Source organism: Sturnira hondurensis, unplaced genomic scaffold (assembly GCF_014824575.4).
Source record: "Sturnira hondurensis isolate 20B ecotype Veracruz unplaced genomic scaffold, ASM1482457v3 Scaffold0020958, whole genome shotgun sequence".
Lineage (NCBI taxonomy): Eukaryota > Metazoa > Chordata > Mammalia > Chiroptera > Phyllostomidae > Sturnira > Sturnira hondurensis.
Window position 1 is genome coordinate 413,081 of NW_028093589.1, and position 72,089 is coordinate 485,169.

General features: G+C 36.7%; 1 long non-coding RNA gene and 1 other non-coding gene across 2 annotated transcripts; one reads left to right on the forward strand and one right to left on the reverse strand.

Moving 5' to 3' along the window:
• The first annotated feature begins 19,458 nt into the window (after nt 1–19,458).
• Nucleotides 19,459–35,918, forward strand: LOC118976549 (uncharacterized). The gene is made up of 2 exons (XR_005064301.1): nt 19,459–19,541; nt 35,272–35,918. It is a non-coding gene; the product is annotated as an uncharacterized LOC118976549 (long non-coding RNA).
• A 22,499-nt stretch (nt 35,919–58,417) lies between these two features.
• Nucleotides 58,418–58,524, reverse strand: LOC118976555 (U6 spliceosomal RNA). The gene has a single exon (XR_005064302.1). It is a non-coding gene; the product is annotated as a U6 spliceosomal RNA (small nuclear RNA).
• Nucleotides 58,525–72,089: the final 13,565 nt, after the last annotated feature.

Below are 72,089 nucleotides of genomic sequence, written 5' to 3' on the forward strand. Positions count from 1 at the left end.
TCTTTTTTTGTGTGTGTGTTTTTAAAATTGTTGTTCAAGTACAGTTGTCTCCATTTCCCCATGACCACTTTCCCCCTTCCCACCCATCCCCACCTCCCACCCTCCATCCTTCCCCCCTTTGTCTTGTTCATGGGTCCTTTATACATGTTCCTTGATGACCCTTCCCCTTCTTTCCCCTATTACGCCCCTCTCCCCTTTTGTTACTGTCAGTTTGTTCTTTATTTCCATGTCTCTGGCTCTATTTTGCTCACTTGTTTTGTTGATTAGGTTCCGCTTATAGGTAAGATCGTATGGTATTTGTCTTTCACTGCCTGGATTGTTTCACTTAGCATAATGCTCTCCAGTTCCATCCATGCTGTCTTAAAGGGTAGGAGCTCCGTCTTTCTTTCTGCTGCAGAGTATTCCATCGTGTAAATGTACCACATTTCTTTTGGATCCACTCACTTACTGATAGGCACTTAGGTCACTTCCAGCACTGGGCTATTGTAAATTGTGCTGCTATGAACATTGGGGTGCATAGGTTCTTTTGAATTGGTGCTTCAGGATTCTTAGGGTATAGCCCCAGCAGAGGAATTGCCAGGTCAAGAGGCCGTTCCATTTTTAGTTTTCTGAGGAAATTCCATACCGTTCTCCACATTGGCTACATCAGTCTGCATTCCCACCAACAGTGCACTGGGGTTCCCTTTTCTCCACAACTTCGCCAGCACATGTTTGTCTATTTTTTTACAATAGCCATTCTGATCTTTGTGAAGTGGTATCTCATTGTGATCTTAATTTGCATCCCTCTGATGGCTGGTGATCCTGAGCATCTTTTCACACATTTCTGGGCCTTTTGTATGTCCTCCTTGGAGAAGTTTCTGTCCAGGTCCTTTGCCCATTTTTTTTAACTGGGTTGTTTGTCTTCCTGGAGTAGAGTCATGTAGTTCTTTATATATTTTGGAGACCAAACCCTTGTCTGGGGTATCATTGGCAAATATATTTTCCATATGGTTGGTTCCCTTTTCATTTTGCTGTTGTTTTCTTTAGTCATGCAGATGGTTTTTATTTTGATAAAGTTACATTTGTTTATCCTTTTGTTTATGTCCCTTGCTCTAGGGGACATATTGGTGAAAATATTGCTGTATGGAACATCTGAAATTTTCCTGCTTGTGTTCTGCTTTAGGACTTTCATGGAGCTGTGACTTATATTTAAGTCATTTATCCATCCTGAGTTTATTTTTGTGTGTGGTGTAAGTTGGTGGTATAGTTTCATTTTTTTTTGCATGAAGCTGTCCAGATCTCCCAGCACCATTTCTTGAAGACACTATTGTTACTCCATTTTATTCTTCTTCCCTCTTTGTCAAATATTAATTGACCATAGACACTTGGGTTTATTTCTGGCCTCTCTATTCTGTTCCTCTCTATTCTTGGCCTGTGTGTATGTTCTTATGGCAGCACCTGATTATTTTGATTGCAGTGGCCTTGTAATATGGTTTGATATCAAGTATGGTGATCTCTCCTACTTTGTTCTTTTTTTCTCAATATTGCTGTGGCTATTCGGGCTTGTTTATGGTTCCATATAAATTTGTAAAATGTTTGTCCTATATCTGTGAAATATGTCATTGGTATTTTAATAAGGATTATGTTGAATCTATAAATTGCTTTGGGTAGTATGGACATTTTGATGTTAATTCTTCCATGTACTGGAAGTATTTTTCATTCATATGACCAACATTCCAATTGCTTACCTTCAGTTTGGCAATACTGCAATTTATCTAAGGAAGGGCTATGTCCTTTGGAGACTAAATTTTTAAAAATATTTATTTATTTATCTTTAGAGGGTAAGGAGAAAGGGAGAGAAATATCAATGTATGGTTGCCTTTCATGCATCCCCCGCTGGAGGCTCGCTTGCAGGGAACCAGCCTGCAACCCAGGCATGTGCCCTGACTGGGAATCGAACCGCGACCCTCTGGTTCACAGGCTTGTGCTCAATCCACTGAGCTACACCAGCCAGGGCTGGAGACTAAATTTTTTAGTAATGCTAAAAAGCTTTTCTTTATATGCATGTAAGTTGTTAACAGCTATAAAAAATCACCATATATTGGATTAGGATGGACACTAAGGTAGGGAAATACTATACTTTCTCTTGTAAATACCTGCAAAATATAGTAGGTATATCTTTTAATCCCTGAGGAATCCATTACTACAAATATTGAAAGTCCTTGTATTTGAGCTAGAGAGAGGATGTCCACAAGCCTATGGTTTTGTACATATAGCCATGATTTTCTTCATTGTAAGCTATAACAATGGGATCAAACACTTACTAAACTTATATTATTTGTTCCTAAAATCCATAAGGATGGAATTTTTACTATAATTATGAGTGATTTTCTGGCACAAGGAGAGACTGTCACTCCCTGTGTCCCTCCTTTGTTTCAGAAGGTGCTTATTTACCACCTTAGATACTTTGCTCCCCAGAAGCCCTACAAACACTCAATCTGGAGTACAAAATATTTTATCCTTTAGTTTACACAGCAGATCCTTCATGAAGAGTTTAACAGGAGCACTAGAAAACAGGTGAAAGGCATTCTACTCAAACAGAAGACTTATTTCCATGGGAAATTCAGAGGAGAATGAGCAGATAGAAAGTTGTCTGGAAGTACTCACAGCTTGCATATTTTTCTGACTGGGTCATGAGAAAGGTCAGTAGAAACTGGAGAATATATGGCTCTAGTACCCACAAACAAAGGGCAGGGGAAAAATAAGGCAAGGGAAAAAAAGCACATAAGGCCCTTCCATTCCTGTATTCTAGGTTCTCCAATTATGTCAGTTTTGATCAGTAGTTTGTACCATTTGCTAATGATTTCCTGGGTGGTAAGCTTCAGCATTAGATTTCATCCCTTGCATCTACCTTAACTTTTGCTGACATTCTTTTTTCCAATACCCTGACTTTTTATAATAGTATATATTGGCTTTATATTGGGAGGTTCTCTCTTATTTGTTGGTGGCCTCAGAGTGTGTATACTTTTCTATAAAGCTAACACTACAGTGTTAAGTTTATTTTTGTTTCTTTTTTGGTATTTCTCCACATTTTCCCAAAATTGGTTGCTGCTGACATTAACTGAGAAACTGCATCCTTGCCTGGGAATAATTTACCTTTTTATAGAATCCTACGCTTAAAATTATTTTATTTGGGAATTTTGAAAACATTTCCAGAGAATCTTGTTAGTGTTGCTTAGGAGCTTGATGATATTCTCATTTCTGTAAATTAAAAATATTTATAATTAAATACAAATTAATTTATAAAAATATAAATTAAAATATATACATTCACACATCTCTTTTTTAAAGATTTTATTTATTTATTTATTTATTTTAGAGAGAGGGGAAGGGAAGGAGAAAGAGAGTTAGAGAAACATCAGTGCTTGTTTGCCTCACATGGCCCCCACTGGGAACCTGGCCTGCAACCTAGGTATGTGCCCTGACCAGGAATTGAACCAGCGACCCTTTGGTTCACAGCCCACACTCAATCCACTGAGCTACACCAGCCAGGGCCATTCACACATCTTTTCTTTTTTCTTTTTAGAGATTTTATTTGTTTATCTTTAGAAGGGAAAGGAAGGAGAGAGGGAGAGAAACATCAGTGTATGTTTGCCTCTCATGCATCCCCTGCTGGGAACTGGCCTGCAAGGCAAGCATGTGCCCTGACTGGGAATCAAACCATGATCCTTTGGTTCACAGGCCCACACTCAATCCACCAAGCTACACCAGCCAGGGCTCATTTACACATCTCTTAAATGTACATGCAAAGGTCTTTTCCTTGAACATTGATCACCTAATTATATTTTTCTCTTATCTTTCTTGTCTAAACAAAACCCTTAATTTAACATTTTTATAGTTTGTTAAATTTAAATGGAGTAATAACACAGCAATGTTGAAATAATCTATGTAAAAAATTATTCCATATTTTGATGACTTTTTTGAATATTTTAGTAATACTGTCACTATTTGCAGATAATATATTATATATAAAAAACTTTAAAGATTTCCCTGGCTGGTGTAGCTCAGTGGATTGAGCGCGGGCCTGCGAACAACACGATCGCGGTTCGATTCCCAGTCAGGGCACATGCCTGGGTTGCAGGCCAGTTCCCAGCAGGGGACACATGAGAGGCAACCATACATTGATATTTCTCTCCCTCTCTCCTTCCCTTCCCCTCTAAAGATAAATAAATAAAATCTTTAAAATAAAAAAATTAAAAACTTTAAAGATTCCATGAAAAAAATACTATTGGAACCAGTGAACAAATTCAGCAAAGTTACAGGATACAAAACCAGTATATAAAAATTCTTTAGTGTTTTCATTCACTAATAACAACCTCTCAGAAAAGGAGAAACTTCTAAAAATCATATTTATAATTACATTGAAAGGAATAAAATATGTGAGAGCAAATTTAACTATGGAAGTGAAACACCTGTACAGTGAAAACAATAAGACAATTATAAAAGAAATTTAAGAAGATATACATAATTGGAAAGATATTTCATGTTCATGAATGTTAAGAATTAATCTTGCTAAAATGTTAACAGTAACTACCAAAAGCAATCTATATTCCTATGAATTTTTAATGTCATTTTTCACAGAAGTAGAAAAAATATTCTGAAATATGCTTGGAACCACAAAAAGAGCCTGAAATAGCCAAAACAATCTTGAGAAAGAAGGACAACACTGAAGGCATCCCACCACCCCTGACTTCTAACTCTATTACAAAGCTATAGTGATCAAAGCAATATGGTATTGGCATAAAATAAACACATAGAAAAATGGAATGAGCCCAGAAATAAGCTCACACATAATACGGTAAATTAACTTATGACAAAGGACTCAAGAATAAACAATAGGGAAAGAAAAGTCTCTTCAGTAAATGTTTTTGGGGAAAGCTGGATAGCCACAGGCAAAAGAATGAAACTGGATGACTATGTCACACCATACAAAAAACTTACTGAAGCCCCGGCTGGTGTGGCTCAGTGGATTGAGTGCCAGCCTGCAAACCAAAGGATCTTTGGTTTAATTACCAGTCGGGGCACATGCTTGGGTTGTGGGCCAGGTCTCTGGTGGGGTACACATAAGAGGCAACTACATATTGACATTTCCCTCCCTCTCTTTCTGCCACCCTTCCTCTCTTGCTAAAAATAACTAAAATAAAAATCTTTTAAAAAACTTACTCAAAAAGGATTACAGATTTAAATGTAAGATCCATTAAATTCCCATGAGTAAACATAGGTGGTAAACTTCTTGACATTGGTCTCAGTGATAAGTTTTTGGATTTGATACCAAAAGCAAGGGCAACAAAAATAAAAATATATAAGTGGGATTACATCAAAGTTAAAACCTTCTGCACAACAAAGAAAACCATTAAAAACTAAAAGCCAATCTACTGATATTTTTGTAAAGCATATGTCTGATAAGGGGCTAACACATAAAAATTCATAGAACTTAGTAGGAAAAAAACAAAAAAACCCTATTGATGTGGGCACAAGATGTGATAGACATTTTCCCAGGGAACACATACAGCTGGACAAGAGGTTTATAGGAAAGTGCCAAGAAAAATGCAAATCAAAAACCCAACAAGATATTACCTTATGCCTTTTAGAATGTCTGTTATTCAAAAGACAAGAAATGACAAGCATTGGCAATGATATGGAGAAAAGGTGACCTTTGTGCATTGTTGGTGGGAATATAAATTAGTTCAGTCAATAGGGAAAACAATATGGAGGTTCCTCAAAAATTTAATAATAGAGTAATATTGTCACCATGGTAGCATGACTATTTTCCTTTTCATATCCCATTTAATTTAAAACTAACCAGACATCCATGGCCAAACAAAAAACTCTGCACAAGACACAGAAATATCGATTCATCTGTGCATCTAAAAATTAATGGATTAAACCACAGAGGAGACTGTAAAACTAAGGGAGTCATAGTGGTAGCAGCAGCAGTGGTGGCAGTAGCAATCTTTCTAACAGATGAGGTAGAAAGTGAAAATAATGAGTGAAAATCTGTCCTGTTGTTTGGGCTATGGCTTGAGGGACACATGGTTCTCCTTAATAAGGGACCTTTAGGAATAGGGTGAAGGAAAAGGAAAAGGAAAGAAGGGAGACAAAGAGAACTAGTGAAACAATTCCTGCTATAAGCCCAGGATTTCCGAAAAAAGTCTGCCCACAGTCTTCTTGGACACCTCTTGGAGGTGTCCAAGAGAACCTCCACTTGAGGAGCTCCCTACCATGAATTGAGCACACTCAGAGCCCCAGGTGTTATGCCCACACTTCCCCCCATTATGCAACTAGCTTTAAAAAATAGTATCTGTTTTAGAGCACAGTGCTATCAAATTTAACAGCCATGCTCCTTAGTAGAAATGAAACCCTTGTGCTATAGTGCCACCTTCTGGAAAACAAGTAAAGGTTTCTAAATGCCAATCTGTAGAACTGTTAGAAGAAAAGTAAACAAACCCTTTCCTAAATAATATTGTATGTCAACTCTAATTGAAAAATAAGTTTAACAAAACCCGTCTGCTATAGCCAAAAAAAAGTACCTAGGAATAAACCTAACCGAAGAGATAAAGCACCTGTACTCAGAAAACTACACAACACTGAAGAAATTAAGGAAGACACAAAGAAATGGAAGCATGTATTGGGTTCATGGATTGTTCCTAACAACTGCCCGCTCTCCTTCACTGGCTGGCGACTTTGTACAAGAGATCCTTGCACAGTATCTGGGAGCCTTTTATGAACAAATTCCCCTTGTTTGCGGCAGGAAATTCCTAACAAGTCGCTGGTTTCCCACACAGACCAACCATCTGACCAGACCAGAGACTGGGTTGTGGCCAGTAACCGCCTACCTCTTCCCCCAGCTCCAGGTGTCACCCAACTTCCCAATTTCTCTGGTTCTCTCCCAGCTGACAATTGCCACCCCAGCTGGGATATGCTGCTGGCTGTGTGTCTCTTACTGCCTCCTTTTCCCCCACAGCAACTTTAAGCATCCGGGTCTCTCCTGGCGAGGCTCTGTGATTGAGGGAAGGGAGTGGCTAAGTTGCAATCATGGACCCCCTCTTCTCCAATGCTCCTGGCAGCCACAGTCTCTGCTGCAAGGCCAGGCACCTTCCCGTGGGCCTACAAAATCTCCTTACTGTCCCATTTTTAAGCATCCTCTGCAACCTTTGGCTTCTAAACTTTATATCAGTTGTGCTTCTGTTGGCTGTTCACTGTTCTTCAGAAGATTGGCTAGGTGTCCCAGTTGGGTGCACAAGCAGGAAGTGGGTTCAGCTCCCACCTACCTTGCCACCATCTTTCCAACTATTACTGTGAATATTCTATGCCACTCCATTCTGGCTTGCAAAATATCTGTTGAAAACTAGCTGATAGTCTTATGAGAGATCCCTTGTACATAACTAAATGTTTTCTCTTGCTACTTTTAAGATCGTCTTTGTCTTTACCTTCTTGCATTTTAATTATGCTGTGTTTTGATGTGGGCCTCTTTAGGTTTATCTTGTTTGGGACTCTCTATGCTTCTCAATGCTATATGTCTATTTTCTTCCTCAGGTTAGGGAAGTTTTCAGTCACCTTTAATCAAATAGGTTTTCAATCCTTTTCTTTTTCACTTATCCTATGGTACCCCTATTATGCAAATGTTGGTAAGCTTGATGTTGTCTCAGAAGTTCCTTAAACTATTCTTTTTAAGTTTTCTTCATTTTGCTGCTCTGATTAGCTTTCTGCTCTTGCCTTACAGATTGCTAATTCAATCCTCTGTTTTATCTAATTGTGCTGTTGATTCCTTCTAATACATTTTTCATTTCAGTAATGTGTGTTCTTCCTTTTTGGCTGTATCTTTATTATGGTTTCTATGTCTTTGTTGAAGTTCTCACTGAGTTCACATATTTTCCCCTAAATTTACTGAGCTTCCTCACTGGTGTTTTGAACTCTGTATGTAGAAGGTTGTTTGTCTCCATTTTGTTTAGTTATTTTTTTCTGGAATTTTGTCCTTTTCTTTCATTGGGACCTGTTTCTTTGTCTCCTCATTTTGTCTGATTCTTGTGTTTGTTTCTCTCTATTAGGTAGATCTGGTATATCTCCCAGTCTTGGCAGAATGGCCTTATGTAACAGGTGTCCTATGGGTTCCAGTGGCACAGTCTCTCATATCACCTGATACAGGTACTATAGCAGTGTCCCATGTGGGTATTGTCTGTGCCCTGGTCTTGTAGTTAAGCCTTGATTACTGTTGGCACATCAGTAGTTGAAGTTGACCTTCATGCTGACTGGCTGTGAGGGCTGCCTGTGACTAAAGCATACAAGCTGTAGTGTAGGGGCTGAACCCATTGGACAAGAGTAGCTTTAGTGGTGCTTGGTGCCAGCTGAGTCTTCCTTTCTAGTGTGTTATTTGTACAGCTTGTTGTGTGGTGCATTGGTGTGGTTTGAAACCACCTATCTGGTATTGGTTTTGGACCTTCTCAGGAGGGGCTTTTGTACACATCAAAGTCAGCTGCTACTTGTGTTCAGCTTGGGGAAACCTAGTAGGATCTAGAAAGTTTCATGCAATTGGTTGCCACTTGTGTTGGGTTTACTTTTATAAATACCACTCTACATTTCTACCCCTCCAACAATTTTCATCATACTTCTTTTTCATATCTTTAGTTATAGGAATTCTGTTCATCTAGTCTTCAAGTGGTTCTCAATGATGTTTTTTTTTTTACTTAGATGTAATTTTAATGTCATGAGAAGAGGTAAGGATATTATTTACCTACTCTGCCATCTTGTTTGGGGGGGTGGGGTAGAGTTTTATCAAGAGGATATCATGAGGGACATCTATCCCCAGAAAGGAATTTAGACAACTGTGGTTTCAAGTACTCATCTCTTCTTTTACAATATGTAGTGATATACTATATGGCACTGATGGAAGTACTGCCATGCTGGATATAGATAAATTCAATTAATTACACTGAATAAACAGAAAGTGAGGTTGTCCCACAAAAGTCCAGTCAGGTTCAGGACTAGAGTAACTCAGCCAAAAGTCTGGTAAGTTCTTATATAATTCAAGTCAAAATCACTTACAATCTGGATTAACTTATAATCAGTAGGTTGGATTTTTTAAATTTTTGTTTTTTAAATATATTTTATTGATTATGATGTTACAGTTGTCCCAGTTTTATTTTCCTTTGCCCCACTCTGCTAAGTAGTCCCTTTCCCTCCAGCAATCCCTTCCACCTTAGTTCATGTTCATGGGTCCTGCATGCAAGTTCCTTGGCTTCTCCCTTTCCTATACTGTTCTTAACATCCCCCTGTCTATTTTTTACCTACCATTTATGCTTCTTATTCCCTGCAACTTTTCCTCCCATTTGCCCTCCTTCCCCTCCCCACTGATAACCCTCCAGGTAATCTTCACTTCTGTGATTCTGTTCCTGTTCTAGTTGTTTGCTTAGTTTGTTTTTGTTTTTTAGATTCAGTTTTTTATAGTTGTGAGTTTGTTGTCATTTTAGTGTTAAAAGTTTTGATCTTTTTCTTAAATTAGTCCCTTTATTTTTCATGTAATAATGGCTTGGTGATGATGAACTCTAGGTTTACCTTGTCTGGGAACTACTTTATCTGGCCTTCCATTCTAAATGACAGCTTTGATGGATAGAGTAATATTGGTTGTAGGTCCTTGCTTTTCATCACTTTGAATACTTATTTCTAGCCCCTTCTTGTCTATAAAGTTTCTTTTGAGAAATCAGCTGATAGTCTTATGGGAACTCCTTTGTAGGTAACTCTGCTTTTCTCTTACTGCTTGCAAGATTCTCTCTTTATTTTTAACACTTGGCATTTTACTTATGATGTGTCTTGGTGTGGTCGTCTTTGGGTCCAACTCGTGTGGGACTCTCTGTGTTTCCTGGACTTGCATATCTATTTCCTTCACCATATTAAGGAAGTTTTTAAAGTTATTTTTTCAAATAGGTTTCCAATTTCTTCCTCTCTCTCTTCTCTTTCTGGCACCCCTATGATTTGGATGTTGGAATGTTTAAAGTTGTCCCAGAGTTTCCTAAGCCTTTCCTTATTTTTTTAAATTCTTTCTTCATTCTGTTCTGGTTGGATGTTTATTTCTTCTTTCTGCTCCAAATCATTGATTTGAATCCCAGTTTCTCTCCTTTCACTGTTGGCTCCCTGTATATTTTCCTTTATTTCACTTTTCATAGCCTTCACTTTTTCCTCTATTTTATGATAATACTCAACCAATTTTGTGAATATCCTGATTACCAGTGTTTTGAACTCTGCATTTGATATGTTGGCTCTCAACTTGTCACTTAGTTCTTTTTCTGGAGTTTTGATCTGTTCTTTCATTTGGGCCGGGTTTCTTTGTCTCAGTGCAACTGTTACATTGTAAGGGGTAGAGCCTTAGGTATTCACCAGGATGGGACTTAACCCATGTCACTGCATTGCAGCACTTTCTGTGGGAGAGGGGTCAGAGAGGGAATAATGCCATTTGCTCATCTCTTGCCCCACTTTCCGACACTTCCCCCACTTTCCAGAAGCAAATCGTGCCCTTTCAGGTGCTGGTTCCCAAGTGAGTGGGTTTGTGTACATTCTAGGACCCCATGGGCCTCTCTAACAGACTCACCTGTGAGATTGGAGTTTCTCCCACTGCTGCAACTCCCACAGGTTTTTACAACCAGAGGTTTTGAGTCTTTAGTTTCCCATGCTCAAACCCTGGGTTATTAGGTCTGTTTCACTCCCCAGTTGTTCCTCCAGGCTTATCTGTGCTTGAATGTGGGATTTTCCAGTCAGCCAGCCCCCACCTCACCCATATGACCTTGCTGTGTGTCCTCTCTGCTGTGGCTGTATGTATCTGCCCCTCCTACTGGTCTGGATGAATGTTTCTTTAACTCCTTGGTTGTGGGACTTCCATGGGATTTGATTTTCTGGCAGTTCAGGTTGTTTTTTTCTTTTTAAATTGGTTTTTATTCTTCTTTTGGTTGTGCAAGGAAAGAAAGTGTTTCTGCCTACACCACCATCTTGGCCAGAACTCCCATTTATAGTATTCTTGTATAACATATTGTATTTCTGGGTTGTTTTTTATTAAGTTCTCTTTCATTACTGATTTTATTTATTTGAGTCTTCTTTATTTTTTTTTCTGTAGTGGGTATAGCTATTGGTTCATTAATTTTATCTTTCAAAGATCTTGCTTTTTGTTTTATTAATTTTTTCTGATGTCATTTTATTCTGTTTCATTTATTTCCACCCTAATTTTTTTATTATTTCCCTCTTTGTACTGACCTTGGGCTCTATTTTTCTTCTTATTATAGTTCATTTAAAAATAATTTTAGGAGACTTCAGGCCAAGATGGAGGCATAGGTAGAGACACTGTGCCTTCTTGCACAACCAAAGTAAGGACAATAACAATTTAGAAACAAAATAATGAGCAGAACTGACAGAAAATTGAACTGTATGGAAGTTTGACAACCAAGGAGTTAAAAGAGACACATTCATCCAGACCGGTAAGAAGGGCATAGTCCAGTGGCCAGGTGGAGAGGGGTCGTGGCAAAAAAAGGCTAAACTAAGTGAAATGAAGGGAAATGCACAGGGAACCAATAGTGATGGGAAGGAAACTGGGACTCAAATCAATGGAGTGGACCAGAAGGAAGAAAGAAACAACCAAACAGAAAAGAATGAAGAAACAAGAATTCAAAACAGTGAGAAGAGATTTAGGAACCTCCAGGACACCTTTGAACATTCCAACATCCGGATTATAGGGGTACCAGAAGGGGAAGAGGAAGAGCAACAAGTGGAAAACTTATCTGAACAAATAATAAAGGAGAACTTCCCCAATCTGGCAAAGGAAATAGACTTCCAGGAAATCCAGGAAGCTCAGAGAATCCCAAAGAAGGTGGACCCAAGAAGGAACACACCAAGGCACATCATAATTACATTAGACAAGATTAAAATGAAGGAGAGAATCCTAGAAGCAGCAAGAGATAAGGAGACAGTCACCTACAAAGGAGTACCCATCAGACTGTCAGCGGATTTATCAAAAGAGACCTTACAGGCAAGAAGGGGCTGGACAGAAATATTCCAAGTCATGAAAACCAAACACCTACATCCAAAATTGCTCTATCCAGCAAAGCTTTCATTTAGAATGGAAGGGCAGATAAAGTGCTTCTCAGATAAGGTCAAATTCAAGGAGTTCATCATCACCAAGCCCTTATTATATAAAATGTTAAAGGGATTCATCTAAGAAAACGAAGATAAAAAACATGTATAGTAAAATGACAGCAAACTCACAGTTATTAACAACCACACCTAAAACAAAAACAAAAGAAAATGAAGCAAACAACTAGAACAGGAACAGAATAACAGAAATAGAGATCACATGGGTTAGCAACAGTGGAGTGGGAGGAGGAGAGAGGGAGAAAAGGTACAGAGAATAAGTAGCATAGACAGTAGGTAGGAAATAGACAAGTGGAGGGTAAGAATAGTGTAGAAAATGTAGAAGCCAAAGAACTTATGACACATGGACATGAAATAAAGGGGGGGAAATGTGGGTGGGAGGGGGTATGCAGGGTGGAGGGGTATGAAGGGGAAATGGGACAACCGAAATAACATAATCAATAAATATACTAAAAAATAAAGTAAAATAAAAAAATGATGTTAGATTATTTATTTGAGAATTTCCTTGTTTCTTGAAGTTGGCCTTTAATGCTATATAAACTTTCTCTTAGTAGCACCTTTGCTGCATCCTGAAAAATGTTTACATCATATTTTCATTTTCATTTATCTCTATGTATCTTTTGATCTTTTATTTTTCCTTTCATGTAGTTGTTCAGTAGCATGTTGTTTAATTTCCACAAATTTGTGATATTTCCAGTTTTCCTCTTGTTAATTTCATTTTATACAATTGCAGCTGGAAATTATGCTTGGCGTAATTCAAATCTTTTTACATTTATTGAGACTAGTTCTGTGTCCCAACATATGGTCTGTCCTTGAGAATGTTCCATGTGCACTTGAAGGGAGTGTGTATTATATTTTTTTGATAGGGAAGTTTCTAAAAATATCAATTATATTCATACGGTCTAATGTGTCATGTGGCCAATATTTTCTTACTGACTTTCTGAATGATCTATCCATTGTTGTAAGAGGAGTATAAAAGTCCCCTACTACAATAGTATGTTTGCCAGTTTCTCCTTTTAGTTCTGGTAGTGCTTGCTTTATATATTTTGGTATTCCTAAATTGAGTGCCAATGCAGTGTTGGGCAAAAATAAGTTTACAGTTGTGGGTACACAAAACACAGGGATTGTTCTTGTATTGTTATTTATTATGTATTATTAATGCAATATAACTGTAAACACACTTTTATCCACCCCTGTATATTAACTGTATGTCATCTTCATGAATTGTTTCATTTATTATTATAAAATGTCCATCTTTGCCTCTTGTCACCACTTTTTTGTCTTGAAATCTATTTTGTCTGTTATGAGTACTGTTACACTTGCTTTCTCTTGATACCATTTTCTTGGAGTATCATCTTACACCTGTTAAGTTTGTGTTTCTTTTTAAAGCTAAAGTGGATCTCATGAAGGCAACACATAGTCTTTTTTAATCCATCTTGCTACTATGTTCTTTTTGATTGGTAAATTCAATCCATTTACATTTAGTGTGATTTTTGAGATATGAGTACTTACTACAGCCATTTTATATTTTGTTTTATGGTTGCTCTGTATCTTTGTTGTTTCTTTTCCTTTGTGTTTTTGTATTGTAGTTTAGTTTAATGGCTTCTCATGATTTTGTCTCCATTTCTTCAACTCTGGAATTTTGGTATTTAGTTACCATGAGGTTTTTGTAAAATCTGTCATATATACAATAGTACTTTTTTGTTTAGATTGTTTTTTCTTAACTCACCTTTATATAGCCAGTTCTTCTTCTCCCCTCCTTTTAAGTTTTTGTTGTCTCGGTTTATCCCATTTTATGGTGTGCAATTTGTTACCACATTACAGTAGTTATTATTTTTAATGCTTTTTTACCCTTTAAACTCTACACTATAATTGTTTAATATTTTATTCTGGAGTAGAATTCCCTGCTTCAGTCTGTCTATTTATGATCTTATTCTTAGTTTTGTATACTTTTGTATTTTTGTTTCTGGCATAAGAGCTCCTTTTAACATCTGTCATAATGCTGGTCTTATGGTAGTGATTTCAGTTTTTGTTTCTCTGCAAAAACCTTTATTTCTCCTTTATATATAGAAAAACTTTGCTGGATATATTATTCATGACTGATCATTGCCTCCTTTCAATATTTTGAATATTGGAGGGGAGCAGGGAAGATGGCGGCGGAATAGGACAAAGAATTCCACTCCCCCCACACACACCCCAGAGAAAAACCTGGCTGATCTGCAGGGGAGCACAGCAAATAGCTGACCAGGACCAGCATGTAGGAAAATAGGACTCCAGAAATTGGAGTGGACACTGAATGACCAGATGGTGAGGAGACAGCTGCAGGTCAATAAGGTCCAATGGAACAGCAGAGAGGCTGCAGGCCCTCCTCCAGGCTGCACCAGGGCCTGGGTGGTCTGCCTTGGTCTCTGGGAGCGGAGGGCTGGCAGCAAGGACCTTGAGAGAGAGCCAGTCATCAGCTCCCTCTCTACCCGGCCAGGTGCATATTGAAAAACGCCAGGAGAGATCTGTTTGCTTAAAGTGTCAGAGAGAGGAGTGGGCATCAGGAAGCAAACCAGAGAGCTTTGATCACCTGTGAAGTCAGTCTGTGGTCGCAGGCTTGAGAGAATTGAGAGTCGACCATGCGCTCACCCATAGCACTGGGAAAGGTTCTTGCCCAAGCCTTTGGGATCAGGGAAGCCTGGCCACGAGCACGTGCCCACACCCCAGCCTAGGACTGTGACTCCTGGGGAAAGTCTGCTCTCAGTGGGGTGCTGGGGAGAGGCGCCAGTCCAGATCTCGGGAGAGCACTCGTGAGACTGGCTGAGTTCACTGAGAAGGGAGAAAGGCTGCACCAATGGCCCCTCAGACTGCTGCAGCTAGTATGACCAGAAGAAAAGGTTTGACCAGCTGGAAACCAATGATAGGTTTTTATTTTATTATTTTATTTTTTTGCTATTCTTTCTTTCTTTCTAACTCTATTATTGTTTTATATTTCGATACTCTTACCCTCTCTCTTCTTTCTTGTTTTATTCCTTCTTCCTTTCTTTCCAAACCTACTGCTTTTTCCTCCCTTCTGCTGCCTTTTTTTCTTTCTTTTCACCCCCTCCCCCTGAAGTGAGACAAAAGACTTGGAACAGAGAAAAGACCAGAGTTGGACCCAAAGAGGGAGCATCCCAACAATAGAGAAAGAGAGACAAATTTCACTTTGCTATAGCAGAGAAACTACAAGTTACTGCATATTTGTATTATTATTTTTTTCATTATTCTTACATCTTTTATTTTAATAGTATCTCTGTATTCCTCCTCTTTCTGTATAGTCTTCTTTACCTTGGCTGGATATATTGTATCACTTGATAGTTTTCCCCTGACCCCTCAATCATAGTGTATTGCTAATTTACTGTCCTTTACTTCCCCCTGCCCAGTTAGCACACTATTGAAGGTCCAATACTCCATAATCTTGGTATACCATAGATTCTGTCATATGATTGTTGCTTTAATATTATTGTAAATAATAGTTGTTACATACTATTTTAAATACTACACCCCCCACAAATCTTAGCCCACTTATTGTTGCCTGAACTATAATACTGTAGTGGTTAATTCTGTTCTCTCCCACGCTACACCTATTTACCATCTTTTACTCTCACCTTACCTCAGAATCTAACCTCCTTCAACCTCACTCCTTTGTAGATCCATATCACAAACCTTCCCTCCCCAACGAGAGTCTTATCTTCTTTCCATCCTTTCTTAAAAGTGGCTAGTTGGGTTGAAGATCAAGGTTAACACCATAAATAACCAAAGGATCTCCTATCTCTTCTCTACTGGATGCTACTGTAAATATCATAGGATACTCTCCTGCTTTCATAAATGAGTTTGCCTTCCCTCCAACTGATCACAAAAAAAAACCCAGTAGGTGGAAGCAGTGAACACCAGGATACACAAAGGAAGAGGAAACCCAAGAACAAAGGAACCACCAACAGATAACAACAGAGGAAAGTGAAGGAGAGAGTAGAAATCACACAAACCTCAATCCAAGTCCTATCTGGAAATACAACTAAGCAATGGAGAAATAACCCAAGGCAAACAACAGAACAAGAGCAAAAGAGAATCCTCAAAACCCTGTACACACAGAAGAACTAGCTTCAACACAACCTGCCCTTACCAGCACAGCAAATTAAAACAGGTAGTGGAAAGAGGGACCATCAGTTCACCAGCTGGTGGGAAGGAACCCCCAAAAAAGACCCAGAAACAACAAAAACCCAAAGACAAACTCAGACCAATGTAAAGGACACACTAAGACCAGCGAGCTAAGGAGATCAAGAAGACTACACCACTGAATCATACATGTATTATACCATGGATGTTCACACCATAAATCCAGGAAGCCAGAACAAATCAATTTAAGAAGCTGAAGCTAACAAGAAGAGTCTCGCAAACAATGGGAAGACAAAGAAACGACCCCCCAATGAAAGGAAAGGAGGAAGCCTTAGAAAGAATGTTAAATGAAATAGAGGCAAGTCAGCTATCAGATATTGAATTCAAAGTACTGGTTATCAGGAAGTTCAAAGAGCTCAGAATGAGCTACCAGAAACTACAGGGAAGCTACAATGAGCTCACTGCAAACTATATCAACATGAAAAAGAAAATAGAAACTATCAGCAAGGGCCAAGAGGAAATGAAGAACACAATTTCAGAGCTGAAGAACACAGTGGAAGGAATCAAAAGCAGGACCAATGAAGCAGAAGATCAGATCAACGAGTTGGAAGACAAAGTAGAAATAAACTTTCAGAAAGAGCAAAAAAAAAGGAAAAGAGGCTCAGAAAGAATGAAGAGGGATTAAGAGAAGTGCAAGACAATATGAAATGTAATAATATCTGAATAATAGGGATACTACAAGGAAAAGAAGAAGAGCAGTGGATAGAAAATCTACTTGAAAAAGTAATAATGGAAAACTACCCTAATTTGATGAGAGAAAAAGTCACACAAATCCAGGAAACACAGAGACTCCCAATCAAGAGGAACCCAAAGAGGCCCACTTCAAGACACATCATCATTAAATTGGCAAAATTTCAAGACAAAGAGAGAATCCTAAAGGCAGCAAAGGAGAAAATGAAGTAACATACAAGGGAGCCCCAATAAGGTTAGCTACTGACTTCTCAACGGAAACACTCCAAGCAAGAAGAGAATGGCAAGAAATATTCCAAGTAATGAGAACTAGAGGCCTTCAACCAAGGTTACTTTATTCAGCAAGGCTCTCAATCAAGATAGAAGGCCAAATAAAGAGCTTCCAAGACAAAAGAACTCTAAAGGAATACACCTCCACCAAACCAGCTCTGCAAGGAATACTGAAAAGTATGCTTTAAGGAAAGGAAGGAAAAGAGAGAGACAATGAGAGGCACAGGAATAAAAATGTCAATGAATAAGTACCTATCAATAATAACCTTAACATAATGGATGAAATGCTCCAATCAAAAGACATAGAATAGTTGAATAGATAAGAAAGTATGACCCACATATATGCTGCCTACAAGAGACCCACCTCTAGACAAAAGACCTACACAAACTAAAAGACCTACACACTAAAAGTGAAGGGCTGGAAACAAATTTTCCAAGCAAATGGCCAGGAAAATAAAGCCGGGGTAGCAATACTCATATCAGACAAAATAGTCTTCAAAAAAAGGGCCATAAAAAGAGACCCAGAAGGTCACTTCATAATACTCAAGGGAAGAATCCACCAAGAAGACATAAACATTGTAAATATATATGCACCCAACATAGGAGCACCCAAGTGCATAAAGAAAATCTTACAGGACTTCAAGAAAGATATTGGCAGCAACACAATTATAGTAGAGGATTTTAACACCCCACTGTCAAAAATGGACAGATCTTCCAAACAAAATATCAACGAAGATATTGTGGCATTGAGCACCACCCTAGATGAAATGGACTTAACTGGTATATATAGAGAGAGCCCTTCACCCCAAAGAAGCTAAATACACATTCTTTTCAAATGGGTATGGAACATTCTCAAAGATAGACCACATGATAGGACACAAAGCAAGCTTCAGCAAACTTAAGAAAATTGAAATCATCCCGAGCATTTTCTCTGATCACAGGTACTGAAACTGGAAACCAACCCCAAGAGAAAAGATCTAAAACATTAAAAATCATGGAGACTGAATGGTATGCTATTAAACAATGAATGGGTCAAGAATGAAATTAGGGAAGAAATCAAAAAGTTTCTGGAAACAAATGAAAATGAACTCACAACAACCCAAAACTTATGGGACACAGTGAAGGCAGTCCTGAGAGGGAAGTTCATAACAATATAGGCCTACCCAAAGAAGATAGAAACATTTCAAACAAACAGCCTAACCCGACACCTTCAAGAATTCGAGGAACAACAACAAAGACAGCCCAGAGCAAGTAGAAGGAAGGAAATAAGCAAGATCAGAGCAGAATTAAATGACATAGAGACTAAAAGCACAATTTTAAGGATCAATGAATCCACCTATATTTATTGAAGAGACTGTTTTGCCCCAGTGTACATTCTTGCCTCTTTTGTCACACATTAAATGACCCATATGTATGGGTTTATTTGGAGTTCTCAATTCTATTTCATTGTTCTCTATGTCTTTTTTTCATGCCACTAACATATTATTTTGATGATCGAATCTCTGTAGTATAGTTTGATAGCAGGGATTGTGCTATCCCCAGCTTTGTTCTCTTTTTTCCCCCTTCAGGATTTCTTTGATATTTGGGGGTTTTTGTAGTTCAATACAAGTTTTAGGAATCTTTGTTCTAGATCTGTGAAAAATACCATTGGTGTTTTCATGGAGATTGCGTTAAATCTATGGAATCTTTTGCTCAGTACAGACATTTTAACAGTAATAATTCTTCCAACCCATGAGTATAGTGTATTTTTCCATTTATTTCTGCCATCTCTAATTTCTTTCTTCAGTGGCTTATAGTTTTTGTAACAGAGATTTCACCTGCTGGGTTAAATTTACCCCGAGGTATTTTATTCATTTCGATGCCATTGTAAATGGGATTTAAAAAAATTTCTTTCTGATAGTTCATTAGTATTAGTATCGACAAGAAGCCAATTTCTCTATATTAATTTTGCATCCTGTAATTTTACTGAATTCATTTATCCTAATAGTAGCTTGTGAAATCTTCAAGGTTTTCTATATAAAGTATCCAAGTCATCTGCAAACAGTGACAGTTTTACTTCTTTATTTTCCATTTGGATGCCAGTTATTAATTTTTTAAGTAATTGCTGTGGCTATGGCTTCCAATACTATCATAAATAAAAGTGGCAAGAGTGGATATCCTTGTCTTGTTCCTGATCTCAGAGGAAAAGCTTTCAACCTTTCATCACTGAGTTTGGTGTAAGTTATGGGTTTGTTACATATGGCCTTTATTATGTTAGGGTATGTTTCTTCTATAACCACTTTGTTGAAAACTATTATCATAAATGGATTTAGAAATTTTCATATGCTTTTTCTGCATCTATTGATATGATCATATGATTTTTATGCTTTGTTTTGTTAATATGTATCATAGTGATTGATTTGCAGATTTTGAATATTTAGGGTTTCTTATACATAATATCATGTAAACTACAAATAGAGATAGATAGTTTTACTTTTTCCTTTCCAATTTGAGTGCCTTTTTTTCTTTTTCTTGCCTAATTGGTCTGGATAGGTCTTATGGTACTATGTTAAATAAAACTGGCATAGAGTGGGCATCCTTCTATTGCTCCTGATCATAGAGGAAAAACTGATTTTCTTTTTTTTCGATCATGTAGAGAAATTTTATTAATTTTTAAATTGTGTATTCCTGTAATGGGATTGTCCCAATTTCTTTTTTTCCCTTTTGCCTCCCTCTACTCAGCCGATCCCTCTTGCTCACAGACAATCCCTTCCCCATTGTCCATGCATCATTCATACATGTTCTTTGACTAGTCCCTTCCCCTTGCTTCTGCCATTCCCCCTCTCCCTCCTCCCCTGTTATAGCTATCAGCCTGTTCCATGTTTCCATGCCTCTGGTTCTATTTTTCTCATTAGTTTATGTTGTTCATTGGATTCCAGTTATTAGTGAGGTCACATGGTATTTGTCTTTCACTGCCTGGCTTATTTAGCATAATACTCTCCAGTTCCACCAATGCTATTGCAAAATGTAGCACTTCTTTCTTTCTGCCACATAGTATTCCATTGTATAAATGTACCACAGTTTTTAAATTCACTCATCTGCTGATGGGCACTTGGGCTGTTTCCAACACTTAGCTATTGTAGATAGCACTGCTATGAATTTTGGAGTGCATAGATTCTTTTGAATTGGTGTTTCAAGATTTTTAGGGTATAACCCAAGCAGTGGAATTGTCAGGGCAAGAGAAGTTCCAGTTTTAGTGCTTTGAGGAAATTCCTTACTGTTGTCCAGTAAGGACAACTGTTGTCCAATCCTCGCTAGCACTTACTGTTTGTTGAAAAGCTTAGATTTTTTAAAAGATTTTATTTATTTATCTTTAGAGGGGAAGAGAAGGAGAGAAATATCAATGTATGGTTGCTTCTTGTGAGTCCCCTGCCGGGAACAGGCCTACAACCCAGGCATGTGCCCTGACTGGGAATCGAACCGCGATCCTCTGGTTTGCAGGCCTGTGCTCAATCCACTGAGCTACACCAGCCAGGGCTGAAAAGCTTAGACTTTCACAGCTGAGTATAATGTTAGCTGTGGACTTGTCATACAGCATTTATTAGGCTGTAGTACATTCCTATTATATCTGCTTTGTTGGGAGTTTTTTCTTTTTTTCATAAATGGATGAGTAGCTTTGTCTAATTGTTTTTGCATCTATTGAGATGATTAAATTATTTTTATGGTTTATTTTATTTGTGGTGTGTCATATTCGTTCTTTTGTGGATGTTGAACCATCCCTGCACCACTGAAATATGTCTTTGTTGGTCTTATCATATGATCAAAAGAAATCATGTGCTGTTGAATTCAGTTTGCTAATATTTTGTTGAGGACTTTTATGTGTATTTCATCAGAAATATTTGACTGGTAATTTCTTTTTCTTGTGGTTTCCTTTTCTGATTTCAGCATCGGGTTAACACTGGCCTTGTAACCTGAGTTTGGAAGTGTTCCTTCCCCTTCTATTTTTTGGCAAAGTTTAAGAACTTGTATTAATTCATATTTTAGTGTTTGGTATAATTCGACAATGAAGCTATTTTATTTTGGACTTTTGTTGGGAAACTTATTGTTACTAGTTCAGCCTCTTTCATAGTAACTGAATTGTTCAAACTTTGTATTTTTTTCATTCGGTTTTGGAAGTTTGTATATTTAGAGCACTTACTGATTTCTATGTTTTTTTTTTCAATTTTTTTGAGTATGATTGTTCATAGTAGCCTGTTACATTTCTTTGTCTTTCTGTGTACCTGCTGTAATGTGTCCTCTTTAAATTCTGATTTTATTATTTGAGCCATCTCTATTCGTGAGCCTTGCTAAAGACTTGTCTATTCTATTTTTCTTTTTGAAGAATCAGCTATTAGTTAAACTTATCGTTCCTATTTTCTTTTCAGTGTCTATTTGATTTATTTCACTCTAACCTTTCTTATTTCTTTCATGCTAAGAGGACTTAGTTTGTTCTTTGTCTAGTTCCTTGAGGTATAAAGTTAGTTCGTTAATGTGAGATCTTTCTTGTTTCTTAACAGCAGTGTTTATTGCTATGTTCCTTCCTGTTAAAACTGCTTTTGTTGGCCCTGGCAGGAAGGTCAGTTGGTTAGAGCAATGTCCCAATACAACGACGTTGCAGATTTTGTCGGGAAACATTCTTGTATGAGCCAATGAATACATAAATAAGCAAAACAACAAATCAATATTCTCTCTTTCTCTCAAGTCAATGAATAAAAAATTAAAATTAAAAAACTTCATGCCATAAAATTTAGTGTATCTTATTTCAAATTTCATTTGTCTTGAGATTTAAAAAAATTTCTCTTTTGATTTACTCTTTGGCCCATCAAATTTTTAGTCACATGCTATTAGGCTCTGTATATTTGTAGATTTTCCAGTATTTCTTTTATAATTGCTTTGTACTTTCATACCATTTTTATCTAAAAAGATCATTGGCATGATTTCAGTTTCCTTCAATTATTAATTATTGTTTTCTCTTTGAAAATATGATCTATCTTAGAAAATATTCCATGTTTTCTTGAGAAAAACATGTGTTCTGGTTTTGGATGGAATATCTTGTAAATATTTGTTAACTGATCTAATATATTATTTAAATCAAATGTTTCACTATTATTTTATTTTTTTACTTTATTGTTATCATTGACACTATTACAAATATCCTCATTTTCCTCCCTTTGTCCATCTCCACCCAATCCCTAGCCCACCTTCCCTCTGGCCATCACCACACTGTTGTCTGTGTCTGTGGGTTATGCATATAGAATATTTGGCTAATCATTTCACCTTTTTCATCCACTCCCCACTCCTGCCTCCCCTCTGACAGCTGTCAGCCTGTTCCATGTATCCATGCCTCTGTTTCTATTTTGTTTGACAGTTTATTTTGTTCATTAGATTCCACATATAAGTGAGATCATATTGTATTTGTCTTTCTCTGACTGACTTATTTCTCTTAGCATAATAATTTCCAGGTCCATCCATACTATTACAAAAGGTAAGATTTCCTTCATTTTATGGCCATGTAGTTAGTATTCCACTGTGTAAATGTGCCACTGACTTTTTAAAAAATCCTCGCCTGAGGATATGTTTTATTCGTTTTAGAAAGAGTGGAAAGGAAAGAGAGAAACATTGATGTGAAAGAGAAATATCAATCAGTTGCCTACCATATGCACCCCAACAGGGGAACGAACCCACAACCTAGTTATATGCCCTGACCAGGAATTTAACCTGCAACCTCCTGGTGTGCAGGATGACACTCCAACCAGCTGAGCCACCCTACCATGGCTTTACCACTGCTTTTGTATTCATTCACTGATGTGCACTTGGGCTGTTTCTAGATCTTGGCTATTGTGAATAATGCTGCTATGAACATAGGAGTACATATATTTTTCAAATCGGCATTTTGGGATTCTTAGGATATATTTGTAGAAGTGGGATCTCTGGGTCAAAAGGCAGTTCCATTTTTAATTTTTTGAAAAAACTCCAGACTGTTTTCCACAGTGGCTACACTGGCCTGTATTCCCACCAACAGTGTGGTGAACAAGCATTCACTTTTCTCTACATCCTCGCCAGCACTTGTTTGTTGATTTACTGATGGTAGCCATTATGGCAGTTGTGAGATTATATCTCATTGTGGTTTTAATTTGCATCTCTCTGATGATTAGTGACATTCAGCATTTTTCAATATATCTATTGAACATCTGTATGTCCTCTTTGGAGAATTGTCTATTTAGAGCCTTTGTCCATTTTTTTAAAGATTTTATTTATTTAATTTTGACAGAGGGGAAGGGAGGGAGTAAGAGAGGGAGAGAAACACCAATGTATGGTTGCCTCTCACACACCCCCTACTGGGGACCTGGCCTGCAACCCAGCCATGTGCCCTGACTGGGAATCCAACCAGCAACCCTTTGGTTCACAAGCTGGCACTCAGTCCACTGAGCCACACCAGCCAGGGCCCTTCGTCCATTTTTTAATTGGATTGTTTGTCTTCCTGGCATTGAGTTGTATATATTCTTTTTATATTTTGGCAAATAACCCCTTATCAGATGTATAATTGGTGAATATGTTCAGCCATACAGTGGTTCCTCTTTTCATTTTGTTGGTTGGTTTTTTTTTGTTTTTTTTTTTTGTTTTTTGGCTGTGCAGAGGCTTTTTAGCTTGAAGTAGTTTGATTTGTTTACTTTTTTCCTTTGATTTCCTTGCCCTAGGAGTCATAATGGCAAAAAATATTGTTACATGAGATGTATTAGATTTTACTACCTATATTTTCTTTGAAGATTTTCATAGTTCTGTGACTTACATTTAACTGTTTTATCCATTTTGAATTTATTCTTCCAAAGGGTGTAAGTTGGTTTTATTGTATGTACCTAATTTTCTCAATACCATTTATTGGAGAGACTGTCTTTCCTCCCCTCTATGCTCTTGCTTCTTTTGTGAAATATTAATTGACCATATAGGCATGGGTTGATTTCTGACTCTTTGTTCTATTCCATTGATCTATATGCCTGTTCTTATGCCAGTACCAGGCTGTTTTGATTGCAGTGGCCTTGTAATATAGTTTCACATCACATATTGTGATACTTCCAAATTTGTTCTTCTTACTTAAGATTGCTGAGGCTATTCACCATCTTTTTTTTAGTTCAATATAAACTTTTGAAATACTTGTTCTAGATCTGTGAGATATGCTATTGGTATTCCAATAGGAATTGAATTGGACTACAGATTACTTTGGTGGTATGGACATTTTAATGATGTTAAGTCTTCTAATCCCTGAACATAGTATGTGCTTCTACTTTGTATGTTCCTCAATTTCTTGCTTCAGTGTTCTATAATTTTCCAAGTACAAGTCTTTTATACCCTCCATTAAATGTATTCCTAGGTACCTTATTTGTTTGTTTGTGTGTTTGTTATTGTTAATGTTGTAATAGTGAATGGGATTGTTTTCTTAGTTTTGCTTTCTGATAGTTCATTACTGGTGTATGAAAATGTCCCTGAGCCCTGGCTGGTGTGGCTCAGTGGATTGAGTGCCAACCTACAAACCAAAGGGTCACTGATTTGATTCCCAGTCAGGGCATGTGTCTGGGTTGCAAGCCAGGTCCTCAGTGGGGGACATACGAGAAGCTACCACACATTGATGTTTCTCTCCCTTTCTCTTCCCTTTCCCCTCTATCTAAAAATAAATAAATTAAAAATCTTTAAAAAAGAAAATGTCCCTGATATCTGAATTTAATTTTGTATTTTGCTACTTTGCCAAATTCATTGATTAGATCTAGTAGTTTTCATTGGAGTCTTTAGGCTTTTCTATGTGCAACTTCATGTCATCGGTGAATAAAGATAGTTTTACTTCCTCCTATCCAATTTGGATGCCTTTTATTTCTTCTAGTCTGATTGCTGTGGCTGGTACTTCCAACACTATGTTCAATAAGAGTGATGAAACTGGACATCCCTTTTTCATTCCTGACCTTAAGGGAAAGACATTTAGTTTTTTTCCCATTTAGTTTGGCTGTGGGTTATCCATATCTGGCCTTTATTACATTGAAGTATGTTCCCTCTATTTCCACTTTACTGAGAGTTTTTATTATGTATAAGCTTTGGATATTAACACATGCTTTTCTGGGTCTATTGGCATGATTATGTGGTTTTTATCCTTCATTTTTAATGTGTTATATCACATTTATTGATTTGGGGATAGTGTACCAATCTTGAGTCCTCAGGATAAATCTCAGTTGATCATAGTGTGTGACCTTTATAATGTATTGCTGGATCTGGTTAGCAAATAGTTTTTGAGGATTTTAGCACCCATGTTTATCAAGGATATTGGCCTATGATTTTCTTTCTTGGTGTTTCTTATCTGGTTTTGCAATTAGGAGAATGCTGGCCTCATAAAAGGAGCTTAGAAGTCTTCTCTCGTCTTGGGTTTTTGGAATTGTTTGAGGAGAATAGGTGTCAGTACTTCTTGAATGTTTGGTAAAATTCATCGGTGAAGCCATCCGATCCAGAACTTTTATTTATTAGGAGTTTTTGGATGACTGCTCCAATTTCACTAGTTGTAATCTGTCTATTCAGATTCTCTGATTGTTCCTAATTCAGTTTTGGAAGCTGTAGATTTCTAGAAATTCATCAATGTTTTCTAGTTTGTCCAATATGTTGGCATATTATTGTTCATATTATTTTCTTTTAAAAATATTTTATTAATTTTTTATAGAGAGAGGAAGGGAGAGAGAAAGAGAGGGAGAGAAACATCAATGTGTGCTTGCCTCTTACATGTGACCTAGGTTCCTATTAGGCTCTTATTAGGTTCCTAGGTTCCTATTAAGAACCTAGCCTGCAACCAGGCATGTGCCCTGACTGGGAATCAAAGCAGGCCAGCATTCAGTCCACCGAGTCACAAGTTTTTCTTGTGATTGATTTCTGGTGTCAAAAACCATTGTGGTCAGAGAAGATGCTTGATATGATTTCAATCTTCTTAAATTTATTGAAGCTCATTTTGTTTCCCAACATGTGGTCTTTCCTAGAAAATGTTCCACATGCACTTGAAAAGAATGTATATTTTGCTGCTTTAGGGTAAAATGCTCTTAAAATATTAATTAAATCCATATGATCTAGTGTGTCATTTAAGGTAGCCATTTCCTTTTTGATTTTTCTGCCTGGAAGATCTACCCATTGATGTCAGTGAGGTATTAAAATCCCCTACTTTGACTGTATTACTGTCAATCTCTCCTTTTATGTCCAACAAGATTTTCTTTATATATTTAGGTGTTCCTATATTAGGTGCATAAATATTTACTAGCTATATCCTCTGGTTGGATTGCTCCTTTTATCATTATTTAGGGTCCTTTTTTTGTCTCTTACTGTAGCCTTTGTATTAAAGTATATTTGTCAGAAAAAAGTATTGTCTACCCCAGCTATTTTTCCATTTCTATTTGAATGGAATATCTTTTTCTATTCCTTTACTTTTTAATTTGTGTGTCTTTCATTCTGAAGTGGATCTCTTGTAGACAATATATATATGGATCTTGCTTTCCTATCCATTCAGCTACTGTATGTCTTTTGAATGGAGAATTTAAGACATTTACATTTAAAGGGATTATTGATAGGTACATACTTATTGCCCTTTGTATATTTTAACTCTGTTCTTCTGTTTTTATTTTTTTGTGTGTCCTCTTCCTCTTCTTCTCCATCTCTTTGCCATCCTCCTCCTCCTCCCTCTTCTTCATCTTCTTCCTTCTTCAAGCAGGCCCTTTAACATTTCTTGCAATACTGGTGGGTGGTAACAAACTTCTTTAGCTTTTTCAATTTCAAATTTTTTTCTTCAATTTTAAATGATAACCTGGCTGGGTAAAGTAGCCTTGGTTGTAGGTCTTTGCTCTTCATCACTTTGAATAGTTCATGCCAATCTCTTCTGGGTTTAAATATCTGTTAAGAAATCAGCTAACAGTCTTATGGGAGTTCCCTTGTAGATAATTAACTGCTTTTCTCTTGTGGCTTTTAAGATTGTCTCTTTGTCTTTAACCTTTGCCATTTTAATTATGATGTGTCTTTGTGTAGGCCTGTTTCTATTCATCTTGCTTGTGTTTGTCTGTGCTTCCTGGACTTTTGTGTCTTTTTCCTTGACCAGGTTAAGGAAATTTTTGGTCATTATTTCTTCAAATAGTTTCTCTATTTTTGCTTGCTCCTTTCTCCTTCTGGTACGCATATGATGTGGATATTGTTATGCTTCATGTTGTCCCAAAGTTCCTTCAAACTATCCTCACTCTTTTAAATTCTTTTTTTCTTTTTGCTACTCTGATGGTTTTTTTTCTTCCTTGTCTTTTAAAATTGCTGATTTAATTCTCTGCTTCATTCAACCTGCTTTTTATTCCTTTCAGTGTATTCTTGATGTCAGATAAGGTATTTTTCATTTGAAACTGGTTCTTTTTCATGGTTTCTATGTCCTCTTTTATGCTGTTGTAGTTTTCGCTAAGTTCTTGAACATCTTTATAACCATTACTTTGAACTCCATATCTTATAAATTGCTCACCTCCATTACATTTAGCTCTTTTTCTTGATATTCCTCCTGTTCTTTTATTTTGAGTCTGTTTCTTTGTCTCCCCATGTTGGCTGTCTTTTTGTATTTGTTTCTATGTATTAGATAGATCTTCTGTGACTCCCCATCTTTGTGGCATGGCAGTAGTAGTAGATACCCTATGGTGCAGTCTCCTTGATCTCCTGAACTGGGGGCTCTAGGAATGTTCCTTGTGTGAGTTATGTGAGCACTTCTGTTTTAACTGAGTTTTGATTGCTGTTGTCTGGTTCGTTTGTGCTATCGACCCTCAGGCTATCTGAATGTGAGGCTCAACCCTGACCAAGCTGCTGTGCAGATGCAGTCTTGATGAGCCTTCTTCTAATAAGTCTTTGGTTATAAGACTCTTCTTCAGCTAGTCTTTAGTTAGTTATTCAGGGTGATTATTATTTAACTTAGTTGTATTTCCAGTTTGGTCCTGGGAGAAGGTGAGTATAAGATCTACCAGCTCTGACACCATCTTGAAAGTCCTCAAATGTTTGATTATTAATTTTCTGTCTAGATGATTTATTCTTTGTTAAAATTGGGTTATTGGAATCCCCTAGTCTTGTTGTATACTATTTTTCAGTTTATGTCTGCTAACATTGCATTATATAATTATTTGTCCCTGTGTTGGCTACATTAATATTTATAAATATTATATCCACCTGTTAGATTGACCCCTTTATCATGATATAATAACTTTGTTTGTTATGAATGCCTTTTTTCTTAAAGTCTATATTTTTTAATGATATAACTTTTCTAGTTTTCTTTGATTTCCATTTTCATGGAACATCTAATTACATACCTTCATTTTCAGTCTGTTTCCTTAAAGCTAAAATGCATCTCCTGTTGGCAGCATATAGTTGAGTCTTGTTTTTTAATCTACTTAGGCACTCCTTTTTTTAAGAAAAAGTAGTTAATTTACATTTGAAGTAATTATTGATATGAATTTATTGACATTTTGTTATTTATTGGCTGTTTTGTATTTTAGCGTTCCAGTTGCTTTAATTATTGCCTTCTTTGTTGAATTTATGATTTTTTGTAATGGTATTATTTGATTACATTCTCTTTATACTTTTTGAATCTATCATAGTCTTTTGCTCTGTAGTTTTCATGAAAATTATATAAAGCATCTTATAGATTTAACATTCTCTTATGAAAATAACAATTTCCATAATACAAAAAACCTTTTTTATTGCATATTGAATAATAATTATTGTAGCTATAGTTATTTTTAGTAGTCTTGTTCTTTATTATTGGAGTTAAGTGCTAACATTCCATTGTTACAGTATTTGAGTAGTCTGAGCTTTACTGTATATACACCTTTACCAGTGTGTTGTACATTTTCATGTTACTAATTAATCTTTATAGTTTGTAGAACTTCTTTCAGCATTTATTGTATGAAAGATCTAGTGCTAATGAATTCTCTAAGCTTTTGTTTGTCTCTGAGAGTCTTTACCCTTCATTTCTGAAGGACAGCTTTGTTAATTTGAGTATTCATGGTGGCAGGTTTTTTTTCTTTTCTCTTTTTTTGAGTTTTTGAAAAAATTTGATTGTATTTTTCCCATTACCATTTAGTCCCCTTATATCTCCTACCCCCACAATCACCACACTGCTCTCCACATTTGTGAATCCTTTTTCCTTTTTGCTCAATCCCTCTACCTCCTACCTTCTCCACCTCCTTATCTGTCATCCTGCTCTCCATGAGTCTCTCTCTATTTTGCTTGTTAGTTCAATTTGTTCATTAGATCCCACATAAGAGTGAAATCATATGGTATTTGTCTCTTTTTGACTGGCTTATTTTACTTAGCGTAATGTCCTCCATGTCCATCCATGCTGTTCCAAAAGGCAAAGTTTTCTTCTTTTTTATGGCCAAGTTCTATTCCATTGTGTAAATGTCCATAGTTGTTTTACCCACTCATCTACTGATGGGCACTTGGGCTGCTTCCATATCTTGGTGATTGTAAATAACGCTGCAATGAGCATCACTATGCTTAAGTGGTGCTTATGTTCTTTCAAATTAGTGTTCTGGATTCCTTTGGATATACACTCTCATATTCCCAGAAGTGGGATGATTGGATCAAAAGACAGATCCATTTTTAACTTTTTTGAAGTATCTCCGTACTGCTTTCCATAGTGGCTACACCAATCTGCATTCCCACCAACAGTGCAAATGGGTAGCCCTTTCTCCACATCCTCACCAGCACATGTTTGTTGATTTATTGATGATAGCCATTCTGACAGGTGTGAGGTGATATCTCATTGTAGTTTTAATTTGCATTTCTCTGATAATTAGAAAACAATACTTTTTCAATGTCACTGAGACTTCCACAAACCTTTTGCAGCTCCAAAACTGTCAGTCTCCTTCTGTCTTTACCTTCCCCCATGCTTAACATTGATTACATGGTCTATTATTAAAATCTTTCTCTTGGAAAAAATTATCTGTTCTCCTCTTCTTCTCTTTCACCTGGCTGTTGCAATCCCAGGTCTGGATTGACCTAAACCATCTACCTCTGCTAACCCTTGAACAATTTAGCCTTCCTGGAAGGTTGGGAACACCCTGAATTCATGATTACTCACTTCAAATAGTCACTCAACTCACTTTCTGCTAATAACACCACATTGGTCCATCATGAGAATTTCATACCTTCTCATTCTACCAAACCTTAGACTGCCAATTCTCCCTCCCTTCATGCTCACCCAATGCTTTATGCTTCCTATAAGAAACAAAGACCTTTAACAGGAATTCCCTCATCTTTCAGCAAGATATTTACAAATCAGCCTACATCTGCCTGCATTTTCTTCTCTGTTTCTGCTAAAACAGAACAAATATCTCTTTCTGCCAAAGGTCTGTTTTTCCACACATACTGTGTATTCTATTCCTTACTATCTTCTCAGGGACCTTGCTCCATTTTTTAAAAAATCTGATTACTATATCTTCAGCCTTTTCTTCTACTCTAATTCTTTTTTATTACTGTTGTTCAAGTACAGTTGTCTCCATTTTCTCACCACCACTTTCCCCCACACCTCCCACCTCAATCCTTACCCACTTTGGATTTGTCCATGGGTCCTTTATACATGTTCCCTGAGGATCCTTCCCCTTCTTTCCCCCATTACCCACTCCTACCTCCCCTCTAGTTACTGTCAGTTTGTTCTTAATTTCATTGTCTCTGATTATATTTTGCTTGCTTTTTTCTTTTGTTAATAATGGTTCTACTTGTAAGTGACATCATATGGTATTTGCCTTTCACCCCCTGGCTTACTTCATTTAGCATAATGCTCTCTAGTTCCACCCATGCTGTTGCAAAGGGTAGGAGCTCCTTTCTTTCTGCTGCATAGTATTTCACTGCATAAATGTACCATAGTTTTTGGATCCACTCATTGACTGATGGGCACCTGGGTTGCTTCCAGCACCTGGCTATGATAAATTGTGCTGCTATGAACATTGGGGTGCATAGCTTCGTTTGAATTGGTGTTTCAGGATCCTTAGGATATAATCCCTGTAGTGGAATTGCTAGGTGAAAAGGCAATTCCATTTTTAGTTTTTTTTTGAGGAAATTCCATACTAATTTTCACAGTGTTTGCACCCGTCTGCATTCCCACGAACAGTGTACAAGGGTTCCATTTTCTCCACAACCTCACCAAATCAACTTGTTTGTTGATTTGTTTATAATGGCCATTCTGACTAGTGTGAAGTGGTATTTCATTGTGATTTTAATTTGCATGTCTCTGATGGCTATTGATGCTGAGCATCCTTGCATGTGTTTCAGGGCCCTCTATATGTCTTCCTTGGCTAAGTGTCTGTTCAGGTCCTTTGCCCATTTTTAAACATCGTTTTTAAAATATTTTATTTATTTATTTTTAGACAGAGGGAAAAGTAGGGAGAAAGAGAGGGAGATAAACATCAGTGTATGGTTGCAGTTCTCATGCCCCGCACCAGGGAACTTGGCCTGCAACCCAGGCATGTTCCCTGACTGGGAATAGAACTAGCAAACCTTTGGTTTTCAGGCTGGTGCTCAGTCTACTGAGCCATACCCCGAGGGCCTTTGCCTATTTTTAATGGGGTTGTTTGACTTCCTGGAGTGAAGTCATCTGAGTTCTTTATATATTTTGGAGATCAAACCCTTGTCCAAGATATCATTGGTAAATATAGTTTCCCATACAGTTGGGCCCTTTTTCTTCTTGCTGATGTTTTCTTTAGCCATGCAGAAGCTTTTTGTTTTGATGAAGTCCCATTTGTTTATTCTTTCCTTTATGTCCCTTGCTCTAGGGGACATATCAGTTAAAATATTGCTGCATGGAATAGCTGAGATTTTCCTGCCTATGTTCTTCTCTAGAACTTTTATGGTATCATGACTATATTTAAGTCTTTAATCCGTCCTGAGTTTATTTTTGTGTATGGTATAAGTTGGTGGTCTAGTTTCATTTTTTTTAAAGATTTTATTTATTTATATATCTTTAGAGGGGAAGGAGAGAGGGAGAGAAACATCAATGTATGGTTGCCTTTTGTGCGTCCCCTGCTGGTAGTTAGCCTGCAAGGAACCGGCCTGCAACCCAGGCATCTGCCCTGGCTGGGAATTGAACCGCAATCGTCTGGTTCACAGGCCCACGCTCAATCCACTGAGCTACGCCAGCCAGGGCTCTAGTTTCATTTTTTTGCATGAAGCTATCCAGATCTCCCAACACCATTTGTTGAAGAGGCTATTTTTACTTCATTTTATGCTTCTGCCCCTCTGTTGAATATTATTTGACCATAGAGACTTGGGTTTATTTCTGTTCCATTGATCTATGTGTCTGTTCTTATGCCAGTACCAGACTGTTTTGATTACAGTAGCATTATAATGTAGTTTGATGTCAGGTATGGTGATCCCTTCTACTTTGCTCTTTTTTTTCCCAAAATTGCAGCCACTATTCAGGGTCCTTTATGGTTCCATATAAATTTTTGAAATGTTCATTATATATCTGTGAAATACATCATTGGTATTTTAATAGGAATTGTGTTGAATCTGTAGATTGCTTTGGGTAGTATGGACATTTTGATGATGTTGATTTTTTCCAATCCATGAACATGGTATATGCTTACATTTGTTTGTGTCTTCCTTAATTTGTTTCTTCAGAGTTGTACAGTTTTCTAACTACAGGTCTTTTACCACCTTGGTAACGTTTATTCTTAGGTACTTCATTTTTCTTGTTGCTATATCAAATGGATTTTTCCCCTGATTTCTGTTTCTGATATTTTGTTGTTGGTGTACAAAAATGCCTTCAATTTCTGAATATTGTCTTTGTATCCCACTGTTTTTGCTTAATTCACTTATTAGATTGAGTTGGTTTTTGGTGGAGTCTATAGGGTTTTCTATGTACACTATCATGTCATCTGCAAACAATGAAAGTTTTGCTTCTTTCTTTCCAATTTGGATGCATTTTATTTCTTTTTCTTGTCTGATTGCTGTGGCTAAGAGTTCTAGTACTATGTTGAATAGACGTGGTGAAAGCGGACATCCTTGTCTTGTTCCTGATCTTAGTGGGAAATCTTTCCATTTTTGCCTGGTCAGTATGATGCTGGCTACAGGTTTTTCATATATGACCTTTATTATGTTGGTGTATGCTCCCTCTACTCTCACTTTGCTGAGTGTTTTTATCATAAATGGGTGCTGTACCTTATCGAATGCTTTTAATGCATCTAATGATATGATCATGTGATTTTTGTCTTTCTCTTTGTTTATGTGATGTATTATGTTTCTTGATTTGTGAATCCTGTACCATCCTTGCATCCCTAGGATGAATCCTACTTGATCAAGGTGTATGATCTTTTTAATGTATTGCTGGATGAAGGTCACCAATATTTTGTTAAGGACTTTTGTGTGTATGTTCAACAGCAATATTGGCCTAAAGTTTTCTTTCTTTGTTGTGTCTTTATCTGGTTTGGGGATTAGGATGATGCTGGCCTCACAAAAAGAGTTTGGGAGTCATCTCTCTTCATGGAAATTTTGGAATAGTCTGAGAAAGATATGTATAAGCTCTTCTCTAAATGTTTTGTAAAATTCTCCCGTGAAACTGTCTGGTCCAGGGCATTTGTGTGCTGGGAGTTTTCTGATTATTGCTTCAGTTTCACTAGCGGTTATCAGTATGTTCAGGCTTTCTGCTTCTTTTTGATTCAATTTCGAAGATTGCATTTCCTAGATATTTGTAAAGTGTGTGCTCTTTGATTCATATTTCATTTATGGAACCTGTGGAGATACTCCCACATATGAACACATATGCTTCATTGTATGTAACAAAAATGTTCCAAGGGTACTAAGTACTTTTAAACAAAGTAACAGCTAAGTAAAGTATCACTTAGAATGTCCCTTGGTATGTGGTGTTATACAAATATTTTGTGTTGTTTTGTCATTTTAATATTATTTTCTTTACCTTGCATTTCCAAGCAGATTGTAAGCTTTCTGAAGTCAGAAGCATTGTTCATGTTTCTCTTTTATCTTGAATGACAAGAATAATATTCTGCATGTAACAGATGTTCAGAAAAGTGATTATTAAATTAACCAACTATTAATTGGACCCCTGCTATGATACAAAAGCATTCATCAGGTTCGAAAGCCTAAAGATGAGTAAAACAGACTTTTGAGAAAAAAATTATGCTGTTATACAATGTAATGTTTTGACAAAGTTGAAATATTGGGATAGACCTATTTTAATATAGAAAAATTATTTAAACATTATTAAGTGGTTTGAAACAAATTGCAGAATGATGTATATGATATAATTTATATTCAAAACCTCTTGTCTAAAAGTGTATTACTTAAGTACCTTCTCTTGAGATATAAATAAATAGAAAAAGGTCTAAAAAGAACTGATACTTGAGTTTTCTTCATGAGGATAGGCTGGCTGAAGAAAGACAAAATTGGTGTGAAGAGTAATTTTGTCTATGTTGTTTGGATTATATGCAGTTAAATTATACTCATGTATTACTTGTGTATATAAACAAATATAGATGTTCTAAATAATATGAGAATGTGTTCATGGCTAATGGGGGAAGAATGAGACTAGAGACCGATTATGAAAGCTTAAAAATATCAAGACACACAGATGTAGATATCCCAGTACTTTTCTCAGTGAAGGATGCCTAAGGTGATAGAAATATCTGGTCTACATGACAGATATAACTTCATTGTATAGGCAACTACATTAGGTATAAGTCATGAAGCCAGTTATCAGCATCCTATGAATTTTTTTATGTTTAAGAAGAAATGCTCTAGTAACTTTGCTTCCATTGTAATCTGCTTAGAAGAGAAAGTGGGATGTTATCCTCATAACAGATATATTTGATGTGCATGATAATTGCATTTCTCGATATATGGTAAATAAATAAATTGCCATTCTCATTTTATGTCTTTCAGTATTATGATGTAATCAGTGGAGTACCATCTCCTGGTTTGGATGAATTCTGGGACATGACCAAGATCAGGCTGTACACCTCTAAGATTGAAGACCGTGGCCTGGATCGTGGTGAACTCACCAAAGCAAATAATACCTGTGAGATGTCCCTGCAGCAGCCTATCAGTGCTCTCTTTTGATGACACCCAGACCTTACTATTTAACTTTGAATTTCTATAAGTCCATTATAGTCACAATAAATTTTGTCTCTCGTTGCTGTGTTAATTTTGTATGACTACTATCTAGTAAATTGTGACTTTTTGGGAAATGTTTCATAATAATTCCCAATATAAATATTACTGAAATTGGTGTCAAAACATGATCTTCTTCCTACAAATGGCCATTCACTCATACTTGGTAGTATGAAAGTATTGAAAGTGTATGTGGGAGGATATGGGGTAAAATTTGAAAGAGAATTATGTTTCCAAAATATTCTTTTCACTTTACTGTCAAATTTTCTATGGTATTTATATATGTGGTCTTTGATATCCATTATTCAACATCTTAAGTGTTTTCCTGGTCAAGATAGTTGGTATGCTTATTATTTGTAATTTTCTACTTCATTTCTAAAATACACAAATAGGAAATCTTAATTAAAAGCATTAATAAATATTGTGGTGGAAAATATAAGAATTAGAAAACCTCAGTCAGTAACTTTCAATATTTCATATAGTTCAAAGTTGTTCAGAAGTTTGATGAAAAATTGAAGTTAATTTTGGGGAGACCTTTTCATTAAATAATGTAGTAGAAGTACAATAATTTAAACTATATATTACTCATAGCAATATGTACATAAGTCAGTGTAACAGGATATAAAATCCAGAAATAAACACAGGTTTATCTAAGAATTTAAAGATAGCATTTCAAAGTAGTGGAGAAGGGCTGAATTATTCATTAAACTGTGTTAAGAACATCTGGTTGATCATGTGGGAAAAAGTTAGCTCTCCCTCCTTGTACCATACATTTAAATGAGACATCAAGTCTCAAAAATATTAGAAGGAAACTTTGATAAATATTTATGTTATTGTAGAATTGGCATGAACCCATAGATAAAAATAATTCAGTCTTTCAAAACTTATTCATTAAATACTTACAATGAGACATGCTATAGCAAGTACTGGGCCTATCATGGTAAGATAGCAATCAGTACAACTTAGTCTCTCATGGAGGGCATATCATTAAACAAGTTATAATGTATGGCTGGATCCATGTGCTCAAGTTGCCCTCAGACATTTCTCGTTATCTGCCAGGTCAGCTTTCTTTGCTTACTTTGTTTTTAGCCAGGCTATCTTTTCCTATTGAGAAAGATGGCATCCCAGCAGCTTCAGGATTACATTACATTAAGCTCACACATTCAGAAGAAGAGGTGGTATCTTTCTCAACTCCACATATAAGTAGCTCAAAAAATACTTTGTTTGACTCTATTTGGATAATATATCAGCTTATAGATGAGTCACTATCTACCAGAGTAGGTGCTCCTACTGGACAGTCTAAGACTGTATACTCACCGTAAAAGAGAGAAAGATGAGGCTCCTTGCTTCACGGCCTCATCAGCATCATGTTGAATCAGTGAGGGACAATTTCTAAAACAAAGGGAAATGGGACAGATTACAAACTAATATGTTCACTATAAAGCTGAAGAATGATGGATAGTGACTAGGCTGCCCTTACTGGTGTGGCTCAGTTAATTGGGCGCCATCCCACAAAGCTAGGGTTGCCAGTTTGATTTCCAGTCAGGGCACATGCCTAGGTTGTGGGTTCAGTCCCTGGCCAGGGGCATGTATAAGAAGTAACTGACCAATGTTTCTCTCTCACATTGATGCTTCTCTCCCTCTCTTTCTCCTTCCCTTCCCCTTTCTCTAAAAACAACTAAATAAAATCTTTAAAAAGTAGTAACTAAGCAAACAAAAGGGGAAAGAGGATGTCAATCAGAACAACTATGTGGAAAACCCAAAGGTGAGAAAACATTGCATATTTGACAAATTTAAAGAAAGTATATGAAGTGGTAAGAGTTCTGGCAGGAGAAATATGTACAGGAAATCATAAGGAGATATGTAAAATTGCATCACAGAATTTAAACTGTATACCAAAGTTTTTCTATTGTACATAAAATATAAAATAAAACTTACCATTTTAACTATTTTTAAGAGTGCATTCAGTTACCTAATATACAATCATCACTGTCATCCATCTCCACAACTTTTTCATCTTCCCAAACTGAAACTCTGTACCCAGTAAGCAACAACTCCTCATTTCTTACTTCCCCTATCTCCCAAACACCACCAATCTACTTTCTGTTTATATAAACTACTCTGAGTACCTTGTATTGGTGGAATTATACAATATTTGTTTTTGCATATATGTGTAGCTTATTTCACTTAGCATCTTCAAGATGTGTTTATGTTGTGATGTATTAGAATCTCTGTCCTTTTTTAATTGTGCTAAAATGCACAACATAAATTTACTATATGAACCATTTCTTTTTTAAAAGATTTTATTTATTTATTTTTATAGAGAGGAGGGGAGAGGGAGAAAGAGAGGGAGAGAAACACCAATGTGTGGTTGCCTGTTATGCACCCCCTATGGGGACTTGGCCAACAACCCAGGCATGTGCCCCAACTGGAAATTGAACTGGCGACCCTTTGATTTGCAGGCTGGTGTGCTGAATTCACTAAGTCACACCAGCCAGAGCTATATTAACCATTTCTAATTATATAATTTAGTAGTGTTAAGTATATTCATAATGTGCAACCAATCCCCTTTTCATATAGCAAAACTAAAATTCTGTACACATTAAGCTACTCATTTCCCCCTCCCTCCAGCCACTGGCAGACAGCATTCTACCTTCTGTTTCTTAGTTTGACTACTCTAGATACCTCATGTAAGTAGAATTATATGGTATTTGTCTTTTTGTAATTGTACTACTTCACCTAGTATAATGTCCTCAAGGTAGCATGTGATAAATTTTTCTTCCTTTTTGATTTTTTTATTTAATGATTTTTAAAGAAACATTTTAGATTCACAGAAAAATTGAGTGTAAAGTACAAAGTTCCCATATATATGCATAGACTCTCTCGCCATCAACATCACCCCCAAAGTGGTCCCTTTGTTACAGTTGATAAACCTATATTGACCAAATTATAATCACCCAAATTCCACAGTTTACATTAACTATTGGTTTTTTACATTCTAAGGGTGTGAGCAAATGTATAATGACATATGAACATGATTATAGTATTATACAGAATATATTCACTGCACTAAAAAAATCCGATTCATGTATTGATTCCTCCCCTGTTCACCCCAACTGCTGGCAACCAAACCACTGATTTTTTTACTGTCTCCATTGTTTTGCCTTTTCCTGAATACCATGTAGTTGGAGTCATACAGTACATAGCTTATTCAGATTAGCTTCTTTCCCTTAGTAATGTGCATTTAAGCTTCCTCCTGGTCTTTCCATGGCTTGATGGGTCATTTATTTTTAATGCTGAATAACATTCCATTGTATGGATGTACTACAATTTTAAATCCATTCCCCTACTGAAAAACAAGTGGTTTGCTTCCAAGTTTTGGCAATTATGAATAAAACTGCTATAGACATTCATGATCAGATTTTTGTGTGGATGTGTTTTCAAATTTTTTATTTAAATACCAGGGAGCACAATTGCTGGACTATAGGGTCAAAGTTGGTTTACCTTCATAAGAAATCAACTGTATTCCAAAGTGGAATTTTGCATTTTAAACAGTAATGAATGGGAGTTCTTTTTTGCTCCATATTCTAGCCAATATTAGCTATTGTCAGTACTCTGGATTTTGGTCATTCTAATAGTTTTGTAGTGGTATGTCATTGTTGCTTGAATTTGTGTGTCCCTGATGACAGGATGGGGAGCATCTTTCCAGATGCTTCTTTGCTGTGTATGTCATCTTGATGATGTGTCTGTAAAGGTCTTTCCTCAATTTTAAAATCAGATTGGTATTTTTATTATTATTGTGTTTTAGGAACTCCTTGTCGCCCTGGCTGGTGTGGCTCAGTGGATTGCGCACTGGCCTGAAAACCAAAAGGCTGCCAGTTTGATTCCCAGTGGGGGCACATGCCTGGGTTGTGGGCTTGGTCCCCAGTGTGGGGTGCATGAGAGGCAGCCACACATTGATGTTTCTCTCCCTGTCTTTCTCCCTTTCTTTCTCTCTCTTTAAAAATAAATAAATAAAATCTTAAAAATAGAATCATTCGTATATTTTCAAATAACAGTCCTTTTGTGGATATTTTCTTCCCAATCTGTTGCTTGTCTTCTCATTCTCTTGAAATTGTGTTTTGCAAAGCAGATGTTTTAACTAACAAAGCCCAGCCTATCAATTATCTCTATCATGAATCATGCTTTTAGAATTGTATCTAAAAAGTCATTGTCAAACCTAAGGTCATCTAGCATTTCTCTTATATGATCTCCTCAGAATTTAACAGTTTTGCATTTTACATTTTGGTTTGTGATCTTTGCTGACTTAACTTTTCTGAAGAGTACAAGTACTGTGTCTAGATTTTTTTTCCCTTGTGGATATCCAGTTTTTCTGGCACCATTTTTTGAAGAAACTTTTGTGATTCATTGTATTGCATTTGCTCCTTTGAAAAGATCACTTCCTTATATTTATGTGGGTCTATTTGTTGGCTCTATTCTGTTCCCTTGATTTATTTGTCTATTCTTTTGCCAATATCACACCGTCTTGATTATTGTAGCTTTATTTTAAGTTTTGAAGCCAGGTTGTATCAGTCTTTCAACTTTGTTTTTCTTCAAAATTGTGTTGGCTACACTGGGTATCATGCTTCTCCTTTACAAACTTTACAATCAGTTTGTTGGTATTCATAAAATAACTGCCTGGGATTTTTATTGGGATTTCATTGAGACTATACATCAAGTTAGAAAGAACTGACATTCTGACAATATTGAGTTTTTCTGTCCACAAGCATGGAATATTTCTCCATTTATTTAGTTCTTGGATTTTATTAGAGTTTTGTAGTTTATCTCATATAGACTTTGTACATAGTTTGTTAGAATAATACCTAAGTATTTTATTTATTTTACTGCATTGCAGATGGTATTGTTTTTATTTTAAAATCCACATGTTCATTGCTGGTATATATAGGAAAGCAATTGACTTTTGTATATTAACCTTGTACCCTGCAACCTTGCTATAATCACTTACTAGTTCCAGGTGGATTTTATTGTCAATTTTCTCAGATTTTCTGCATATATTATTAAGTCATCTGAAGACAAAGACAGCTTTATGTATTCATTCCAAATAATATACCTTTTATTTCTTTTCTTAGTACATTAGCTAGTACTTCCCAGTACAGTGTTAACAAGGAGTAGCGACAGGGGACAGCCTAATACCAGTGGGTAAGCTTTGACTCTCTTACCATTAAGCAAGATGTTAGCTGCCTGTTTTTATAGCTATTCATTATTAAGTTGTGGAAATTCCTCTTTATTCCTAGTTTATTGAGAAGATCATCCTTCCCAATGAGTGTTAGACTCTGTAAAATGCGTTATCTTTGCATTTATCGATATGAACATGCATATGTTTTTCTTTAGCCTGTTGATGTAATGGATTACATTAATTATTTTTTAATGTTAAACCAACTTGAATATCTGGGATGTATGCTACTTGATTTTGGTGTAAATGTTTTAATATATGTTGGATTCAATTTGCCTATATTTTGTTGAAGATTTTTGCATCATGTTTACAAGACATATTATTCTGTAATTTTATTTTTCTGATAATGTCATTGTCTACTTTTTGTATTAGAGTAATACTGGCCTTGTAGAGTGATTTGGGAAGTATTCTGCTTTTAGAAAAATGATATAATTCCTTTCTTAAAAATTTCGTAGACTTCACCAATGAGCCAACTTGGACATGATGCTTTCTCTTTTGGAAGATTATTATTATTTCAATTTCTTTAATGGATATAGGCCAACTCAGATTGTCTATTTATTTTTGTGTGAATTTTGGCAAATAGCACCTTTCCAGAAATTGGTCCATTTCATTTATCAAATTTGTGTGAGTAGAGTTGTTCATAGTATTCCTTTATTATCCATTTAATATCTGTGGGATCTGTAGTGATTTTCTCCCTTTCATTTCTAGTATTAGCTATTTGTGTCTTCTTTCCTTTTTTCTTGATTAGCCTGGCTAGAGGCTTATCAATTTTATTGAGGTCTTCAAAGAACACTTTCTTTAAAATGTACTTTTTAGTTTTTTCCAGCTTTATTGAGTTACAGTGACAACATGTATATATTTATGATTATTTAATATATGTATGTATGTACTTGATATGATTATCAAAATCAAATTAACACCTATCACTTCACAGTTACATTTTGTTATTGTGGTAAAATACTCATAACATAGAACTATCTTAACCATCTTTCAGTTACAGATAAATAATACTAAATTTAATATGGTTGTGCAACCATCACCACCATTTACCTGCAGAATACTTGCATCTTGCAAAACTGAAACTCTGTATTCATTCAGTAATAACTGTTCCTGCCTCCATCTACCTAGACTCAGGCAAACTACCATTCTAATTTTTTTCATCTTTCTTTCCCCCCTACAACTTAGCCACTGATGAGCAATATTCTACTCTCTGTTACTATATACATATGTAAAATCATCCTTTCTACATATAAGAGAGATCATACAATATTTGTCTTTCATAGTCTGGCTTCTATAATTTGGCATAATGTCCTCCAGTTTCTTTTGTGTGGTTGTAAATGGCAGGATTTTGTTGTTTCTCATGGGTTAACAATATTTTGTATGTATATACACATATAATATTCACGTTATTTATATATTTATTCATCATTGTATATTTAGGTTGTTTCAATATTTTGACTAATATGAATATTGCTACAATGAAGATGGAAGTGCAGATATCACTTCACAATAGTGATTTTATTTTATCTAGAGATATGCCCAGAAATGATATTGCTAGATCAAAGGGGATTCTATTTTTTCAATTTTTAAGGAAACTGCATACCATTTTCTGAAATGGCTGTATCAGTATACATTTCCATCAGTGGTTTATAAGAGTTCCCTTTTCTCCATAATCTCATCAACACTTATTAAATTTTGTCTTTTTGTTATAGCCATTCTACCTGATGACAGGTGATATCTCATTGTGCTTTTGATATATAGTTCTCTGATGATTATTGATGTTGAACATTTTTTCATATACATAATGGTCATTTTTATGTCTTTGGGAAAAATATCTTCTCAGGTGTTTTGCCCATTTTTCAATTGGATGATGATGATGGTGATTATATTGAGTTTAAAAGTTTCTTACATATTTTGAATATTAATCCCTATTATTTATATAGTATACAAATATTTTCACTCTGTGCATGGTCTTTTCATTTTTTATTGATTGTTTAATTTGCTATGTGGAAACTTTTTAGTTTTGTATAGTCCCACTTGTTTGTTTTTGCTTTTGTTGTGTCTGCTTTTTGTATTTTATCTAAAAAACATTGCCAAGACTGATGTCAAAAACAACTTTCCACTTATCTGTTTTCCTAGTAATTTTATGTTTGTAGGTATTATGTTTAAGTTTTAATCCATTTTTATTTGATTTTATGTATAGTTTAATATGTGTCAAATTTTATTCTTTGTATGTGGATATCCCATTTGTCCAACAACATTTATTGAAAAGACTGTCTTTCTCCATTGTGTATTTTTGGCATCCTAGTAAAAAAGTAGTTGGTTGCATTTGCATGGGCTTATTTCTATGTTCTCTATTCAGTTTCATCTATGTGCCTGTTTTTATGGCAATACCATACTCTTTTGATGACTATAGCTTTGTAATATAGTTAAAATCAGAGAGTGATTCTCTAGCTTTTCTCTTCTTTCTCAAAATTGCTAGAGCTATTTGGGGCATTTTCTATTTCCATATTAATTTTAGGATTGTTTATTATATTTCTGTGAAAATGACATGGAATTTTGGTAGGGATTGCATTGAATCTGTAGATCATTTGGGTAGTATGAACATTTTAATAATATTAATTTTTCAATCCAAGAACATAGGGTACTTTTTTATTTATTTGTGCCTTTGCCAATTTCTTTCATCACTGTTTTACAATTTTCACTGTACAGATCTTTCACTGTCTTGGTTAAGTTTATTTCTCTTTTTCGATGCTACTGTAGATGGCGCTGTTTTCTTAATTCCTTTTTCAGATAGTTCATTGTTACTGTATAAAAATGAGATTTGTATGACTCTGGTATGTTCATTTCGTATCCTTCAATATTACTGAGTTTGTTTATTAGGTTTAAAAATTTCTTTGGTAGGGTCTTTAGGATTTTCTACATATAAGATCATGTCATCTGCAAACAGGGACACTTTTACTTCTTTTTTCACAATTTGAATAATATATTTGCTTAATTGCTGTGGCTAGGACTTCCATTAACATGTTTAGAAGTAACATATTCTAACATCTATTAATAAAAATATTAATAGAAGTGGTGAGCATACCATTTCACCTACTAGAAAAACAAAGCTTTTTTTGGACTGCTCCTAATTAGATATTGTGAAAAGCTTTCTGCCAAGAAAGCAATGATTCTCTGTTCTATCAAAATGTATTTCAGTGTTTTATGTCATTTTAATCAGGTCTTTGATTACTTAATAAAACTGAATCATCTCAATAGTAAGAGCTAACCTTTTGTAGTTGTCTTTGAAATATTTTATTATTACTTTGGTCAATGTATTAAGCATTGTTTCATAATAATCTATGTTCATATATTAAGCCCATAAGTATGTTGTATCTATATAGGTATATAAGTGTTCCAGAAAATGTGTGAAATTCCTGGAAGTCTAATATGTTCTTGCATAAGATGTTGTCTGTCTTAAAAAATGAGGCTTACACTAAAAGAACTGAATCTGAGTATCGAGGAAATGCCCTAACTTTCACGTAAAGGCAGCAGCAACAAAATCTATAAAGTTTGTGGCACATGTGGATGAAGTTTATTTTGCTTCAGCAAAAATGGTCCCTAAGTGCCCAACTTGAATTACCCTTTTTACATGGCAACAGTCTGTTCCTAAATCAGAGAAACTAAGATGTATAGACAGTTTGTAAACTAAACAAATAGGATTATGGAAAAAACAAGACAGCCACTTTGTTCTTCATGCTTCCCTGACCAAAGCCCTTTGTTTGTTGTTTGTTTATTTTTGGGGGGGGGTGGTTGCACTCATTCTCCCTAGTGCATTTAAGCTGACCTTCATTCAACTGTCACTCATGGGCTATTGATATGTTCTTGTTGCATGTATGTTTTCTAGATGGGTTGAAGCCTTCCCCTGCCAAAAGGCTAATGCGCTCACAGTGGCAAAGAAGCTGTTAGAAAATGTGTTTCTGAGTTGGGGTACATCTTCCACAATCTCTAGTGTTTGAGGCATCCAGTTTACTAAGCAAGTCAAACAAACCTTGATGGTAAGTCTTGAACACTTCTGAAATTACCTGTCACTAGCCATAACACCCTCAATCACCAGGCATGGTTAAGAGAACTAGTGCAAAAACTGGATTTATAAAGTGTTGTTAACAAAAAGATCAAGAGCAACAAAAATTAATAACAAGGGACTGAAAGAACTGATAAGAATGATTATAATTTCTTTGAATTTTGTTTGAAATGTTACTGATTCTTTAATCTTTTGTTTTCCAGATATAAGAAAACCTTTTCTCTTAAGCTACCTATGACTTAGAACAATTTGGTAAATTATACGTTTGTGAGTAGAATTGAAACATTTATATATAGTTTCCTCCTTATTTGATTACTCCAGAATCCAGAAACTCTATGTGAGTATTCTTATTTTCATGGCAATGTTGTTATTTGCATAAGTTCAATAAGAATCTGTTTTCCTTGTAACAAGACATGATTGGAAACTGATTATATTACAGAGGCTTTAACTGGAATGTCATATTTAAAAGAGATGCACATAGACTCAGGTATGACCAAAGAACTATAAGGAACTAGGTTTGACTTATGTAGGTAAGTAAAACCCTTGCAAATATCAGCCTGGTATCTTCTTTACAGGGTCCCCAGCAGCCTTACGAGGTGGGTAAGAAAGGCTTACTTCCCAGAAGATACAGGAAACTCAAGATACTTTGGGACCAAGGAAAAGAACTCACACAAATTTATAGGTATTGCAGGTAAAGTCTAACGGCAAGTCCTTGCCTTGACTTTTTTGGTCTCAAGAGGCCTTTTAAAATTCAATATGAGGATACTTCCTGAAAAATTCCAGCAAAGCAGATTTTAAAAAATCTGTAAGTACTAATTTTGCTGCTTCTATGTAAATAGCAGTTTATTTAAAAGAAACCTATTTTGGAAACAAAACACCTTAGTTTTAATTTGGCTATCTTTTGTAAAAAAAAAAAAATAAGGGTGATTTTGGAACAAATGTGTCAGTAATACACCTTATTGAATATTAAATTCTAGTACTGTTCATTAGCTTTTGAGGGTTTTTTTCCTACCTGTAAATTGGACTGGACCCAGAATTATATTTGTCTCCAACAGCATCTGGTTGACTCTCCAAACTAATATTTCCAATTTTTCTCCCACCCTTCTGACTTGCGATCATGAGAATTAAAACTGTACTTTTCCAAAAGCTGTGCAAGCTAAAGTGGGACAACTTAATATAAACTTCAGAGAAATCACAACACCTCATATATGGACAATCTCAGTGCCTGTTGCAGAAAAAATCATCAGGGACAATCAATCTGCAATCTGTCACATTGTCACTTTCTCCCTCTACTCCATTTGAAAATTCTTCAACCCAGACACCTAGAAATCTTTTCAACTGGCTGCCTTTGGAAATGAGAAACTGGGATAATAGTCTGCATCAGTCATTAACCGTTGCCTATCTTTTCATTTCCATAGGGATGCCTCTTACTAAATACCTGATTGCTTATAGCAATAGGCCTAACTTTGGGAACCACCTGCATTATCGCCTCCTGAAATGAGAGACAGCTATTTAACTGAACTGACCTATTTTCAAGACTGAGACTTGTTTTAAAGCTTATATATAATAATAATGTTCTAATTAGGCTTTTCTTAAGGTTTCAAAATGAAAATTGGCACAAATACTGAGTTGAACATAAACTCATATACTGCAAGTGTGTCTCTTGCTTATGTCCCCCCTCCAAGGGATATAATGAACCCAAGAAAGGCATTGTCACCCTGGCAGCAAGGACTTAAAAATGTTTTTGTTTGATCTATTATGGCTTCCGAGAGAAAAATCCTGATCAAAAAGGGGAAATTTTTTTTTGGAACGGAAAAAAAATGGAACGGAGTGAAGAAATAAAATGGAGTCACTATAATCAAGCTAAGTTACTAACTTCAAGTAGGTTGAGGTATGAGGAAACTTCCACTCTAACTAGGCTGAAAACTTAAAGTTATGAACTTTCCAGTCCTGTGTCAATGCCTGTATATACATCAAACCTCTAGGTAACACTCTGATTAACCCCTGAAGGATAAGAAAAGAATTTTCATGTATCCAGACCACAGGTCATCTAGAGAATTACCATATTGGACCAATCCAGAGATTAATAATATAGGACTGATTTCTCTCAACCATGTACTTTTTACTGTAAGAACTGTTAGCTTTTCTTTTTGTTTTTTCTTTTCCCCCCCAGAAGACTCTGGCTATAGCTTAGCAGTGTTTCCAGTTTGCAAACCCTAAAACCCTTGAATAAATTTTATTATTTATTTCTAGCAAATCCTCCAGACTTTTTGAGTTTGTTCAACAGGGGCAAGTCTAGGGACCACATTGGAGCTTTCAGAGATTCCAAACTGAAAAAAAAAAAAGCCAGGAAAGGTCAGAATATGAGTGAGGTCTGCACTCTGGGCGTAAGTGCTTCTTTAAACTACCCAGTGAAAGTTTGGACCTTGTTATTTTAAAAACACCCATTATTAGGTATATAACATTCTGCTTTGCCTTTGTCAAGGATGTTTTGTATCCCTGCCCACATTGAAGGCCTAAATTTTACCCACATTCAGATTCCCTGGTAAAAGTGTGCTGGTGGCTACCATCCAAGTGACAAGGAGAAAATTCTGATGTCCTAAATTAGATTACAGCAAGCTGGAAGGCAGAAGGAAGAAACAAGAGGTTATTGGTTAAAAAGTACATAGCAAGAGAGGAAGGAGGTTGGGGGACTGAGTGGGAAAGGTGAAGAGATTTAACAATTGGTAGTTACAAAAAGACATGGAAATATAAAGTACAGCATTGGGAATATAGTCAATAATATTGTATTAACTATGCATGGTGCCAAGTAGATACTAGAAATATAAGGGGGGACACTTTGTAAAGTATATGATTGTCTAACCATTATGTTATACACTCAAAATTAATACAAAATAATAATGAATGTAAATGGTAATTGAAATTAAAATTTAAAAACTTCAGGGCAAAACCAATGAAAGGCTACTTACGTTCCTGAATGTATGTTGAATTTTGAATTAATTTCCAGATAATAGGGGGCTATTTCCCCCATTATCTAAAGAGAATACCCAAGCACCACTGACCAACATGGACCCCAACTTCTTGCTTACACATAAACTTTCCAGACTCTTGCCCAACACCAATCCAAAGGAGCAAAAAAGTTTTTTTAAGGACTATGCACTTATCCCAGAATTAGCTTTTCTTCATTTTTTTCTCACTCCCTTTATCTATAGGCAATGTAACTTTTTTTTTCAAAACAACTTGCCTATTTCTTCCACAAACTGTTTATAAGAACATCTCCCATCAACTCCAGGACAGAGGATATGTTCATCATCTTCACCAAGCCCTGCCTCTGCTGGTTCAGCCTTTGTGCCACAGGACCTGGTCCTTTCTAGGTAGCATTTTAACCCTTCCTTCAGAAAAGCTTTCAGCTGTGAAAAATTTTTGTTTAATACAAGCACCACTGCATTCTCAATTTACCCTTAGAACCAGCAGAGGGAAAGATTAGGCCTCAGGGCCTGCCAAAACCTTGGGAGAAGAACAAAGCAAACAGGGGAAAACACTGATTTCTATACAGAATTTGCAGAGGAAAAGGTACATTTAAAAGGCTAGCACTTGCCTTGGCTGGTGTGGCTTGGTGGTTGAGTGCTGGCCTGATAATGAAAGGGTCGCTGATTCCATTCCCATCTAGGAGACATGCCTGGGTTGCAGGCCAGGTCTCCAGTAGGGGGTGTGCGAGAGGCAACAACACACTGGTGTTTCCCTCCCTCCCTAAAGAATAAATAAATAAATTAATTAAAAAAATAAAAGGCTAGCACTTCAGGATACCACATTTTTTAATCTAACAAATACAAGGAGGGCAAAAGTAGGTTTACAGTTGTATGTATGAAATGCAATGTTTATTCTTGCCTCCCCTATACATTGACCTTTCCCCTTTTCCACATTATATAGTATTGGCTCCCCCCACCCAGGTATTCAGAATTCAGCGTGGATGAGATTTGCCCTGTCCACATGCATTCCATCAATGGCTATATCTTGGTTTGCCTAGGGGTTTCCTTCATGCTCAGCTATTCCAAGGGAGTACCATTCTAGTAACTGGGGAATATCTTTGAACATGAACATGCATTTTAGAGTGTTTTGAGATTGACACCTAGGGGGTCTTAATGGGACAAAGCCTGTGATTGTTTTCAAGACACATTGTTTATACAGTACTTTAAAACTCACTGGGCCTGTGTTTCTTCTTCCTTTATTGTCCTAATAATTTGGGGGCCAGCCAGCTGTAATTTACATTTCCTCTTGCCTTATATCCACTGTCCTATCTGCTCTTGTGATTCAGGTATTGTAACATAGAATGTTTCCCTTCACATTGTACATTCATATATAATGAAGTTACATAAAATCAGATTTAAAGATGCCAATGCATCTGAAAATCCATCACTATATTCACTCTGGTGGTTCCCTTTGCAAAAGCTGCAACTGTTGATATGGCCTCTGGTAATTAATGACACTACAAAACAGAGAATAGAGAAAGTGCAGCATGTGAATTCAGTTTGTAGGTGAGAATGTGCTACAGGAAAACTGAGCTGCAAGGCATTCATAAAATATCCCCTTCATAATGAATACCATTTTTTCAGCTTGCCATCGAAAGAGGTTCATGACCTGAGGTTTTTTTACCCTTTTTCCAACTTTACTATGACTCCTGAACTATTTTATACTACTTCCAGATCCTCATGCTACAGGCTATTTCCCTGAACTATTCCCCAGGCTATTTCATTTATTTCAATGTACATATTTCAGCAATATTTTTCCATTTTATTTTTAATTTCCTGCCTCATTCTGAACCAGTGGATAAAATGACAGTTTGTTATTAGATACATAGAAGATTATTAACTGGGTACATGGAAATTGAGGCATTAAGCATAAACAAGGACCATTAGTGAGAACAGATTAGAATTCTAAGTGCTGTTCGGGCCTTTTAGATGAACTAGTTCACCTCCTCATGTGTACTGAGTGTGAAATAGGTCCAAAGAGAGAAAAGTATTTAACGTAACTGATGTCTTATAAGAGTCAGGCCTTGATACAATGTTTCCTGACCCCTGGGACAAGCTGGTACTACTGATGCTTTTCTCTTTTTTTTCCACAAAGGAAATATTTGTGATGTATTGCCCTTATTGTGTCCCTTCCCCATTTTTTCCTTTCACCCTGAACTGAGTTGGGTATGCATCCTTCTTACTGTTTTATTATTTGTTTGTTTGTTTATTATTTTTCTATGACAATTTACAATCAATACCATTCTGCACTAGTTTCAGATGTATAGCACAGTGGCTAGAAAATTACATGCTCTAAAGAGCAGTCCCTCTGATGCCTCAAGCACCCACTTGGCCCCACACATAGCCATCACAACACTAATGACTATATTCTTAATGCTGCAATCCACACCTCTGTGACTATTTTGTGACTACCAATTTGTACTTCTTAATCCCTTCACCTTTTTCACCCAGTCCTCTAACCACCTCCCCTCTGACAGATACTGACTGACAGTTATCAGTATCTATGAGTCTTCAGTTTTGTTTATTTTGTTCTTTAGATTCCATATACAAGTGATATAATGTGGTATTTTTTCTCTGTGTAACTTATTTCACTTAACATAATACCTTCTAGGTCCACTATACTGTCACAAAAGGCAAGAATTTATTCTTTTTATGGCTGAGTAGTACTCCATTGTATGTATATATGTGTATATATATATATATATATATATATGTACATGGCTTTTTTATCCACTCATCTACTGATTTGCACTTGGTTGGTTACATAGTTTAGCTGTGGTAATTAATGCTGCAGTGAACATAAAGGTGCATATAATCTTTCAAATAGTGTTTCAGTTTGTTCTGATATATTCCCAGAAGTGGAATTGCCAGGTTAAAAGACAGTTCCATTTTTAATTTTTTGATGAAATTCCACACTGTTTTCCATAGTGGCTATACTAATCTGCAGTCCCACCAACAGTGCACTAGGGTACCCTTTTCTCCACATTCTTGTCAACACTAGTTGTTTGTCGATTTATTGATGATAGCCATTCTAAGAGGTGTGAGGTGGTATCTCATTTCAAAATATCTTATTCATTTGTCTTTAGAGGGGAAGGGAAGAAGAGAGGGAGAGAAATACCAATGTATGGTTGCCTCTCAGGGGTCCCCCACTGGGAACTGGCCTGCAACCCAGGCATGTGCCCTGACTGGGAATCGGACCTTTACGGTCTGGTTTGCAGGCCCACACTCAATCCACTGAGCTACACCAGCCAGGGCTGGGCTTTTTATTTGTATTTCTCTGCTGATTAGTGATGTTGAGCAACTTTTCATATGTCTCTTGGCCTTCTGTAAGCATAATTTTCTGAGTATATACCCCAAAATATATAAAATAACAGTTTTTCTGATACTACATTGTTTCGCATTCTTACCACTTTTGTTATTTTTTTCATACTCTTGTACTTCATATACTATTTTTTCTTGAGAAGATGTACTTAACTATTAAGTTATTTCCCAGAATAATGTACCATCTAGTGACATATGGACAACTTCTATGATATCTTTGAAATACATTATGCCTTTGATCATCTAAGATCATCTAACATTCTGCCATTGCTACTGCAGCTTAGGAATCATTATACTATACTTCACATGGGTTAACTGTGGTGTCAACACAGAGATAAATGACATTTATCTCTAATTAACAGAATTTCATCTTTCATATTCTTGACAAGAAAGTTATACCTGTAGTTTCATCTTTAACATGACACTCCCTTGCCCTACTGACAAAGATTTTCTCCTTGACCCAAGTTCTACTCAGGCTTTTTTTAACTGTCTTCTCAAGTAGGCCCTGACTCTTAGGCTTCTGTATCTTTCTCTGCATTGTCAATGATAGCAAGAACCCTGCTAAGTAAGTTTAGCCAGAATCCCTCATTCCTGATATCTGACTCTCTTCAATATCTAATTAGGTTCTTCATCCTGCACCATCCACTCAGATGATGGCTTGGTCACCCTGGCCTGCCTTCAACAAAAATCCTGTTAGGACACTTTAGCCAGAATCTTCCTTTTAATGCTGATGTTTTCTCAGTAATTTCTCATCTACTGACTCTCCCACCCTACCCTGCTCCTTGGCTAAAAAAAAAAAATTCAATCTTTCCTGTGTATTCAGAGTTGAGCAACGACCCCTATACTTATCATGATATTCTTCCCTTGAATGAAGTTTCTCTTACCACTTTACAAGGGTCATGTATTATTTTTCTTTAACAGTTATGGTGCCATGACATGGATAAGATCAGATCCAACACTGAACCCCTAGGCCACTTAGCCAGGCCCCTAGGTGTGCACCTTTGAAGCCTTTGTCTTCACTCTTGACTGATTGATCAATTCATTGGTGATTCCCACTCCTGGACCACTGTTCTGGACAAATTTCTGTTGAAGCTGGAAGAACAGATTTTGATATTTAAGATTTTTAGTATACCCCAGAAGTTGGGTTGGAGTCCCAGACCAACAGAGGCTTCATTAGAGTCCTAGGTTTCTTGTTTGTAAAAAACTGGGTTAGAATTCCAGGCAAGCAGAAGCTGAATTACAGTCCAGGTTTGTTTGTTTATCTGTTTTAATGATACCTAATGGTCTAAAAGTCATCCTGGCTCTCTGTGTGGGCTAGTTATTCTTCTGGCTCCTCGTTTTGATTGATGCTCATCCCTGGCTCCTGGACTGGAAAGTTTTCTGTTCGCTCCTTGTTTTGAGTGGAGTTAGCTCCCTCACTCCTAGGCTTGAATTTTTTTCCTGGATGTTTGTGAAACTTCTCTGTTCCCTCTATTTGATCCTGCTTCTCCAATAGGAACTTAACAGTTGATCAACACTCTTCTCTTAACTCCCTGCTGACTATATCCACCAACTGTATCCACCTCCCTCTGCCAACTCTGCCCACCTCCTTCTCATTGGCATGATTCTGTTGAGGATAATTTAGCCTTCCTGAGAATCTTGCAATTTCTCCAAACTGGCTCCTCTAAGACCTCTCTATTCTCATTACTTCCACTCCTCCCTCATTTAATACCTCTGATATTTTGTTCACTCCTTTATATACTTTGATATGTCCCCCTTCAAGTCACTACTTCCTCCATCCTTCTGACCATCCTTGCAACACTTTTTCTTCCCTCTTCAGCCCATCAGGCCTCTATGGTTGCTTGAACTTTAGTCCCAAGTCCCCATTGGGGCTTCTCAAAGGACTCAAGTTTCAGCAAGAGCAAGCACCTGAGGCTGAAGAGGAAAAGGGCTAACTGGAAAGAGACTGATTTTTTATCCAATCAGATCATTGTGGTGACCTCCAAATAATCATTAGATATCTCTTAAGCCTAAGATATAGCCTACAGCCTCCATAAGATTACATATCAAGATAAAATAAAATTGTCAAAGTCTTTTCCACAAATGTGGGTAGAAAGCATCATCCCTCATATTGACCAGGTAATCTTTACTTGTCCCATTTTGGCCAGAAACACAATTAAGATATAAATATAAAGTGGAGTAAGATGAGAGGCAGCTATTTTATATACACAAGTGTTTTTTATTGCTGTGTTACCTAATTCATGATTAAAGTTTTACAATAATTATATAAGATCTATGTTTGCATTTTTCTGTTTATGTATGTTTGCATTTATGTTATATATATGATACTTTTTTACCTCCAACTGATGTTACCAAAGTTATTTATTTAAAAAATTTCATGACTCCTATTTAAATTGACTCAGATATAAAGGAGAGCTAATATACATTAAATATTATTAAAACTATCAAAAATATAATGATAAGTTTAAAGGCTGTTCAAGTTCACATAAATTTTGAAAATCTTTTGTAAATAAGATTAGTGTAATTCTGTGTAATAAAAAGATCTGTGACTTCTGATTTATTAGCATTAAATATAATGTCAGCATACATTTTTATTCTTATCTGGGTTTCCTAACAAAATAAGGTTCAGAGATAATAAAGAAATAACTTGAGATGATGGGTAACTTTGATTTGTGTTACACTATGTTTGCCTAAAAGCAGTTTCCAAAATTTGCTTCACTCAGTTGTAACCACAGTTATGCTAAGTTAAGCAAGTGTGTGGGTCATTTCTAAGTAATATAAACAACTAAAACATGACATCCAGCCAAGATGGAGGCATAGGTAGACACACTGTGCCTCCTTGCACAACCAAAATAAGGACACTAACAATTTAGAAACAAAATAACAACCAGAACTGACAGAAAATTGAACTGTATGGAAGTCGGACAACTGAGGAGATAAAATAGACACATTCATCCAGACCAGTAAGTGGAGTGGAGTCAGGCAACCAGATAGAGAGGGTTTGTGGCACAAAAAGTGGTGGCACCAGGTTCAATTATAAGGCACCTTGGGTGCACAATATGGCAGTGGGCGGACCCTGGGAATGCAGGCAGTGGCTGGCAGAACCTGGGCACAGGGTGGCAATGGGCAGACCCAGTGAGGCGGCGATTGTGAAGCTGGACACTGCACACAAGGTGGCTGACCCTGTGTTCCTACATTTGCATGCAGATAAACCAGGCGAAACTGGGGAGCGAGACAGATCGTGCAACCCAGGGTCCCATACCTGGGAAATGAAGCCTCAAAACACTGATTGAAAGCACCTTTGGGAGTTGAGACACTGGGAGAGACTCCAAGCCTCACAGGAGAGTTTGTTGGAGAGACCCACAGGGTCCTAGAATGTATACAAGCCTACCCACCCAGGAATCAGCACCAGAAAGGCCCAATTTGCTTGGGGGAAATGGTGGAGGAAACGGAAATTTGGCAGAGAGCAGAGAAAGCACCATTGTTCCCTCGCGGACCCCACCCCCACATACAGCATCACAACCCAGTAACTGGGTTGCCCCACCCTGGTGAACACCTAAGGCTCCACCCCTCATACATAACGGGTATGACAAGACCAAAAAAATGGCCCAAACGGAAGGACAGATCAAAGCTCCACAGCAAATACAACTAAGTGATGAAGAGATAGCCAACCTATCGGATGCACAGTTCAAAGCACTGGTGACCAGGATGCTCACAGAATTGGTTGAATTCGGTCACAAGTTAGATGAAAAAAAAACTACAAGTGCAATGAAGGAAAATGCACAGGGAACCAATAGTGATGGGAAGAAAACTGGGACTCAAATCAATGGTGTGGACCAGAAGGAAGAAAGAAATAACCAAATAGAAAAGGATGAAGAAACAAGAATTCAAAAAAAAATGAGGAAAGGCTTAAGAACCTGCAGGACATCTTTAAACATTCCAACATCTGAATTATAGGGGTACCAGAAGGGGAAGAGGAAGAGGAACAAGTGGAAAACTTATCTGAACAAATAATAAAGGATAACTTCCCCAATCTGGCAAAGGAAATAGACTTCCAGGAAGTCCAGGAAGCTCAGAGAGTCTCAAGGAAGGTGCACCCAAAGAGGAACACACCAAGGCACATCATAATTACATTAGCCAAGAGTAAAATGAAGGAGAGAACCCTAGAAGCAGCAAGAGATAAAGAGACAGTAACCTACAAAGGAGTTTCCATCAGACTTCCAGCTTATTTCTCAAAAGAGACCTTACAGGCAAGAAGGGGCTGGAAAGAAGTATTCCAAGTCATGAAAGACAAGGACCTCCATCCAAGATTGCTCTATCCAGCAAAGCTTTCATTTAGAATGGAAGGGCAAATAAAGTGCTTCTCAGATAAGGTCAAGTTCAAGGAGTTCATCATCACCAAGCCCTTATTTTATGAAATGTTAAAGGGATTCATATATATAAAAGAAGATAAAAAACATGTATAGTAAAATCATAGCAAACTCACAATTATAAACAACCACACCTAAAACAAAAACAGAAACTAAGCAAACAACTACAATAGGAACAGAACCACAGAAATGGAGATCACATGGAGGGATAGCAACAGAGGAGTGGGAGGAAGAGAGAGGGAGGAAATATACAGAGAATAAGTAGCATAGATGGTAGGTAGAAAATACATAGGGGGAGGCAAGAATAGTATGGGAAATGTAGAAGCTAAAGAACTTAAGACACATAGACATAAACTAAAGAGGGGGGATGTGGGTGGGAGAGGGTGTGCAGGGTGGAGGGGAATGAAGGGGGGAAATGGGACGACTGTCATAGCATAATCAATAAAATATATTTAAAGAAAAAAAGAGCAACTAAAACACTAATTACTGAACCTAACATTAAGTTTATATACTATGGTCATCTTGTTTTTAAATGGAATAGAGACGCTAAATGTATTTGGGACTGTGAATTAGACTGAAATATTGTACTATATATAGGACATCACCAAGATGGTAGTGTAGAAGACCCAAGCTTTTGTGCCTTCACAAAGATCAATAGTTTGCCACCTCTACTTGAACAAAACCGGCCCTGGAATAGCACAGGAGTACACGTAGAAAGTTCAGCAAAACAGTGTAACAAAATATCTGTGAATAACCATCATCAAAGCCAGTGTTGCTCATCACCAAGAGGGAACTCCCCAGCTACAAGGAGTTTCCCTGATGGGACAAGGGAGAATGAAATGAGTGAATAGTTCCCCAGCCTTTGGGGGCATTGCAAGAAGCACCAGTTTTGGTTTTGCTCCACCTAGAAATTGACAAATCTAAGACATATAGAAATGGCTAGGACCAAAGAAGAAAGCAGAAGCTACCAGTTTCAGCTATGTATCAAGAATGACCATGATTTTCAGTGACCAGCTCTGCAGAAGACCCTTTCAGCTGCTTTCACCACTAAAGAACCCAATGGCCAGCAAAGCTGCCACAGACATGTAAATTTCACCAGGTTTCACCCCACAGGTGTTTGTTTGCAGATGCCAGCCACATGAGTCCTTCACTCACAAGGGCGTGACTCCACTCCCTCCCCACCCATTCCAGAGCATCTGACCCCCCACTAGCAGCCACTCCAAGACAGTGCTGATGCATAAGTGCACAATGCAAGCCCAAACCTGCAAAACCAATTCCCACAATCGTGGGTATGCTTGAGGCTAGCCCTTACAGATATGCATCTTCACTGTAACTTCCAGACATACATCATCATCTGTTGTGTGTCACCATGGTGACAAACAAAGCCACACTAACAACCACAGCTGCTTCTGGGCTCAGGATCCATTCTGTGTTCTGTCACTGGCCTGCACTACTGGGATCACCTGTAGCTAGCTCCAATAGATGTGCATCTGCATGTCCCTGGCCTGACTCCCAGTGTTGGTCTATATTGCCATGCCCCTGTGGCAAAGCCCAGCAGCCATAGTACTGCGTGCCAGTCAAGCTTCCAGCAACTGCCAAATGCACCTGCAGTTGACTCCAAACCTTGTTGCTTGCCCTACTCCATACCACTAACATGTGTTTTTGTACCAGGCCCTCCCGTACAGAGGCAACTGCAGCTGGTTCCTACAGCAGAATGCATGCATCCTACTGAATCTGTTCCTGATGCCTGCCCTGGTCCCTAGCTGCTGGACTTGGAGTCACTGCTGAAGACCCCAACAACCTTTCTAAGAACTCTCCATAGTGCTTGACAAGGAAGAAGGCATTGTCAATTCTGTGAGACCCTGTAGCCTGAACTAACAAGACTCCATGGTCCCTGTACTTACTATAGTTGCTGCATAACTCTGTATCTGGCACCCTTCCTCACTATAACAGATCAGAGCATGCTTGAAACTCTAGTGTACCTTCACCTTCAGATGAAGATCTTTTCTTCCCAAAGTCAGCCTATGAAGTGTAGAAGAGGTGTCTGCTTTTTAAAATGAGTAAACACCTATGTGAGGCTACATGGATCACAAAGAATCAGAATGATGCCACCAAACAAAACAGTAACTAAGCCCCCCAAAATGGACACTAGAGTAATTGCCAAAAAAGTATTAAATTATCATTTTATTTTTTAAAGATTGTATTTATTTTTAGAGAGAGAGAAAGGGAGAGAAACATCAATGTGTGGTTTCCTCTCACATGCCCCCCACTGGGGACCTGGCCCACAACCCAGGTGTGTGCCCTGACTGGGAATTGAACTGGCAACCTCCTGGCACTCAATCCACTGAGCAACATCAGCCAGGGCTAAATAATCATTTTAAAGATGCTGAGGAAACTACAAAACAACACAACTAATGATGTCACAAAATCAGGGAAAAATAGAAAAAACAGAATGAGAAGCTCAACAGACATAAAAAATATAAAAGAAAATAAAACAGAATATTTGGAACTGAAAAATACAGTGACTGAACTGAAAACTGTAATAGGGAGCTCCAGACTGGAAAAGCAGAAGAAAAAATTAGTGAGATTGAGTAGCAGACATTTGGTCCACACCAAAAGGTCTTTGACATTTGATCCTTGACATGTGCCATTACTAGCAAGGCTATCATAGCAAAACAAAGTTACAATTGACAGTAGAGCCACAGCATAATTATTGAACTGATAAAACATGATAGTATTTTTATTTATTGATCATGTAAACCAAAACTAAATAAATGTTTTGGTTATTTGAACTAGGAGATGTTATCTAAGTGTGGACACTTTTGTCAGAAGAAAATATTGAGGACAATTTCATAAGGGCCAAATATGTTGATGGACATTTTTTTAATATAATTTTTTTAAAAATATGGAACGCTTCACGAATTTGCGTGTCATCCTTGCACAGGGGCCATGCTAATCTTCTCTGTATCGTTCCAATTTTAGTATATGTGCTGCTGAAGCGAGCACTTGATGGACATTTTTGATAGTACCCCATCCAGTACTTTTAGTACTCCATCCAGTTTTATGTACAATACATACATACGTATAGAACTTGAACTTGCAAGTATGTACAAGAAATGGGGAGATTTCAGTAAAAGTAATATCAGTTTTAAGAGGGCTGAAATGAAGCTCTTTTGATACCTTTAAATTAAACTTCTTGCATTCTCAATTGGAACAATCAGGTTCTAAAATTGAATTGAATAAATGGAATACTTACCTTGATTGGAAAATAGAAGATTCTAAAGGGAGCACAAACTTTCTTCTCAGGAAGTTAGTGATAAACTTTTAGAGACTCTCTCTGAACTAAAGAAGGCTTCCAAAATTGTTCAATGTCAAAACCCCACCTTCCTTTTTTCTCCAGCTGTCCCACTACTTTCCAAGCTCTCTTTCCCAGATTTACCCTCCTTTTATCTTCCACCTCTTTTCTCTATACTTCCTTTACTATCTCTTGCCACGTCCTCTTCCAACCATGTTGTCTGACAAGGTCCGGACGTGGAAAGAAGGAATTCAAGGAATCCATCTTCCTGGAAGAGAACATGGCATACAAAGGGGAGCAGTAATTTTGGGGAGATTGCTCTTAGTAACTTCCTTGCTGATATTATTCATGGTCTTACTTTGTACCATGATTCCCATAAGAACAGGTCATGAGGAGAAAGAGGCTCGAAGTGAGTCAATGATTAACTTTGAAGAAAATTCTGAAGGGACAACTAGTTCTCCCCAGACTACTGAATCATGCCCAAAATTGTTTAAACAAGGTGTTTATAAACCTTCTCCTTACATGTTTGTTTTGGTGATCAAAGGGTGGTGGGATTGTTAGACACCTGTATTTCAGGTTCATTAATTCGCATAATTCCAATGAAGTTGTACAAAATAATTTCTTGACCAGAGAATAAAGTCCCCTCTAATGAAATAGCCCCTTAATGTCTAAAAGTTGGAGTAACAGCCCCTCCTTTACCTTGAATAAGCATATATATCAATTAGAATTAGACAGGCAAAGAAACAGGAGAAGCTGGTTAGCTACTACAAACTAAGCACAAAGAAACAATTACCAGGGAGTCAGAGTCCATAGTACATAGAGAAACATTTTAGACAGAAAAGATAGATGGCTAAGTTAGACATCACAAAGGCCTTATAATAAATTTCCTATAACCTCTACTCAATGTAGCGTATCCTTTTGCCCCATGACAAACTCTGAGAACTTTAATAAACAACAAGACATTCAAACTCTGTACATACAGCTATTTCTAATTGTCCGATTCTGGGTAGAAGATTTCCTGCTTTGCCTAACCACAAATTTTAATCACTACCAAAAATGAAAATATAAAAACCTGCTTGTACTTGCAATAAATGGAACAGAGCTTCACCATCCTCTGAGTCGTGTTGTCACCTGTCTCCCATAGCCAACGCCTTACCCACCTTTCAGGAACCCCTGGATCCAGCTGTGGCCGGACTGAGGCAATCCCTCCCAGGTGACTTAGGGAAAACTTAAAATATAAAGGCAGACCAAGATAGCCTAGAAGAACCTGAAATTCTGGCAGCTCCCTTTAGAGAAAAGTCTGTCTCTTGATACAGGGAACTGACAATAATTTACTGTCCATGGACTAAAGTGGAATTAAGAAATTTAACTAAAGATTTTCCTGATTCTCTCCATGATCCTGTTGATTTCATAAAGGAATTTGATTTAACTGTTAGGATATATGATCATGGAAAAAAGAGAATATATGACCATGACCATGACTATTCTGACATATTCTACCTAATGTATGTATTAATTTCTGAAAGCAAAGCAGCAGAATGGCTAGATAAGGGCAGGTGGAAAACTCCTATAGAGGATTATTTTTAAGATTTTATTTATTTATTTTTAAGAGATGGGGGTGGAGGGAAAAAGAGAGGGAGAGAAACATTGATATGAGAGAGAAGCATCAATTAGTTGCTTCTCATGTGCACCCCCAACTGGGGACCTAACCCACAACTCAGAAGTGTGCCCTGACTGGGAATCGAACTGGTGACCTTTTGCTTTGTAGGATGATGTCCAACCAATTGAGCCACACCAGTTAGGGCTAGAGTATATATTTTTAAGATTATTTATTTTTTTAGAGAGAGGGGAAGTGAGGGAGAAAGAACAGGAGAGAAACATCAATGTGTGGTTGCCTTTGGTGTGCCCTCCACCAGGGACCTGGCCTGCAACCCAGGTATATATGCCCTAGACCTGGAACTGAACTGACAAACCTTTGATTCACAGGCCAGCACTCAATCCACTGAGCCACACCAGCTATCACTAAACAAAGAAAAACAGACTGGGGAAAATGGAGTGAATTAGCTCTTCCTCAAAATCCAGCAATGTTGATAAAAACTTGATGAAACCATATATGCTTTCTTTGAACATTTTCAAAATGTTTCAAACTGTATTCAGAATTGCCTCCAAACAGTTTTAAGAGTAATTAAAAATGATCCAATGCTCAATTCAGCATTTCTGAAAGTATTAGAGGCAGAGCTTATAACTCTGTTTAAACAACATTAAAAAAATGGTCAATCACACATACTGATTAACTAGCAACTTTGGCCAATCATTTAAAAGTATTTAAAAAGAAGAAAAAGATACAGCTACTAAAATTATGAATTTATAGTCCCAGCAACTAAGCAATCATGTCAGATGTCCCCCAAAACCTTTTTTTTCAACAATTAGAAATCAGGGACTGCTTTTATTTTTTTTTCATTTTTTAATTTAATTCTCGTTCAAGTACAGTTTTCTGTCTTATATTCCCAGCCATGCCCCGCCCCAGTGCTCCCCACCACCCTCTGATTTCTGCCTCCCACCTCAGTTATTGTCCATGTGTCCTTTATACTTGTTCATGTGAATCCTTCCCCTTTTCCCCTGTGATTCTCTCCCTCCTCCCCTCTGGTCCCTGTCAGCCTGTTCTGTATTTCAGTGTCTTTGGTCATATTTTGCTTGCTTGCTTGTTTTGTTGTTTATATTCCTGTTAAAGGTGAGATCATATGGTATTTGGGACTGCTTTTACTCTAGAAAGCCAGGTCATCTTAAAAATGGTTGTAGAAAGCTGAAATGGGATTTAGAAACAGAAAGGAGTCACGAGCAAGCACGGGTTGCTCTGAGGATGGCCAGAGTGCATTTCCCTATCTCCTTATAGGAGAGAGTAAATTACCATAAAAGGGGGCACTAATAAGGTTCTTGTGGATACTGGGGATACTTTATCTGTTCTAAATCCTACCCAATTAAGTTGCCCTTCCCCTTGCAGTAAAATGCCTTTTCAATTGATAGGGATATCCAATCAACCAATGTTCATTTTAAAATCAGAACCTATTCCCTTTCAGCTAGGAAATGTTCCAGGGTAACGTGTTTTTGCTAGTCAAATCTGCTCCAATTCACTTGATAGAGTGAGACTTTTTTGAAACCCATGACACCTACATACACATTTCTCTGATGGGTGAAATGTATTTAGAACTAAATGAATTGGATGCTGAACCAATTTAGAAAATAATGATTTTCAAGGAACCTCCACAAGAAAAAATGAATCCAGAGAGTCAACATTAGTTGCAGGGCATTTCTATGGAGCTCTGGGCTCTTTCCAGTACAAATATTGGGAAGATCAAATCAGACACTCCAAAAAAAAAAAAACTATTGACAATACTTTGTCTTTACCTAATATTCACCAGTATCCTTTAACCCATTTCTTGTTTAGAAAAAAACAGTGCAGCTTGCTGCCAGTACTAAAAAAGAATGCTGTAAATGGAATGATGTCATTTGTTTCTAAAGATTGTTGATATACTAGAGTAGTGGAAAAATAATAATAAAAGTGAGATATTTTGTTGATAAATTTAGGACTGTAATCCGTGAGTTATATGCAGGTAAATGCTGTAGCTACAAGCAAGCTCTGCAGAGTATTCTCGGGGCAATGTAAATGGGTTAGTTCTTTATGCACTAGGTGAAATTAGCTCATTATGTGAGATTACTTTAAAAGAGGGCTTAAAATTCCACATATGAGCCCCTGCAACTCCTCTATTCTTCCAGTAAAGAAACTTAATGGTAAAGGATGGAAATTTGTACCTGAAAGATCTCAGAGCTGTAAATAAAATAGTTATTACCAGATATCCTGAGGTTCCAAGTCCAGACACCCTATTACCAGCCATTCCCGAGGACTGCCAATTATTTTTCAGTAATATATTTATGTAGTACCTTTTTTGGCATTTTTGTAGACAGAGTTAATATCTCTTTGCCTTCAGCTGGGAAGATTGCCAATTTATTTGGACTGTATGCCCCAGGGATATACAGAGTCCAACCTATTTTTCTCAGATACTAAAGGCTGATTTATGTTTTTTAAAGATTTTTGAAATTGATTTTTAGAGAGAGGGGAAGGGAAGGAGAAAGAGAAATATCAATGTGTGGTTGCCTCTCGCATGCCCCCTAGTGGGGACCTGGCCTGACTGGGAATTGTACAGGCGACCCTTTGGTTCGCCACTGGCGCTCAATCCACTGAGCTACACCAGCCAGGACTAAATTATTGTGATTTTCCCAGAGGTTCCACTTTAATTCAATATGTGTATTATTTACTTTTATGCTCTAGGACATTACTAGATTCCCCAAAGGACACAATTTTACCTATTACAACAGCTAGCTGTAAAGACATGAGGTCTCAAAGGACAAGCTTCAATTCTTTTGCTCCAAGTAAAATAAATATCTAAGTCATCTTCTATATAAAGATGGGCTACTAATTAATCCTGAAAATATTTAGAAGAATCCTATCCTTTCTTCTTCCAAAAACAAGAAGCAGCTTAGAGGTTGTGTAGGGTTAACTGGATACTGTTGGCAACTGGGTTCCAAATTTTTCATTAATAGCTTAACCTCTATATGCCTTATTAAAATAAGATTGAGCTGATCAAATCTAATGGAATCCTGAAGTGAAACAAGTTGTAGAATCTCTAAAGGAACAATTATCTAAAGCTCCTTTTTGCGGACACCCTAATTATGAATTTTCTCTCTTCCTTTTCATACATGAAAAAGAAAAGGAAATGTTTTAGGAGTCTTAAGTCAGAAACATTCACCTCATCATAGGCCTATAGGATAGTAAAGCCAGTAATTAGACTCAGTAGCAAAGGAATCTCTCCCTGTATGAAGCCCATCTCTGCTACAGCCATATTTTGCAAATAAATAGAAGAAATAGTTATGGTTTCCACTTTAATCATTTATGTTCCTCATTTTGTTGAATCTCTGCTACACTCTCAGGATATTCAGCATTACTCAGTCAGCCAACTGGTTTCTTATAAAGTACTCCTGCTTTCTGCCCATGATATTACTTTAACTGATGTAGCAGTCCCAACCCAGCAACTTTACTACCTTTATTACAGGATAAAGACACCCATGATTACATTTTATTTCCTGAACATTTTCTTGCTTCTAGGAATGATTTACAGGAAACTCTTATTGATAATGCTGACTTAATTTGGCTTACAGATGGATCTTAAAAATGAACCGAGTAATTATAGAACTGAATATCCAATAACTTAAATCCATTGTGGGCTTAATTGAAAGTTTCTGTTTACCTTAAATAAAATCTTCCCAACAAGCTGAATTAACTGCTCTAACTCAAATCTGTCAATTGGCCAAAGATCAAATAGCCAATATTTACACTGATAGTTTTTATGCTTTTGATGTAGCTCATGAATTTAGAATGCTATGGAAGCAACAAGGCTTCTTAACTTCCCCAAGACTGTCTATAAAACATAATTTAAAAACCAGGTTGCAGAATTATTAGATGTCATACAGTAATCGATAAAATTTGCAATAATATTCCAGGACGTTCTAAAGCTACCACCATGGAAGCAAAAGGAAATCATTTATTTGATGCTGCAGTAAAACAAGCAGCAGTAAGCAATCAAATTATCCAAACATGATAATGTTCTTTGCTCCCTGCTAAATTAATTTTTAAAAACTAATTTTTTCAGTTCCAAAAGACAGCTACAGAAGAGTGAAAGAAGATATGAAAACAAAAGGGGGGAACCTTTTACTTAATCAGATATGATTTGGACTCAGTGAAGGACCAATGTGTTCAAATTCCTTTCTTACTTATAAGGTATTCAATTGCCTATACTTCATAATGCACATAAACTAACACAATGGGGTTTTGAAAAGACAATTTCATGGAGTAAACAATATTACAAGAAACCTACTATTCATAAAGTGTATAGCAGATATTCTATCTGTCCAAAATACAATCCTGGAAAACCACTTCATGGATCCTGGGGACATTTTTTATTCCCTTTAGGTACATTCACAATATGGCAATTTGATTTTATCCAAATACCACTATCTGAAGGATGCAAATATGTTAGTTATGATTTGTATGTTCTCTTATTGGATTAAAACATCCTCTTGCAGGAGAGCAACAGCCTTAATAGTAGGTATATTTTTATTGGAAAAATAATTCCCAGTTGGGGAATTCCCTCTGAGTCACATAGTGACTGAGGGACTCATTTCACTGGGCAAATAATGCAATTCATTTCTAACATATAGTCTATTGTACAGCATTTTTATTGTAGTTGTCACCACTATTCCTCTGGATTGGTGGAATGTACAAATGGTACGATTAAAACTCAAGTGGCTAATTTTTAAAAAATGTTTTTAACCTTCTTTAGCCAAAAGATCTCCCTATTGTTCTCTTCAACCTGAGGTCTACCTCTTTTGGTAAACATATGAACATACCTCTTTCGGTAAACATGAAATATAGAGAAAGATCAGTCTATGCATCTGGATGAAGGATTATATGAGCCAACCTTATTAAGAGGAGATACTCTGTATTATTTTCAAGGACTGATTAACCAGCTTAAAGAAATTAATAAATTAGCAATTGATTCACTTGATAGTGTGCTCCTGGGAGACAAAGACTTCAGAGACCATGTCTTACAATCAGATATTATTTATTGGAAGAAACATCAAATAAAAAACTCTCCAATTTCATTAGAAGGGACATTATCAGATCTTACTCACTAACCCATGCACAGATCAATTTAAAGGGGTTAATTCATGGATGAACATTTTTCATCTCAAAAAGATGCTTAGCCTGAAATGAACATTTGCTCCCGCCTCTGACACTTGTCTCCAACAACAGACATCAAAGTCTCCTCTAGGATAAGAAGCTACTGACATCAGATTTAAATAGTTATTCCAAGACATTGACAAGACTTGTATATCTACAGATCAATATTGAACTTAGAATCCATTTTCACTGTCTTTTTCTGTCTGCTAATGATATTATAATAGTTTAAGTTTTTATTTGGGTTTTTATATGCTTCTTAGTTTTTACTGGAAATTGAGGTTTACAGGGTTAAAATTTATGTATATATACTTTGTGGTGTTCCAAAAGGACTCCTGGAGCACCTTAAAATATGTTTTAAATGTTAAATTGCAGGGAAAGCATTGTAAAATAAGTGATGGAAAACTTCTAATGTATTATGTATGAGCAAACAATGGTTGTAAATTAAACAAATACTTGGGGCTATGGGCTCTAGGAAACCCAAGTTGGTGGCTTGTTTTTTTCCAGCTCCCTGGCATCAACATAGTGCACTTAAGCTGGACTTAGAAGAAGGAATTTATAAGCTGACATTACTGAAAGAGGCAACTTACAATATTGCCACTGAATAATATAGCTTTTAATACTCTTTTTATGGCTCATGTAAATGCTATATTACATCATATACAGCAAAATAAAACAGAAGGTGAATCTCAGATCATGATAGTTCACAGGAAAGAAATGACCCAGAGCAGGGTTTGTTTTTCTTCACAATGAAGTCCACAAGACCTGACTGGCTTCCATTTTCCTTTACCTTCCCTTTCGGTGAAAATTTAGTTTTCACTCATACCTTATATATCCAGTATTGCTCCATCCCCAGTGGTCCACCATTTCAACAAAACATCAATAGTGAGACTTCCTAGGAATGAGTCTTCCTGGTGCTGTAAGACCACACTTTCTAACCACAAGGTTATACATAAATACATCCTTCAGATTAATGTATGACCACAATGGGGAATTGTGAATGACAAAGGGGTTGTATAGAAAGTAACCTCACAAGGTGATATAATAAATTCCTAAGTTGGCAGGTCATAGTGACTAGTTACTTTCTGACTTATTCTATTACTTTCTATAGAACCAGGTGGCTACTTACTCTATTTCAATTAGCATAATGCCCTCAAGTTCTCTTAGTGTTGTCACAGATGGCAAGATTTTATTATTTTTATTGCTAAATAATATTTTGTTGTATGTATAATATATAAACATTTCATTCACCTATTCATGAACACTTGGGTATCTTCTGTATCTTTGCTATTATAAGTAATATAAATAATATGTTGAGTTTTACACTTGAAACCTATATGGTTTTGCAAATCAATGATATCCAAATAAACTCAGTAAACTACTAAAATGAACATGGGGGCACATATATCTTTTCAAGCTAGTGCTTTATTTTCTTTGGATAAATACCCAGAACTGGAATTTCTGACTCATATGGGAATACCATTTTTAGGATTTTTTTAGGAGCCTCCATACTATTTTCCATAGTGGCTGAATCAATATACATTCCAGTCAAGAATTATTAACAAGGGTTCCCTTTTTCCCCACATCCTTACCAACACTTGTTATTTTTTTTTCAAATAGACATTATAAAACATGGGAGGTGGTATCTCTTTGTTGTTTTGATTTGCATTTCCCTAATTGCCTTTTCTTTCTTGTTGTCCAGCTGTATGTCTTCTTTGGGAAAATACGTCTATTTAGATTCTCTGTCCATATTTTTGCCAGGTTGTTTTTTATTGCTATTGAATTGTTTGAGTTCTTTGCACATTTGGATATTAATCCTTTATCAGATATATGATTTGCTAATATTTTCTCCCATTTTGTAGATTTCCTTTCATTTCGATTGTTTCCTTTGCTACACAGAAGCTTTTTAGCTTATTGTAGTCCCCCTTGTTTATTTTTGTTATTGTTGCCTTTTCTGTGTCAAATCAAAAAAATTCATCACCAAGTCAAATGTCAAGGAGCTTAATGCTTATATTTTGTTTTAGGAGATTTATGGTCTTACATTTTCAGGTCTTACATTCCATTCTTTAATCAATTTTGAGTTATTTTTTGTGTATTGTGTAAAATAGTGGTTATTTGGAGCTCCAGTGGCACAACCAGTTCACATGTAGTACTTATAAAATAATGGTCATTTCCATTATTTTGCATGTTTTGCTGTCTGGGTTTCTCAACACCATTTATTGAAGAGACTATCCTTTCCCCTTTGTATTGTTTTTTTTAAAAAGAAACAACAGGCCAAAAAAATGTCACTTCAAACTCCATGTCACCAAACCCAGACTTAATACCTAACTTGATGTTTGTTGGTTTGTTAATGATAGCCATTCTGACCAGTGTGAAGTGGCATCTCATTGTGGCTTTAATTTTCATCTCTCTGATGGTTCATGATGCTGAGCATCTTTTCATATATCTATGAGCCCTCTGTATGTCCTCCTTGGAGAAGTGTCTGTTCAGGTAAAACTGTGCTACATATATACAATGGAATACTATGCAGCAGAAAGAAAGAACTCCTACCCTTCATGACAGCATGGATGGGACTGGAGATTATCATGCTAAGTGAAATAAGCCAGGCAGTGAAAGACAAATACCATATGATATTACCTATAAGTGGAACCTAATTAACAAAACAAATCAACAAGTGAAATAGAACCAGATACATGGAAATAAGGAAAAAAACTGACGGTGACCAAAGGAGAGGGAGGAGGGGAATAATAGGGAAAGAAGGGGAAGGGTCTAGACAAGGAACATATATAAAGGACCCATGAACATGGACAACAGGGTGAGGATTGACTGCAGGAGTCTGGAGGTGGGTAGGCAGGGCAGGGGAGAGCAACAGGGAAAAAATTTGGACAACTGTATTTGAACAAAAATAAAATTAAAAATAAAAATAAATAAATACATGATTTCCAATTTTTTTAAAGTGCCTAACTTGATTACAGCTTCAGCATCTCCCAGGAATGGACTCTTAAAGCAGCCAATCTGGAAGTATGTGGTCAACACTAGTAAGGTAATCTGCCTGACTGACCCCTAAAGAAAAGTGACCTTACTTTTGGCTGGTATAACTTCCTTGTCCTTTTCCCATTGTCCTGTAAAAGTCTTTAATTTTGGATAGCTCCTCGAAGCTTCTTTTGTCTGCTAAATGAAATGATACCTGATTCATGAATCATTGATTAAAGGCAGTAAGATCTTTACATTTATTGTTTAGACATATATTCTTGGCCTTTTGGGGCACAAATTAATTGACCACATATGTGTGGGTTTACTTCTGGGTTCTACATTTTGTTCCATTGATCTATGTGTCTGTGTTTAAGCCAATACCATATTATTTCGATTACTAAAGCTTTGTAATGTGGTTTGAAATCAAAGTGTGATGCTTTCAACTATGTTCTTTCTCAAGACTGCTCTGGCAGTTTAGGGCCTTTTGTCATTCCTTACAAATTTAAGATTTGTTTGTTCTACTTCTGTGAGAAATTCCATGCAATTTTGGTAGGGAATGCATTGACTCTGTACATTTGTTTGGGTAGAATGAACATTTTAACAATTTTAATTCTTTTAATTCATGAGCACAGAATATCTATTAATTTGCATCATCTTAAATTTCTATGATTAATGTCTTGTAGTTAAATCAACTAAACAATACACACAGGAATTAAAGAGGGATAAATATTAGCTTTAATACATTGTTAAATGAAAAAGCAAACTACAGAACAGCATGAATAGAATGCCACTATTCATATAAAAAACTGATAAACACACACACATAATGTGCTTATAAATACATGGATTATCTTTGGAATGATACATAGTAACTGGTAACTGGTTACTTTTGGAATATGAGATTGAGGGACTGAGGTAAAGGTGGGAAGGAGGAAAGATGACCTACCTTTTATTGCACTTTTTTGTACTGTTTCATTTTTACCAGAGACATGTGTTTTTCTCCAAAAATAATTTATATATTAACATTTTTAAATAATAAAAATTGATACCAGCTTTATTACTGATATGAGACCATGGTTTAGACCTGAGCCTGAAATGAACTTCTACCCCAAGTCTAAAGTAGACATTTACCTATGCATGTAATGAAGGGCTACATTCTTTCCCATACCTTGCTGTGAGGAATGAGCTGAGAAGCCAAGAGGGGCCTAGGCTGCTTATCCATAATACCCTTTTTGCAATTTTATCAAGTTATTCCTCCTACCATATGGAAGACTGAATGAGAGACAAGTGGAAATGGGTAGAAGTTTTCTTCCAAATACTTTTGAAAAGTCTTTTTTCTTGAGTCAGAAACATGAAGAAAAACATAAGATATATCCCATCATACACATGGACATTTTGTTCTCTGAGCCACAATGGTCAACACCCAAGATTATAAACAAACAGAGCTTGGCTGTCCCTGAGGGGGGAGACTAGTAGTATCTTAGAAATGTACTGCTTCTGTCAGTGGAAAACTAGTGAGCAGTATTATTTTTGACCCTAGACAGCTCTGAAATAAGTCATAATAAAACACTAATTAAATTAATTCCAAGGCTGCATTATACTCCATGCTAAAAATTCATTCATTATTTTATCCCTAATTTATAATTAGGTCACAAACCACATTATATTACACAGTTTACAAAGACTACACAATGAGCCCCAAAGACAGCATATCCAATACTCCAAAGATTATATCATCATCAACATAATGAGAATGCCTTCATATGAAGTATATAAACCCCACTCCAACTATTAAATTCCAAGGGAGAAAGGAATGCTCCTAATTAAATTACTATTTTAAAGTCCAAAGGAATTAAAGTCTAAAATTTTGCCTTTCGCAGCTTCTTTTTTTTCTCATTTCAGCCATACAGATCTCACAAAGATGTCCAGACAGATGTGGGGTTCCTTAGTAGGCATAATCTGGGCTGTTGATTACACATAGTTCTTTCAGGCCTTTAGAGATTGAATTAATCTAATACCACAACTACATGTTATAAGTTTTTTTTTCTTAAGAGATGGGAAGGGAGGGAGAAAGAGAGGGAGAGAAATATCAATGTGTGTTTTCCTCTCGTATGCCTCCCACCAGGGACCTGGCCCACAACTCAGGCATGTGCCGTGACTGGGAATCGAACCGGTAACCCTTTGGTCCATGGGCTAGTGCTCAATCCACGAAGCCACCCAGCCAGGGCCATGTTATATATTTTTAAGAGCCCACAGTATCAGTAGGAGAAAAGATGACCATAGATCCAAAAAAATTAGAAAGCACACTAATTCTCAGCCACTAAAACTGATATCACAAACAAATTTATGTCTCTAGGACTGAGTACATTGGGTAGTAAAGACCTAAACTGCTGTTGTCAAATTCCTAAATAGGAGACTTAGTGGTGTCGAGAGGAAGAAAAGTAAACAGACAAAACATGGGAGAACAGAAAATATTTTCTTGGTTTCATACTCAGCAGGATGCTAGTCTGTGGCTGTGTTATAGAATCCATGACCTGTGAACTAATTTGGAAGATATTTCCCAAGTGTTTAATTGTATTACCAGGAGTCCCAGCCCCAAATGTGCATAAGTTCAAGGCCTGTCTGTTACTCCTAATGGAGCTTGTACAGAAACTCAGTAAGAAAGTGTTAGTTTTTGCCAGGTGCTTCTTTCCAAAACCTTACTTATTTTTCAACTCCCCCTCCAGAAGCTTTGATTAACTTTCACCAATGCCTTCAATAAGGGAGGGTACAGTACCCATTCTGTTACCTATTTTTCTGCCACAGTAGGGTTCATCCTTATCTGCATGAATATCTCAGGACCAGCCAACAAACAGGATAAAGTTGAAAAACAAAACATTAGTGAGTACCTATTAGATTTCCATCTACCAGTACTAGCATTAAGTACTTAAAACATCATTAAGGCTATTAATCATGTAGCACTGATTCTAACCGATGTGTTTTGCAGTTCTGCTTGGACAACATAATAGATACACCTACCAGTTTCTATAAGGAAGCAAATACTATTTTCAGCCTTTCGTATTTTGGTGAGTGCCTTGCCCACCATATATTGCTGGGGTTTGGAAGTCCCCTAAGATTCAAATCTAAAACCTGATCTAAAATTTCTCAAAGAGTCTCTCTTTGTATTGGTATAGGAAAGAAACCTGTATCTCAGCCTGAATCTAGATTTTTGCACTTTCATTTCGAGGTCTAGACAGGCCTGACCACCCTTGCTAAACTCAGGCTTTACCCTGTGACTGAGAACTCTAGCCAGAGCCTGGCTTAATGCTCCATTGGTTGGTAAAGCCTACTTGTGCTAAAGTCTGCCTGCACAGCCTGTGTTTGTTAAAACTCACTCCATTTCTACAGTTCCTACCCAGAGATATTGTAGACAACAGAGCCTCTGATGCCACTGGTGAACAACATGGATTTCTCTCCTTGGAGTCTGGTTCCCAAATGCTTGTCTTTAACAACTTTATAAGGTTTCTCAGC